Source organism: Pipistrellus kuhlii, unplaced genomic scaffold (assembly GCF_014108245.1).
Source record: "Pipistrellus kuhlii isolate mPipKuh1 unplaced genomic scaffold, mPipKuh1.p scaffold_m20_p_45, whole genome shotgun sequence".
Lineage (NCBI taxonomy): Eukaryota > Metazoa > Chordata > Mammalia > Chiroptera > Vespertilionidae > Pipistrellus > Pipistrellus kuhlii.
The window spans coordinates 2,061,812-2,133,900 of NW_023425546.1; the positions used below are offsets into that span (position 1 = coordinate 2,061,812).

General features: G+C 42.4%; 1 protein-coding gene across 2 annotated transcripts; it reads right to left on the reverse strand.

Annotated features, from left to right (window-relative positions):
• Positions 1-4,918: 4,918 nt before the first annotated feature.
• Positions 4,919-18,683, reverse strand: LOC123651298. 2 transcript variants are annotated; one of them, XR_006739921.1, is made up of 3 exons: positions 18,143-18,516; positions 16,242-16,448; positions 4,919-7,702 (listed from the first exon to the last, which is right to left on the reverse strand). XR_006739921.1 is itself a non-coding variant. In XM_045572351.1 (3 exons), exons 1-3 carry the CDS (start codon positions 18,568-18,570, stop codon positions 7,596-7,598), a joined length of 756 nt encoding a protein of 251 aa, XP_045428307.1. In that variant the 5' UTR covers positions 18,571-18,683; the 3' UTR covers positions 4,919-7,595. The 2 variants fall into 2 exon arrangements, 1 of the variants encoding a protein (XP_045428307.1); XM_045572351.1 differs by having other exon boundaries at positions 18,129-18,683.
• Between the last annotated feature and the right edge of the window lie 53,406 nt (positions 18,684-72,089).

Here is a 72,089-nt window from a genome sequence, read left to right on the forward strand (position 1 = left end):
TCTAGTATCACTTAACATGTAGGGTTTGAAAACATACACAAACCAGATATTGTCACGTTACGGGACTGGCACTCTGGAATTTCTTTATCACAGCTGGTCACTTCATGTAATTAGCTACACTTGGCACAATGTGGAACACTTGATGATATTTGGAATTTATTAAAACGTGAGTGACAAAGCAGATAGGAATGCTCAGACAGCGATTCCCCTTTGACTGGATGCTCCAATTCAGTATCTGTTTTTGTGAAGGGGTGGGCTCCTGCTGGGGAGTGGTGAGGGGCCATTCCAGGCCAGTTTGGGGAACACTTGCATAAAAGAAATTAAAAACTAATCATTGAAGTTTTAATTCATTTCTCCAAAAGCAACAGATGGCCAATATTTTCTGAATAAAATTATAACAATTTTGGCACATAATTATTGGAAGATTAGCATTCACAACTATGTATGCAGTATCTATTATTGGATGTATAACTTCATTTATGGAAACAAGGACACATTTGTTTGGTTTTGCTGCTGGCCCAGGCTTGCTTTGCTATGAGCATGATGTGATGAGCATGAGTACGTGTGACATGACAGTGAGGCTGCACAATGCAGGAGAGACACTACCTGAAGGGAATGGCTATCACTTCTCCCAGGGAAGAGGCGCTGGAAGGAAGCTGGGAGTCTTTAAGGAGCTGAAGGGATTGAGTTCAGAGAGAATGGAGAGCAGATGTTCTTTTCTCCACAGGGAACAAAAGAAAATGGGATTATATGACAGCACGAGGATTTGGAATAGATACAAAACAGAATTTCCCCACTGCGTAGGCTCTCACACACGAAATGCATTTTGAAAGGAGTGTGTGCACGTTAGTTTTATTTTGATGCCTTAAGAATGGAAAGGCTCACATTTTCTGTGTAGTCTTCTGTGGGTGGAGCGTGAACTCAGTGATTTATGTATCCTGAGTTTTCTCAATCCCCAAGTGGAATCTAAAAGTGTGTGTGGTGATGGCTAAGAGAGCTAACTTTTTAACGGTAGTTATTTTTCTGAGGATAGCCTGGCGATTTTTACCTGCACTATGAAGTATTACATTGAATAGAACGTTATGTAATAAGGTGGGTGAGAACAGAAAATGTGGGAGCACAATGTACTCATTTTTCCTCCCACTACTATTTCTTCTATTGAGTAGTTCAAGTTTAAAGGCAAAGTGTTCTTCTTAGTTATGTGTGGAATTCAACACAGGTATTTTGATTTTAGAATTCATAAGAATGCGGTTAGGGCTCCTGAGGAACTGAACTCTCTCTTTACACACACACACACACACACACACACACACACACACACACACACATATATATATATATATATATATATATATATATACACACACACACACCATGTTATAAAAATTTGTGGTTGTCTTTTGATGTGAAGATGATTCTATGTTCCGTTTTCCTGAGCTGCGTGGGGTAGTAAACAAAGAACTGAGCTGGCGGCAGACACCTGCTGTCAGGTCGCACCTCAGTCATGAACTGTCTATAGCCTGGATGAACTCTTAGGTATAAGCTTATCTTATGAGAAATACACAGTAAAATGATGATATGCGCAACAGGCCATTTTAAAGTTCCTCGTTTTGGTTCCAATATGCTATTGATTATTGATACCAAAGACTCTTGATCTCCGAGTTCACTCCAAGATCATGTCTCAGCATTGGCTACACACTGTACTCTCCTGGGATCTTCAAAAAAATCAGAATCCCAGGCCATGCCAATTATGTCAGAGTCTTCTGAAAAAGGGCCAACGTATCAGTATTTGTTAAATTCCCCAAGTGGTTACAACGTCAGCCAAGGTCAAGTGCTCCTGCTACAATGCAGGGAGAGGAACTGGAATGATAATATTAATGTTACTTTGCTCTGAGACAGGAATTGTCTGTGTCATCAGTACCTAACAAAGTGTGTGGTGCTCAGGAAATAATTAACAGTATAAGTGAACTTGGGCAATTCCCTAAGAACATGTAGTCTTATCAAATCTGATAGCTACTTCAATCACTTTCACTTTGATCTCACTCACTGAATAACAGCTCAGTTCTCTATTTCTGTTTCCCAGCAGAAACCAAGCAAAGTGAAAGAATGGGTAATCCTATTGCGTGACCCAGGTCAGCTATGCTTGAGGTGAAAGAAGAAATTGTCTATCCTCACATCCTTTAGAAAGGAGGCCCTTGGGAATCTCGACATGCCTCCTACATGGCTCCACACAACAAAACACACAAATCAAAACCTCTGTGTTTAGATGTGTCTTATCCTCACTCAGTCAGCACTTATAAGGCACTTACATTTTTAATAGTCTAAAGGAGACTTTCTCAGTGAGGGCTTTATGCTAAAATTAAGTCTTAATATTTTGGGCATCTTTACATGTTATACATTAACTAGAGGCTCGGTGCATGAAATTCATGCATGGGGCAGGGTTTGTGTCCCTCAGCCCAGCTTGCACCCTCTCCAATCTGCACCCCTTGAGGGATGTCTGACTATCCACTGGGATTGGGCCTAAATGGACACTTGGACATCCACCTCACAATCCAGGACTTCTGGCTCCCAATTGCCTTCCCCTGCAGGCCTGGTCCTTCCCCCCCACCAACTGCCCTCCCCTGCAGGCCTGGGTCCTCCCAACTGTCATCCACTACAGGCCTGGTCCCCCCCAATGACTCTACCCTGCAGGCCTGGGTTCCCCCCAACTGCCCTCCACTGCAGGCCTGGTCCCCCTTACTGCTTTCCCCTGACGGCCTGGTTACCCCTAAACTTCCTCCCTGCTTGCCTGATTATCACAACTGCCCTCCCCTGCAGGCCTGGTGCCCCCGACTGGCCTCCCCTGAAGGCTTGGGTCTCCTCCAATTGCCTCCCCTTACTGGCCTGGTTTCCTGCAACTACCCTCCTCTGCCAGCCTGGTCACTCCCAACTGCTCTCCTTTGCTGGCCTGGTCGCCCCTAACTTCCCACAATTGCCCTCCCCTGCAGGCCATCTTGTGGTGGCCATCTTGTTGCGGGCATCTTGTGTCCACATGGGGGCAGCCATCTGTATCTTGGTGTGATGGTTCATTTGCATATTACACTTTTATTAGGATTTACTTCCCATGCATATAGCATAGTTTTAGTGCTATGTCATTTCTGAAAAAATTGAGAAAAGAGTCACTCACCTGGTTGGTTTGCTCTGTGGTTCAGATGGTGAGCTCCACTAGGAAGGGCTGCCAGTGCCAGAGGGTGCAGTGACAAAGAAGACGCAGTGCCTGTCTTTCAGAATAGCCTGGTCCTGGACAACTTTCCAGGATACAGGATTGCTTTTTACCTACACTGATTAAGGGGATTGCTTTTTACCTACACCTAGTCACGTGGCACCTGAGCCCTTACAATGTGGCCAGTGCACATGAGAAGTTAATTTTTTTTATTTTACTTAAGATTGTAAATTGAAGTAGCTACATATGGCAAATGGCGACCCTACTGAACAAGGCAACTCTGGAACCACATATTCAAAGAGAGAAGACTGGCACACGTTATCAATAATCAGGGTGATCAGTGCTACTAGGAGGAGTGCACAGAGGCTACGGAAGCACCGATGAAAGAAGAGAGTCATAGGGTGATGGTAGGATGGTTGAGGCAAAAATTCCCGAGAGGAAAGGGTTCCAGGATGAGACCCAAGGGGCGAGATGCAGAGTCTGGAAGGGGCAGTGGAGCGAGAGCCACCCAGACAGTGTGGATGTCTGAGAAAGCGCAGGGTATAAAAAGAGCATTAAGAAATGGCAAATATGTGTGGCAGCAACACTGAAAAGAATGTGGGGAAGAAGAAGAATGTTGGGCCAGGATCCAGGATCCAAGATAGGAAGGGCTTTAGGTGTCATGCTATTTCAAGGGCAATAGGGATCCAATAAAATGCTGGGCACTGTGAGTGATGTGATGGTATTTGTGGCATAGGGAGATTTTCCTGGTTACCGCTTGGCAGCACAGGAGGAAAAACTGGAGGCCTGATGCCCTGATCCGGGTGAGAAGTGAGGGGTGTCTTAGCTGCAGCCATGTGGAAGGTGGAGACATGCAAATGTATTGGAAAACAGGAAGAAGAAAGAAAAAAAAAAAAAGATTTGACTGGCCGTGACAGCTAAAAAGAGAAAGATGAGGAGCACTCATTGGTTTCTGACTTGGGTAGATGACAGTGAAATTTATTGAAAGGCAACATAAGGTCATTTAGAAATTGTCTCTGAATTGAAATTTTCCTGTCATATTAGATTACTTGCTGGATCCTGGATCCTGAAGCTAGCTTTGTGTACTCTGGTGCCAACAACCTTGTATTGAGAGAGTGCTCTTCCAGGAAACACACAAGTTCACAGTGGATGCAATATTCCTTTTATTGAGGGTTCCAGGGACATATAACAAAGCCTCATAAAATGCCAACAAAATCATATTCTGTGCTTGGCTACTTTAAAAACCCTGTTTATTTATGATCTCGTTGAATGAGAACTGGGTGAGATACAGCCAATAACCATCTGGAAAACAGGCCAAGCTCAGCCATGAGGAGCTCTGTCTGACAATGCCAGTGTCTGAGAGGAGATGTGCAGCTGTCTCTTATCTGGCATCCCAAGCGAGACGCTGGTCCTGAAGTGGACCCCACTTCACAGGTTCCTTCAAGGCAGAATTGTGTTCTAAATCTCTGTGTCATCCAGCTGACCATTTCATTTATTTTTTATTTTTTAAAATGTATTTTTATTGATTAATGGGAGGAAGAGAAAGGGAGAGAGATAGAAACATCAATGATGAGCGAGAATTATGGGTCAGCTGCCTCCTGCATGGCCCACACTGGGGACTGAACCCACAATCCAGGTATGTGCCCTGACTGGGAATCAAACCATAACCTCCTGGTTCATAGGTTGATGCTCAACCACTGAGTCATGCCAGCTGGGCCAGCTGACCATTTTATTAATCATAACCAAATGCCAATTAAATGCAAAAGGGCTGGTAAAGAAGAGTGAAGTTTTCTCAATTCTAGCTTTTTATGGCTGAAATATTCTTGAATTGATACCAGATAAGTGAGTATTAAAATAGCAAATAACCATTGACACTTTTAAAAACTGAAGGACTATTGAAAGTCATATGTAAATATTCATGCAGAAACACTTATAAATGCATACTGTGCACAAAATTGGTTAACAAAACAGTTAGAAGATTGGATTTGTTTAGGTGAACCAACTTTTCAAATACCTTAAGAATATCATTGAATATATTGCACATAATAACTTGGGCCATTATATGATTGGTTTTTAATCTTCTCCTAAGGATATTTTTTCCATTGATTTCTAGAGAGATTGGAAAGGTAGGAGGAGGGGGAGAGAAACATTGAAGTGAGAGAGATACCTCAATTGGTTGCCTCCTACTTGCTTCCCTACTGGGACTGAAGAATCTGCCACTAGGGCTGATGCTCTAACCATTGAGAAAACTGGCCAGGGATCAGGATCTAAAATGGTAATTAGTTCACAGCTAGATATTTTTCATATTAACCTGGGAAGCCAAAGAGGTGCAAAGCTGAAACAATCTACTAGGTACAAGGCTCTCAAACCTCTGAGATAAAATGTTTCCGCTAATCAAGGCCAAGTTCATGACTGGTTTAGGTTCTTGGTGGGTGGTGGGTGGTTCAAGCCGTTGTGCTTAGCTTGGGGGAACGTAAATATGAAGCCTTCATGAGCCCCTCTCTCTCACCTGTAGGAAGGACACAGATTAACTGACCTTTAATCACTACCAACCCATTTTTTTTTCTTTTCAAGAAGTTGAGACTATGCAGACAAAATTGAAGAATCTCATCAAAGTCTAGCAAAAAAAAAAAAAAAAAAGAAAGAAAGAAAGAAAGAAAAAAGCCTAAAATATTAATATGCTCTATTCCCCAATTATTTCAATTTTCTATTAGGAAGATACATTCTATCACTCTAGTATAACTTAACCAGAAATCTGAAAAATTTGAAGGGATTAAAGGAAATAGCTCTTTGTTTACAACAAAAATAATAGCAAGTAGTAATGTAATGATTGCAATATTGCGACTGCAGGCCTTAGATCAGGGATTTCAATCTCATCTCATGGCACACATAAACTAATTAGTAAAATTCTGCAACACACCAAAAATAGATTACATTTTTTTGCCAATCTGACAAAAACATAGATATAATTTTGATTCATTCACACTGGTCAGCTACTATTGTTCTAGCTTGACAGCCTGGGGGGAAAGATGGCATTGCCCAGCCTGACTGGTCAGCTGTTGCATGGTTCACATGTCTGGCAGCACGCCAGCTGGAAGCCATGGCCTTCGGCTATGAGTTTTGCAATTGCAATTCTGGATGTGAACTCTGTATTGGCTATGTAGCAAGTCACTTAACCGCATTAAGGCTCAGTTTTCTTAACCTATAAAATGGGTTTTTGCTGAATTGCTGTGAGGCTTAAGTGAGCTAACATAAAATGCTTAACATATAGTGAGACTACAATAAATACTATTATTATTAGGTTAACAGAATAATCACAAGCTTTCATATTATTACCAGTCACTTTCTTTAATGGCAAAGAAATATAATTATAATTGTAGGCAACACCTGGGGTGAGACAGCTGTGTGTGCGTTTGCTCTCACAAAAATGCATCTATCTAAAAGATACGCTTTCCCCCTTTCTTTCCACTTATCTAATTCTTTAACATCCTTTAAGATTCACTTCATCATTTTCTCTTTAGGGGCACTTTCTTCCCTGAACAGACCAGTTTTGTCCTGCTTCTGCTGATCTCCTCGGGGTTCCTTGTTTAAACCATTTGTTTTGGGTTGGGTTTGGGTCTTGCCATCTATTGACCTGAGTTGTTATTTATCTTTTTGAAAGTTTGTGTCCTTCTGTCTAACTAGATTTCTTGGCTAGAAGCAGTGATCATAGCTCACGTGTCCCATATGGCTGAATAAAAAGAGTGCTTGCTTGGTTGATGTCAGGCAGGATACGTGGCATTTCTGTGTTGCGTTATGACTTCCCCCATTATTTTACCCTTCGGATTGCCTCTCACTGCTGTTATTTCAAGAGCACTTTATACTCTTTAGGTCACTCTTAAGATCACACTTTGTGTGTGGCTAAAAATCAATCTACTTAGAACATTACTGTTCCTTAAAATATTAACACATTTGTGCAATTCCTATTTTAAAAATTGGTGCATTCATAAGCAAATGTATACTAGGAAGACTTTTAAAAAATAAATGTCGCATTAAATTTAAATTCAAGCAGATGAATACTAATGAGGAAGGAATACAAATGAAGGAATACAACTTTTCTTTGGCTCATGAAAAATCTAGATGGCATGAGCCCAGACCAGGTGGCTCAGTTGGTTAGAAAGTGGTCCTAATACGCCAAGGTTTCGGGTTCAATCCCCGCCAGGGCATATACAAGAATCAACCAATAAATACATCAATAAGCAGAATACCAAATCTCTCTCTGTATGTCTGCCCATCTCTCCCTCTCTCTCAAAACCAATGTCAAAAAATCTAGATGGCATTCTTAGGCTTCTTTGTTTCTTGAAGGGACTGTGGGGTGAGGGTGTTGCTGAGCAGAAGAGGTGTCCTCAGGCGATTACTTTTGTTTCAACTTCTGAGTGGCCTGGGCATCCACTGGGTCTCTCTGTGGTCTTTGAACCTTCCTGGGGGCTACAGGATCAGCTGAAAGGAACATCCACACAACTAAAAAACACAACAGAACATGTCACAGAAAGTCATCACATTTAGTGCTCAATAAACATAAACACGTGCATTGATACTTTAGCTCCCTGCTGTTCCAGACTACGTGCAGACTGCGGCACCAGGAACACATAGCCCTTTCTTACTGTGCCCCTCACTCAGACCAGCAACAGCTCTGTGGGCATGTGAGGGTACAATGCTAATCCCCTGAGAGAATGTCTGTAAGAGAAACTTCAGGTGAATCCCACAGGCAACTGAGAAACAGGGCATGCAAAGAACCAACAGCAGAAGGCAGGACATCAGGGACTTGTTCAAATAGCTAAAGAGTAAATGCAAAATGAAATAATTGTGGATACATAAGTCCTCAGCAATGCAGAGTGGTCAAAGCCACCAGAGTTGCTAGAAGTTAATGTCAATTCCTGTATTTAAATGTATAGTGCCTGGCTCATGCCCAAGAGAGGAAAGGAAGGAAGGAAGGAAGGAAGGAAGGAAGGAAGGAAGGAAGGAAGGAAGGAAGGAAGGAAGGAAGGAAGGAAGGGAGGGAAGAAAAAGAGAAAGAATGAGGGAGGAGGGAAGGAAAGAAAGCAAGAAATAAAAAGTGTTTCTGAGGTGTGGAAGAGGTGAAGGCACAGAGTTTAGAGAGGGTAAAAACAGCACATGGACAGGTTCAAAAACTGGGAAGCCAGGGGAAATAGGTTTGCTAAATAAAATAAAATAAAATAAATAAATAAATAAATGATATATTTGAGTGGTTTTAGAGAATGGAGCAAAGCAAATTTCAGGAGTTTTGAACATATTAAAATTTAATTTTAGAAGCGTAGTGTGTTAATATAACTATTGTAGACTTTTGAAGGGAATATTGACATGATTCAAATATTGTAAGTCAAGTGGAAAGGGAAAGGTGAAATTCAAAGATGTCAGCCCAATGAGAAAAGCAAAGAAATTAAATGAAGGCAGAGGTATTAAAGAATATGCTCTTAGAATAGAGAGACTGCAGAATCTCAGAGGGAAGGTGGGGTGGGTGGAAAGGGCAGGTGGGTTGGAAGAGATCAACCAGAAACCTTGTATACATACATGCATAAGCCATGGACAGACCACAGGGTGATGAAGGCCAGGGTAGGGGTTGGGGGTAGTCTAGAAGAGGTCACGGGGGGGGGGGGGGTGGATGGGGACATACGTAACACTTTCAACACAAAGATTTTTAATAAACAAAGTAGGGAGGCAGGTGTTTGTCTGGGTTTCTTCTATGTTTGTGTTGCAGAGTGGGCTTAGAACTGAGAGCATTTTTCATTCTCCAGCTATTCCTCTCTCTGCCACTGCTTTTCCTAAAAATGAACTTTACTGTTTTACCATCAAGACAACTTCATGTTAGTAAATACAGTACCTGGAGGTGGAATTGAATATAACTTTAAAGGACAAGTCTTAAAACAAATACCTCCAGAGTCAAGGGTCCCGGAGTTGTTCTTGTACCTCTACTTTGGAGCAGCTTCACAAATTCTTAGTTAAAATAATTGGAGATCAATGAATCCAACCCACGCATCTTACAGATCAGAATGTTTGGGAAGAACTGTATTAATATTTCTTTTATTTTTCAATAGATGTTATGAATGAAGTGTACTTTGCAGGTGGATTTTAATTTAACTAAAGCTTTTATTGTCAGCCTCTTCATTAAGCTCACACAATGAGGATGCGTAATGAGTTAGGTACGTACACCAAGAGATATTCCACCTTCTCTCACTGATTTCTGCCCTAAACACATGAAAGACCTTGGCTCTCTAAATGGCAAGTGTTTTTGCTCCGGGACCTATAACATAACCTGCTGCTAAATATTGTTAATTATTATAGTATTTTTCTGTTCTGACCAAGCATGCAAAAATGGATCCTAGATGAGTAGTTAAGTAAAATATACATCTTACATATTTTAGAATTCATTATGTTGTGGACACAAAGTGGAGGGTGAGGTGCTAAGCCTTTGCTACATGTGTGGTAGACTTAATTGTGAGTAAGTTAAAATGCTATTGTGTCAAGGAAAGGTGTTCACAGAATTTATTTTTTACTCCTTTGGGTAACCTAATAGAAAGCCCAGAGGAAAAGCAAACCAATGTGTATCATAGATAGAGTCCACAGAAATGTCTCTTTTAGAACATGGACCCCTCTTTTAAAATAAATTTGAAGAATTATAAATAAGTGAACCACCATATTCTAGGTGTGTATTAGGAGTCAACTGTTTAACAAATCAGTTTTCCTTGGCATCCATGTCTACTTAATTGGGATGAAGTAAGATCCTGTGTCATCTCATCATGAGTGACCCTTGCCCCTTGGAATCTGGTCTCCTGAGCAGATAAACATAAACTGGGGCCCTGGCACTGGTTGCTCAGGTGCTTCTGTGACCTGACTGTGATGAGTCTCCTGATCTTCATCAAGAGCATCATCACCTGTGCACAGAGCAGGTGGCAGTGGCAGGCAGACAGTTTCTGCTGCTGCGTGGCCCAGGTTCCTCCCTGATAGCAGATCTTCAGGGCTCCGCTCTGTGGAGAGGGAGTTGTGGCCATGAACGGACCACACTGAGGCGCCCAAAGGGAGGCTGATGCCTGGCATCTATGATCCCTGGCAGAGTCTCGGTTCTTAATCACGTGCCATGCAAAATGGAGGAAGATTACTGTTATGGGCTTGGTTACTTTGAGCAGGTTAAAATTATTGTCTCTGCCTAAGACCATTTCCCTGACATGTTATCTCATTACTTAAATAAAGGAAATAGATGTCTTATGAATAATATTTACTATTCTAGTGTTCTTTCTTACTTCAAATTATCTAAAATTAGGATGAAGATTAAAGCAGCAAATATTTTACAAGTAATGCAACAGTCTCTGCAATGACAACTTTGTCAGATATGATTAATTGCCAACGTTGAAGTTATACACATGCATTCTTGCATGAGAACACAGATCACAGAGTCCTTTATTCTTATGTTAATTAACAAGAAAAATTTTTAAGTTGACTTGAAAAACATTCTACTCAGGATCCATGTAAATGATGAGAAATTCCAAAGAGAAAAAAAAAACTCAAGTAGGAAACATGTAAAGCAAACACATCTATATGCACTTTCGTATAATTACATATTGCAAATTATATTGGATGTCTCTAATATCTAATTTTTTGAAAGCTGATTCCACTTGAGATTTCAATAAGAGCATCAACATTTTGCAGGTGGCTCCTTCTGTATAGTATTCAAAGGGAATTATCCCTCTAATATGCTTACAGCCCTCAAGTAAAAGCTGAAGTTCTCCATAAAGGCCAATGAACAACATACCCTGGGAATATAACCTTGATAGGTAAAGCTCCAATAAATAGAATTTCAACATGGTTATTTATTCTATTCCTTCTGTGTAAAGTATCCTTATTTGCTTCAAGCAATAAGAAAAAAACCTGGGCTACAAGCCTCATTATAGAATGTGGAGAAGGCTTCATGTATATTCTGCAGCAATTATATGAAAATCTAAGGGGGATCACAATTTTTCAGGTGATATTTTAGATCAACTGATAAAAGAAAGGTGCAAGAGGATGGCAGATCATATCTTTGAAAAGAGAGAGCCCTGCATTAAATCCTGTTCTTACAAAATGTCTGATTAACGTGCCCTAAAGAGGATGCCAGAGCAAAGCTCCATTTTGAGAAAAGGGCTTTGTCCTCTTTCTGTGATTCAACCCATCACCGGATCACCAAATACATTTGTGATCTTGGGGAATGGAGCCTATTATTCAAGTTGGTTGGATCCATTTTCTTGATACCTCCTTAAAGATCTGTCTGCTAATTAGGGTTACTATTTAAACGATTTATTCCGCTGCACTTCCGTGCAATGCCATGTGTGGTCATATCACAGACTGTATCATGCTGCTGCTGTTCGCTGAGATGCCTCTGTAGTTAGCAGTTTCCTTTGTTCTGCTCAGTAAGTGATTTTAGGAAGGGGATGGGCTGGAAGGAGGAGTCTTGGGGTTTGTAAAATAAAATCATATCTTCCTGGTGCACATGCAAAACTTTGTGTATTTCCAAGAATTCCTTTTTAGAAAATAAATTTCAATTCCATCTGGAACAAGCTAAGAGGCACATGCCGGCGACTTTGAATGAAACCCAAATGATCCAATCCTACCTCACACATATCTTGGTTGTGCTTTCCACTGCAGTGCAATGGTAGAACAACAGTTTATTTAAAAAAAAACAAAAAAACAAAAAAACAAAAACAAAAAACAACCAACCAAACAAAAAAAACAGCAAGGAATGTCTTTAGCAAGGAAGATGTAAATTATGATAATTACTCTGAATAGTCAGATCTTTGATCATTGCTAATTAGCATTATTGCCTGGATTATAGAACAATACAGGAGCTGAACTGCAACTGCTCTTTTGTGGTGTGGAGCTGGGAAAGGCAGTGGGGCAGGCAGGCAGCCGTGTCAGCAGGTGAGTCAGAAGTTCACATCCTCAATCCTGTGCAGAATCCCTCACCTTCAAACACATATACGTGGTCCTCAATATAGTTAGCTTATTTATTGTTGGGGTTAGCCACATATTTACATATGATATCATAGTCTTGGGAGACTAAGGGGTGGAGAAATATTTTTGCTATGATGTCACTCGGGGGCAATTTTATCCATTGTAAGAGTTCAACACTAGAGAATAAAACTCACCATTTGATAAAAGTGTGAATTTCCCTGCAGAAATTTTAACTTAATAAGGAAACAAAGAGTTCAATTTTTGGTGTATGAAATTTTACATTCACCTCCCCATTCATTTAGGAGAACTGCAGTTGAAAACAACCGATAAAGGGTCATTAATTTCTGATTTGAGAGCCTTTTTCAATAGTAATTTGTAACAAAGTAGATTCTGAAATCAGAAATAAATATGATTATTAATTAGCAGACCAACATCAGCCATGTAAATAAAGATACTCCTATAATTTGGCAACTGCAATTCCTAAATAACCTGGAAGGCAGAAGAAAAAAAAGAGGAAAAATCAACTATATTCATCATTCTCGCTGCAGTCTCACCGTTTCTCCACCTCATTAGAGTCACTGAGGAGAAAGGAACATAGAAAAATATGAAGCCAGTGACAAGGACAGCCACGAGTCTTCCCAATACCTGCACGAATTCCCTGCCTTGATCCTTTTAGTTTGAAAGAATAAGTTTGACTAAATGTGTGAGGAGATTAAACAGACTGGTGGTAAGCATTAATTCCGCTGAATGAGCAATGCATTTGGATTGCAGAGATGCAAATAAGATAATACTTTTCTTTTCCTTTGACATAGCAAGGAGATTAGTTTAGAACATCAAATTTGATTTTGTTAGAATATATTAGCAGTGTTTTAATTAATATCAATTAAACCCTTTCTTTCCCTGGAGCTTGATATATTCCTAATGCTCTCTAAATCCTCTGTCTTTTATCCATCCACCTACTCACTCCCCTCTAAATCACCAGGCCTTTGTTACAGTCTTCATACTTTCACTGTATTCAACTACTAGCTGCTTGCCTAGAGTTGTCTTGCCCATAAAATACTTCCCAGTTAGCGGATTTAAAATGAGCCGTGTTCATTAATACAGCTGATTTTTTAAAGGTATGATTAGAGAATCAAACATTAACATTTTCTGTTCTTTCTTTTGGGGAAAAACATTGCAAAAGGAGCTTTGGCTGGCTAGCATCACTTGGCTTCATTCTCACTAGAAGCTTCCTACATTTCCAGCGGCACTGGGTTTGAGCTGGGACTTCTTAGGAAACATGCAGAAAAGGAGAAAAACGGGGGTTGGGGGCGCTAGTTAAATATGGTGAACCATATGCTCCGGGCTGAACTGTAACTTTGTCCTCGGAGGTGCTGCATGGCGTTTCACTCATTATTCCTCCCTCTCTCTCACTTCCTGTCTTTCTTGTCCCAAAGCTCCAGTTCACTTCTTTCTCTTTTCTTCCTGCAATGCCCCCTCCCCATTCCCCCCTTATTTTTTATCTGCAAAGCTGGATTTGCACTTTTAAAGATCCGTATCCATAATGCCCTGCTTGTTTCGGTTGCACTCTCTCTTTTTAAAAGACAGCCTCTCTAATTGATGCGTCTGGACTAGTCTAGACTGGTAGTGATTGAACCAACCACCAATTATGTTCTTCATTTCACTGAACTTCACTGATGGGCTCGCTGAGGAAGAAGGGGTGCTGAGAAACCTATCTTTATACTGAAGCAGTTCCCCGTTGAAATATAAAATCTTGTGTGTTGTTATGCATTCCTAAATACCTTGTGATCAGTTGTATAATAACAACCTCAGAACACGAGCAATCCACTTGGAAACATGCAAAAAACCAAGAGAGTTCCCTCGAATACAAACTGTACCACTTGGATTAAATTACTATCCGGTTACTATTTAAAATCACAGAAGAATGATATCTAGCAGGTTTTTGTTGACCCATGCATACATTTTCATAAAATTAACTGCAGATATATTTTGACTTTGAAAGGTATCATATGTCTTAAATATTTGATATAAATCATGGGATGCTATAGATCCATAAATTAAAGTGATGCCTTTCCATAATTTCCAAATACCTATGCATGCACATCAGCTAAGATGGGGGGGAAGTCATCAATCCAGTCTATACAAACCAAAAAATGACCTGAAAAATCCAATAACTTTCCCTTGAAACACATTCAGACTATCAAAGGCCGGAGAGTGATATTTAAATGTTACAAGTACACAGCGATTTTAACAAAAGACATGGCACATTGTTCCACAGTTCATCCTCTCAATTCAGTTTGCGGATACAAAATGGTTCTTTGACTATGATTTAGAGTCAAATACTAAAATCGCAATGAATATTTAAAATCAAAACAAACAAAAGACAGGGAAGAAGAGCTTCCTTAACCTTTAACATGCATAAACAGTTACAACCAATATAAAGTCTCCAAATGAAGAATGCATTTGAATTCAGGATTGATTTAGGTATTTTCAGAAAATAGAAGATAAATATTGGTCCAAGAACACCAAAGTCGTTTAAATGAAATTGTATATTGGAATTTTTCACAACAAAGAAAGATAAGTCACGGTTTCTCTTTTCTAACTATGACATAGATTTAAATCACTGAAATTATTCTTTTACAAAATGTCACATTTTTCAGAAAACTGCAAATTAGGTAATGCTAACAATTACCTCAAAAGATAATTTTAAATGTATAGTTTTGTGTTATAAATAACTACATTGGATTGGATTAAATTCCTGATAATTTCCCCTAACTTTTTCACAAAGAATAATACAGTTAATCCTAAAGGATACACTATTTTTGTGTGTGTGTGCATCCTTGTTTTCTTTCAGTATATATCATACATTTCCAATCCCTATTACTTTTAAAATCATTGTACATAGCATTTTAAAATCGTAGCCAAGCAAGGAGGCTATATATCTCCTTTTATTTTATTTAAGATCTTGAAAAGAAGTACAAATTTAGTCTTTTTAACACCAAAATGCCACCTTTTATCCAGAATAAGGAGAGTAAAAATTTCAGCCTATGGCTCTATTGGCCCAGATTATTGGTTCACCACTATCACTGTCTGTGTTCACTATCTAGCCCTGTATGATACACATGTGTGGAACTGAATATCTCATATGTCCACATGCCCATTTTTAGGGCAGTTTTAAGATGGACTGTTGAGTGTAAAAGTTGGGAGCCTGGGGCATGCTGGGACTTCAGCTGGTGTGCTGAGGCCCAGCACCAGGTGCGAGCTGTCCCTGTTCCTCTGAGGACCGCCTGCGGCTCTGGGGAAGGGCCCCGGGTAACAGCCAGGGAGCCGCCAGGCCGCCCCGCAGGGACCCTCTCCTGCCCAGGCCCCTGCCTGACCCGCCAGCGCGCAGCCCTCAGCTGCACCCGGGGCGCCAGGCAAACTTTGTTTTCCTGCGTTTGCTTTAAGGGGAAAGTCCCAACAAACCCGGTGCTCAGGCGCGGCTCGCAGCTCCCGAGAGCCTAACCCGTGGACCTGGACTACACCTCACAAGTTAGGGTCTCAGGGACCGAGGGGCGCGCACTGCTCCTACGGAGACAAAGCCAAGCCCGGCGGCGGCTCCTGCTTCAGGGAGAGGGACACACAGGTGGCTGCCCGCCGGCTCCCGCCGCAGGTGCGGGCCGCGTGCGGACTCCCCGCTGCACACCATGCCTCCCCACGCATGCCCGCACACCTACATGCTTGCACACACATGTCCGCATACGCACGCTTGCACACGCATGTCTGCACGTGTACATGACTGCGCGCACATGCCTGTGCACACATGCTTGCACACCTACATGCCTGCACACAGGATGGTGAGCACGCTGCGGGGGCCGAGCGTCTGACAGCGGCCAGTGCGGTGAGGGGCCAGGTGCAGGGTTCGAGACTCCGAGGTCTCGGGGCCAAGTGTCCCCCAAGCTTCCGCGCCTCCAGCGCTGATGACCGAACCGCCTGCGGCAGCCCTCCCCGCGGCACCGAATGCCAAACCGGGCAGGGAGGGACGTTGCGGGGGGAGCAAGGAGGGATGGTCACTCACCGGCAGCGGCCGGCGGCGGCTCCAGGGCCGGCCGGGCGGAGCTGGTCCAGGCTGAGCGTCCTGGGGCCGGGCGGCTGGAGGGCGGCGGGCGGGCGGAGGGCGGCCCAGAGCCCGGCTGCCCGGTCCAGCTTTGCCCAGAGAGGGAGGCGGCTTGGGTGGGAGCATGGCGGGAGGGGCGGAGGCTTTGAACTATTCCGTTACTTCTTCCTGAGATGAAGGCCTCCGAGTGCCAACCCCTCCTCCCTGGCAGGCTGGCCCTGGCCCGGGGTGCGTCTGGGAGTGGCCTGAGCCAGGCCAGGGTCTGCCCACATCCCAGGCGCTGAGGCTCCTGCCCCCATCTCCTCTGTGCCCCCCCATCTCCGCTCCTGCCCCCATCCTCTCCTACCCCCCATCCTCTCTGAGCTCCTGGCCACAGGCTGCAGCGTCCCTGTCGGCCTGGAAGCTGAGCAAGAGGCTCTGAAATGCCTCCCAGAGGGAAGGGTAGGAGGAAAAATAACTCTCAGAACTGTCCCAATCTTCCTTCCCTCTCTCCTTCCCTCCTTCCTTCCTTCCCTCTTTTTTCCCTCCCTCCCTCCCTCCCTCCCTCCCTCCCTCCCTCCCTCCCTCCCTCCCTCCCTCCCTCCCTCCCTCCTTCCTTCCTTCCTTCCTTCCTTCTCCTTCCTTCCTTCCTTCCTTCCTTCCTTCCTTCCTTCCTTCCTTCCTTCCTTCCTTCCTTCCTTCCTTCCTTCCTTCCTTCGCTTTCCTTTCTCCCTCCCTCGACCAGTGTGAGCCAGGTGGGCGCTGTCTGCCGGAGGACAGAGCAGCCCAGGAGGGAAGACTGGGGGCTGAGGCCTGAGGACCAGCCGGTGCGGTCTGCCCCGGAGCCCGCTCCCCCGGGTGGACGCCCCGAGGCTGGACCCGCCCGGGCTGCGCTCACCTCCGGCTCCTCCGGCCCTTCCATCCATCCGTCTGTCCTCTGCCCCTGCCCTGTCCTCTCAGAACAGCCCTCCGTCCCATCCTGCCGCCCCCATCTACCTCTGCTCCCCTCCATCTCCCCCGCTCTGTCTCCCCGTCTCCCGCAGCCCCCCACCCCCCTCGGTCTCTCCCTGCCCCGTCCCCCATTCCCCCCGTCTCCCCCGTCCCCCCATCTCCCGCCGCCCTGTCCCCTTTCCTATGAAAATAAGACAACATGCCCGTTCTCGGCCGAGGCTGCCTCTGAGAACGCATTCACTCCGCTCCCCGGGCTCCGGGCTCCGGGCTCCGGGCTCCGGGCTCCGGGCTCCGGGCTCCGGGAGGGGGGCGCGGAGGGGGGCTGCGACTGACAGCGGCGCCGGCACAAATCAGCGCCGTGGCTGCTCGGGGCTCCCCGCCCCAGCTCCTCTCGCTCCGCTCCCAGAACCGGCTCCGGGGGCCCGGGGCGCGGATCCCGGGGGCGGCCGGTGCGGGGCCGGTGCGGGGCCGCGGGCGAATCAGAACCGCCCTCCCCTCCCCTCCCCGCTGCAGGCTCTCCTCCTGCGGGAACCTTGGCGCCCCGCCCGGTCCGCACACAAAGCTTGTGGCCCCCCATCCCCTGACCCTCTCCAGCTCCCCTCCGGCGCCCGCACCCTCTGCAAGGCGCCCCAGCTGCCCGGGCGAGGAGGTGGCTCACCGCTCACACCACCCCACCCCGCACCCCGCACACCCCGCACACACGCCACCCCACACCGCAGCCGGAGGGTCGGGTCTGGGTTCATGCTCAGCGGGGTAGCAGCGGAAGCAGCCCGGCCTCCCAGGTGTGCGCCCCAGGAGCTGACACACCCCTGCGGGGCACCCGGGGGTGGGGGGGTCTGGGCGGGTTCTCCTGGGCGGGAGGTCAGATCCCAGCCCCCCTGCGGGGCTGCAGGGCCGGGGTGGCTCATCCACACTCACCGGCGGCCCCGCACCTGAGGCTCCGTGCTCCCTGGAGCTGCCTCCCCTCCTGGCTGCACCCAGGTTCTCTCTGCCGCTCCTCCGCCGGGACTGGAAGTGAACCATCGTCACTGTAGCTCACCCTCACCCCTGGCTTCTGCGCAGACGTCTCCTTATTCCCGAAGCAGCTCGCCCCAGTGTCCACACATCTCCTGGTGGTTGAGCCGAAGCCTCGCACAGGAGCGGGAGCCCAGGGACCACACGTGGTACAGGAAGCAGGGAGAGGCCGCCAAGCGGGGAGCGCTTCCCACCATGTCTGCTGGCACAGTGTAAGAGCTGAGCTACACAATGGTCTTGTCAGACAGGCATCACCCCAAAACCAGGGTCTCCTCCTAACTGCACCAATGGGCATGCTGCCCCGGAGCCGTTTTCCCTGCTGGAGCCGCAGGCAGCAGGCCTCCATGTGAGGCCATCCTGGCCCGGGCACAGGGGAGAGGAGGGGCCCTCTGAGAGGGCAGGCTTCCTAGGTCCATGTTTCTAAAAGATAGCTTCTTTGTGCTCCACTGGAGAGGACGCTTAGCTCCGACTGTGAAACCTGCACCAGCAGGCGGGGTGCCAAGGAGAAGGAGAAGAAAGAGCACATGCAAATGGAGCCTCAGAGAGAGGAGGGAGGGGGAGGAAAGGGCGAGGGGAGGGGGAGGGGAGGAGAGGGAATCAGAACAAATAGAGGCAAAAAGAGAAAGACCTGCAATCATAGTGTTGGGAATTCATTCAATACCTTCCTCCATTTTTTATTTATTTATTTTTTGTCCTTATTGAGCAGGAGAAGGATGGTTGACAGGGTTTGTGACGAGGTGAGAATTTCTCAGATTTGTCTAACAGTGCGTTTGGAGTAGACTCAGAGGAAAAGACAGGCTGGAGTGATCATGAAGGGCGGAGCGGTCCAACAGCATCTTTGACTCACTGTGCCGCCCTGCAAGGCCAAGATGAATCATCTCTGAGCAGAGTGGGCTGCTCAGGGCTGGTCCATGTGCTTGTCCATGGAGGCCAGATGTGGGCATCACATTATTGGCTCATCTCCAGCAGAAAAGGTACATGGGGGATGGAGTGGACGGAGACCCTTTTAAACCTCCGTGCATTTGCAATGATAATTCAGAGTGATGATTTTTACACAGTAAACTAATTTGCCTCATCTATAGTCACTCTACTTACAAAGATAAACAAATACATGAGTTATGAGTTATGAAAGTTTTGCTATGAACACATCATTTTCTCTATACAGCTGAGGGATGTCTTTGGAGGATACTTATTTCAAGCAGTTAACACCTGACCCCAATTTCTGCGGGTAATTAGTGAGCTAGATAACCACACAAAGTGGGTAATTATTTAGTACCCAAGGGGACTCCAGAAGTGGGTAGTGGTTTTGTTAGCAAAAGCACATCTCTAATTATTGTACCTATGATGGGTGTTTTAAAATACCAGTTATACTACACGAAGTGAACTGTGATAAATAAGTGAATTATTTTGCTGTCCTTGGTATACCCATTTTATATTTAATTATAGTTAATAATATTTACCTCTCTTGTGTGGAGTGTTGTGAATATTAATTAGTTACCATCTTTAAGACTCTGGGAGATGAAATGTGCCAAAGAGCTTCTAAATATAATATTATTACTGTTATTAATATCTTTGCTAATAATTCTAGGTTGGGAGAAGTTTAAGTAGATGCAATTGTCTAGTCTACATATTGGTTGGAATTATGCTGAGGCCACAGAGGTAATGAGTTTGGTTCTGGGGAGTGGTCTTCCATGGACTGAGCTAACACAGGCTGTGATAGAGGGAAAGCTGGAAGCTCATTCACTGACAGTGGCTTAGGTGGGTCCCAGGAGCCAGGAGAGGAGCTGGACAAAGTGAGAAGCAGAAGCTAGAACCAGGGGTGGGCAAGAAGCCGCTGAATCAGCCCATCACGCCCTCGTCCTCAAGTCTGCTGTCCTTCCCTCTGATGAGTAACAAACAAGCACACAAATCTCCAAAGAAGACATTCGTACCAGCAGAGGACCAGCTGATCCTAGCCAAATCAAGCAGCCCGGTGGGCAGCGCTTATTCTGGAGGACAGTTGGTACCAATGATTTGTCAACTACAGGCACAGCTTTTAGGTGGAAAACAGGCACACCCAGGCCAAGTCAGGGGTGTCATCTGAGCAGCAAGGAAGAAGCACTTTCTAATTCACTTGCCTTTATGAATCACATCCAGGACAGTAAGGGGATATCAGTGTATTTTGCTGAGAAAGGAAGGGGGGAAAAAAGAAAAGGCAACCCTATGATTCAGGGACCTGATTCTCCAGAGCAACCAGGCCTGGGAAACAAGAAGCAGCAGAAACTCACTCTTCTTCCTCTGTCCTCAAGGCGTCTGGGCCGGTTGTCTGGGCTTGGTTGGGGCAGGACAGACAGCAGCCTTTGGGATCCAAACCTTGAACATTTTTTTCTTTCAAAGCAGGGTTGTCCTGGGGATGAAGCCCAGGAGTCTGGGAGATGGGAATCACAAAGATGCTGCATTCAGCCAAATTCATGGCATCCCTGGAGCAGGAGAGGGGAAGATCCCACTAGTCAGCCTGCAGGTGCCCCAGCCAGACCGCTGAAGAGAGTGTGCAGGACACATATTTGTGCCGTGATTGGAAGCCATTGTGTTTTAAAAGTTAGGAAGCAAAGATAACATTTTTTCCAAAATTCACCTTAACCCAGGCTTCTGAGCCGCAGTCCAGTGTTTGCTACCCCCTCTCAGAACTACGAAGGCCTTGGTGTTCTCCAGCCCCAGTCCCTGCAGGCCCAGACTGTGCAGACTCGCCCCTGCACCTGCTCCACAGGCTGCGTGGAGCAAGCCTTCATCCCAAGCGTCCTCCCCAGGCCTATCGCTGTCCTGCCTGGGCCCGGCTCCTGCTCTGGGTTCAAAGGCCCAAGCAAGTTCTTCTCTCCCCTTGTCATTGTAACATATGCTCTTTCTTCTCCAAACTTTTATGATAAAATGTTTTCAGGTTTGACCGTTTCTTTCATCTGTGGCTACCACCATCTCCTCTCACTTTTAGTTGACTTTCTTGCCACATAAAAATATAGTTCTATCTCATGGTATGGACCGCAAACCCCAAAGTCTTCTGCCAACATCTCCCACTCCCAGCCCTCTCTGCCCACGTTAACATGTCTGAAAATTCATCTCAGGGCATTGCCCAAAGCTTACCTGGTAAGAGCTGAAGCCAGTGGAGAGCAGCGGTGTGTGTGTACTGACCTAATTATATGAATGCAGCACAAAATAGTCTGATATACAGGAGCAGAAGGAAGAACAGAAGAAAGGAGTCTGGTGTAGTTATAGATGTTTAGGATTTAAGCAGCAGAAGCTGATTATTGCAAGAACTTAGAGAGAAAAATTTGTGTTTTTATGTATATACTAGAGAGGCCTGGTGCACAAAATTCATGCACTTGGAGGGGGTCCCTCAGCCCGGCCTGCACCTTCTTGCAGTCCCAGTGCCCTCGGGGGATGTTCAGACCTAAGCCAACAGTTGGACATCCTTAGTGTTGCCCCATCACCAACACTGAGCTCGCCAGCTGTGAGCCCAGGTTGTGGGAGCACACTAACCATCAGAGGACAGCTCCTGTGTTGAGTGTCTGCCCTCTTGTGTTCAGTGTGCATCATAGCGACCAGTTGTTCCACCATTCAGTCTATTTGCATATTAGCCTTTTATTATATAAGGATATGTGTATACACACACAAACACACACACACACACACACACACACACACTCACTCACTCACACACACATCTCACATTTAGTCCATATCAAGCCTTTACCACACAATACACTAAGTTTACCTGGTATCTGAAAGGTTGTTTCCAATGCTGTGAGCAGTGTCAGGCCATATGGATCTGCAGTTAAAAGTGAATGTGAAGACCTTCAGGATGGCCTGGAAGAGGAAGACAAATGCTCACAAAGCATCTGCCTCTCTTCACCCTTTGCCCACTTCCCCCTGCCTGGCATCTCCCTGGCTTTCACACATGGCTGTCTGTATCATGGTTATGCATATATGCCTTCAACCAATTCCTTCACCTTCTTTCATGCAGTCTCCCCTCCCCTCTGAGACCCATCATTCTCTTCCGTGCTTCCATGCCTTTGTTGCTATTATGTTCAGCATTTTATTGAGTTCATTAGATTCCACATAAAAGAGAGACCATTTGGTACTTGTCTTTCTCTGACAGGCTTATTCTGCTAAGCAAAGGAATCTCCAGGTCTGTCCATGCTGTCTCACAGGGTAAGATTGCCTTCTTTTTTATGACTATGAAGTATTTCATTGCAGGCTTATAGGCTAAGAGCTACCATCACACCTATCCTGTATTTCCACAAGGACCTTCAGCTTATTATCAGTATCCAACCCTCAGAATACTTGTGTTCTTAATCTTACTACTTAGTATTTATCGCTTTAATGTGCAATGCTGTTTTCTGAAACTTCTCTGACAGCCTTTCATTGAGGTTCTTCTTGGTCACAGACACTTAGCCATAACAAACATTCCCGTTAGCCTCCAAAACGGCCTTCAAAGCCATCATCTGTGTTTTGAAAATGCAGAGCATAAGGGTCAGCACCTTGAGAGCTGTACTGCTCAGGAGGGCCTGCTAGAACTTAAACCTGGGCTTATGTCCATCAGCATGGCCTTTTCTTTGCACCCTGAGGCTTTTGACCCCATCTCAGTGTAACACACTTTCTGCAGTTACTCCTTCAAACCAGTTTAGTTTATCCTTCTATGTATTTTCCAAAGGGCCCTATACTTACTCTATCTTAACATTTATTCATTTCTCTCATTTCATCCAGTAAATATTGATTAAGTGCTTGACTGTATGCCAGGCACTGTGCTAGACAGGCAGTCTCCTTAGCTAGAGGACAGAAGGCAATGCTGAGGTATGGCACTGCCTACATCCTATGCTGTCTCCACTGCCAGACTCTAAGGTGAGTGAAGCAAGGGTATGGCATGGTCCCTTTTGCATTCTGAGTATATAGCTCAACCTGGCACAGAGCAGAAGTTTTAAATACAATTTTATGCTAATGTGGTTTTGATCTTAACTTTTAGAGAGATCTGGGGGGGGTGTGAAGGTGGGTAAAGGGGGAAAATGGAAATTTGTAATAGTGTATACAATAAAAATAAAGTAAAGAAATAATCCTTAGAATAATGCTTAATAAAATGCCCCATAAAAGTAGAATTTAATAAATGGTGAATCGCAGCCTTACTTTGTTTCCTAAGCTGTATTTTGGCTGAGGCCCACTTAGAGCTATGTTTAATGTGCTTCTGAAATATAGCAAATTGCTATGGTTAACTCATGCTCCATGTCCTGTGTGGAGCTGGCACAGGCTGTCTGAAGTCTTACTGCTCTGTGCATGAGGAGGTGCGATCGGTGATGAAGTGTCTGGGTGACAGGGCTGTGAAGGGTTCTCTGGGCCATGAGCAGGGGTGGAGATCTTTGAGAGCATGTGGGTGAGTTCAGAGCGGAATACCCGACCTGGCTTAGATGACCTCATTTCAGAGAAAGCTGTTGAGAAGCTAGAAATGGTTCATGAAATGTGAACTAAAGACTCCAGGGTTTTATAATATGTAATCTGGAAAAATATTAGACCATTTCTTATTTTGCCTGAAGAATGACTATTTAAATATGTGTATATAGCATTGTTGGCAGGCTTCTACTCTAGTCTTCATGTGAGCAACTCCTGTCTCTGAATAGGGAAGGGGAAGGGGAGAGTGATGGTGTTCACCCAGTCCTCAGACAAGTGTTTTTGCACATTTGGAATTTCAACACCATTGGATTTGAAGACAAATCTGTGACTGTCTTCAGTAGGCTCAGGTAATGTTCATCATATCCATCCATAACAGTTTCTATAGATGCATTTTTGAGGCTGGCAGCATCTCTTCAGGAAGGGCTGGATGGGTACCCATAGCCCACTTCCTCCAGTCCATGAACTTCAAACATCCCTTAGATGTGAACAATCTAAATTCCCTCAGCAAGAGTCCCTCATTGATTGACAGAACTGTTCCTTACTACTCTTCACAGGAAGAGGAGCAATACAAAGCTTACTTATGCACTGTTTGGTTAGCAAAAACTCTTTTCCTAAATTGAGAAGACTTTGAGCAGTGTTTTGGACAGTCAATCAGTAGCTCAAGGGTTCTCAAAAGGAGTTGTGCGGTATATTTTAAACCCCAAGTCACACTAGCTCCAAGTGTCAGGCTAAATACTTGGATTTTGGCCTAATAGAGGGGAAAAAAATTTCTTTTCTTCCTTCCTTCTTCCCGCCCTTCCTCCCATCCTCCCTCCCTCCCTTCCTCCCTCCCTCCCTCTTTTCCTCCCTCCCTCCTTCCCTCCCTCCCTCCCTCTTTCTTTCTTTCTTTCTTTCTTTCTTTCTTTCTTTCTTTCTTTCTTTCTTTCTTTCTTTTTTCTGTGTGTTTCTTTCTTCTTTCTTCTTTTTTTCTGTGTGTTTGCTTTCTTTAGTCTTTTAAGATACTAGAGCAAATCATGGGAGATAACTCTTCAGCATGTATATATGATATATATGCACATTAGGCTTTTATACATAGAATAGAGGCCCATTGCACAAAATTCTTGCATGGGGGGGGGGGGGTCCATCAGCCCAGCCTGCACCTGTCTAATCAGAGACACATCCTTTTCATAATCTGGGACCTCTAGCTCCTAACCACTCACCTGCCTGCCTGTTTGATCACCCCTAACTGCCCTCCCCTGACAGCCTGATCTAGCCCCCAACTGCTTTTCCCTGCTGGCCTGATCTAACCCCCAACTGCCTCTGCCTGCCTGATCACCCCTAACTTCCCTCCTCTGCCAGCCTGGTTGCCCCCAACTGCCCTGCCCTGCTGGCCTGATCTCATCCCTAACTGCCCTCCCTGCAGGTCTGATCTTCCCCCTAATGGCCCTCCCCTGCTGGCCTGATCTTGCTCCTAACTGCCCTGTCTGTCTTGGACCCCACCATCATGGCTTTGCCTGGAAGAAAATCAGACATCCAGAAGATGGCCAGTTGACCTCATCTAATTAGCATATTACCTTTTGATTAGTATAGATAGATTATATAGTATAGGATTGCTTAAATGGGGAGAGGGAGCCTTTTCAGCAGGAGGAGATGCTCTTGGCAGATAATAATCCCTATATCTGGACTGATAGCCAGCCATATGCACTATACTGCTAAACTGGTCATTAAAAAATTGAACTGCTTTCTTATACCTTACACCAAACAGCTGTTGCCTTTAAAACCCCTCCTCACCCCCCCCCCCACCTTAGGTTCTGCCTTCACAATTCACCCAGATTTGGTTCTGATTGGTCGGTTTCTATGCCAGTGTCAAAAGCTCTGCCTTTTAGGCAGCCATTGGTTCCTCCCACTTCACCCATATTTGGTTCTGATTGGTTGGTTTCTATGCCAGTCAACATATCTGGGCCTAATTCCAAGTCTGATCAGAGAAGCATGGCTGATCAGCAGCCCCTGTGGATATCTGGAGAGAAAGAGAGGTGCAGCTGCTGACCAGGCCTGGAGAGAAAGAGAGAGACAAGGACTTATCAACAGCTGCAACAGAAGCTACAAATCAGACCCTGCTTCTCTCTCCAGGCTGCTCTCTGGGCCTGATCTGCAGACCCTTGCCAGTCAGTGCTGGGTCGTCATGCCCACAGCAGTTGCAACCCAGTACTGACTGCAGGATTGACTTCTGGTCAGTTGAGTCTTCAGTTATTTTGGATGTTACAGACCCTGTGTTTTTATATATTAGGATGTGTGCTGTATGTGTGTATGTATGTGTGTGTATGTAATATTTTGCTATGAACCTGTAAAACAAATATATTGCCTCTTTAACCCTCATTGGGTGAGTTTCAGGGAATTTGGCTTCTAGCTTTAACTTCTCTGATGGGCTCTCATGGTCTGTGAAGCTCTCTGCAAAGCTAGTCTATAGTCCATTGCTTTGGGCCTGACTTTACCAATTTGTAGAAAGTTCATTTCAATAGCTTTGGATTCTAGGAAAGTAATGGAGAAAAGCTTTCAGTGCTATATAGTAAGAGGAAAAGTGGGAGAGAAAGAGAGAAAATCAAGGCCCTTCTAAAATGTGAGATTCCCATTACCTGGGCACTAAGAGAACTGGGCCTGGCATTATAAACAACATTCTTCTTGTTTGAAGTGTGTCAGCTAAACACTGATTCCTATTTCTGTCCAGGTTCCCTGCCATGGAGTTGTTAGTGTTAGGCTGGCAAGCAAAGAGGCATGTTTCTACTGCTGGACTTTTGAAGATCGAGATAGCTAAGCCAAGAGTGTAGAGATGATACACAACCATGGACACAGTCCAAGAACTTGGTCTGGAGACATTCATATGTTTTTTGAAACTGCTATGAAGCCTGCATGTTGTGAGGGAAAGAGGGGTGTGGGCGGGTTGGGCTATGGAAGATAGGAGTGCTTTGGTCTCAGATCCAGTCTTATTGATGCCACAGTTCCTAGAGACATCTTTGCTAACAAAATTAATGCTTTTGAGAAGATCAAGGCTTGTCTAGAGTACTCACTATCCATCCACATTAAGGGTTCATCATAACAAGAGATTGGATTACAATTCGGATTTCACTGTTTTCAGTCAAACTCCTAATATCTTTCACTATGGTCATAAAATCACTTTGAAACTTTCCAGATTTTTCTGTCTTTCTGATTTCTTAAAGCTATTTCAGTTATAATGCTTTAGAAAAAGGAGAAGGGGAAGTAAATATTCTCATATCATTTCATCATTTCCATTTCATATTTGGAACCTGAGGTACTGGTCCTGCTCCCTCCTCCCTTTGCCTTTTCTATAAGATTTGGGGCATGTTATGTATTTTTGAAGGATATAGAAAGAAAGTTTGAAAGTTAATTTGATAAAGGTTTTTGTAAAGGATGTACATGTGATGAGAAAGGATAACAGAGAAAGAGAGAATATCCTGGCAAGTTAGCTGGAGAAAAGGACTGACAGGACCTGGGCTCCTTTCCATTAAGCTCCTAGGGTAACCTTACAAGTGAGAGGCAAACCTGTTAGTTTCCTGGTGGACACTGGGGCAGCCTATTCAGTCTTGACAGAGCCAATGGGACCAGTAACCTCTAAGAAGACATCAATCCAGGGAGCCAGCAGACAACTTTTAAGTTATAGTTTTAAAATCAGTAATATTAATGGAAATACCCTCAAGCAGGGGGGCTTTTCAGAAAATTCAGGGCATCACCCGTTCCCCTACTAGCAGGAGGCAAGTGCCTTTCCCAGTGGAAAAACGCCTCGGTGGGAACACCTGGCGTCCATCCCCTCCAGGGGTTGTTTTGAGTAGCAGTGGCAGAGACAAGGAGGCGACTGCTTGGACACTTTTCACCGTGTTCTGTTAAGGGGCTTAGAGGCACAGTTAGAAATTCCCCTATTCCCCCTTTCCAGGCTTATCAGAATCTGAGATCTGTATCTGCCCTTCACACTCTTATGGGCCAGGTGTACCCCCTACTGAGATGGGTTCCCCTCTTTTAAGACCCAGGGAGCCACCCATAAGCTTGTTCCAATGCACTGCCAGTGCCCACCACAGACCCTATACACCCCAAGGACCACCAAGGAGCTGAGTCTGATGCAATAGCAGAAAGCCTGTTCCATGCCAGCATGGGCTCTGTCCCACTTACACTGACATCGGCATGGTGGAAGAGAGCGAGCATAACAATTTTTCACAAAATCTGGGCATAACAATTTTTCTCTCCTGCCATGAGTTTAATGACTAAAAACCCACATTTTTAAATTCATGGGAAAGTGAGAAAATTTCTAAAGTGAAAAAGGAGGAAAATAACTAAATATAAAACAATAGGAAACATAAGACAAGATTAAAATGCTAACAGTGCTTTGAGTGTTTTTATTAAACATCTAGGTGTCTGCATGTAGATGTCTTGTTAAAAACAGAGAATACAGGTTCAAAAACCAAAGTATGGGAGACCATTATTGGTGAATAATATCTTTGCCCCAACTAATCTATATGTGTATATATTTCTGGACCCTAATGACTTGCTCTCCACGGTATAGGAGGAATAGTTTGAAGTATCAGGAAGCTGGCTTTCCTCAGGGCACTCATGGAGAACTGGTTAGTATCTAGGTTATAAAGACAGGGAAGTGCAGCAGGTTCTCAATGTCTTCAATGTCATTTTGTTTTAACGTCGATGAGATGCTGATACTGGAATTCAATCTGGTGACCTCCTGGTTCATGGGTTAATGTTCAGCCACGAGGCCACGCTGGCCTGGCCATTATACATCATTTTGTTTAAAGTTGCTGAACCCATCAAAAACATTAAATGAGGACTTACTGTATAACTACTTCTCTCCTGTTTAAAACAAGGGAGAAGTTACACTTTAAAATAATAATGTATAAAATTAATTTCTCTGCCCTAATAAGGAAGGGGAGTAAAGACAAGAGAAAAAAAGGCAAGAGAATTCTCAGCCAATCTGATATCTTCTTATGACTCAATCTCCCTTTCCTCAGAGCTCACAGCCTATAAACATATCTAAGATGGATTGTGTCACACTGAAGAGACTGAGATACAGTTCTTTATTTCCAGACCCCTGAACAATGACTGAAACACAATAAATGCTCAGCAGATGTTAATCTAAATAAGTAAGTCAAGTTGAAGATAAAATTTAAGAATGATAAGATAAAATATGTGTCAACCACATTCAAAATAAATATGAAAAAAATAGAAGTTCAATTAGATCCAGATTCTGGGCTGAGTCTTGTGGGACATGAAGGAGCAAAGAAAAAGATTCACAACCATGAATCCTTCATCCTCCATGACAATGCTGACCACCTGCTGGCCAAGTTATGAATAAAGTTGGACTCTGACCCTGGGGAAACTTAAGCTTACATATGCTTATCTGGTCTGCTTACTTGATCTTCAAGTTCCTTTTCTGGTTTTAGTGATCCCAAGACATATGAACCAATGTAAAAAATACAAAAGTGAAAGTTAAGCATGAATTCCTTGCTTAGTTCTTTCTTGGATAAAACTTGTTGCCTCTCAAATCATTAGCTCATTCTTCATTTATAAAGTGAGAGTATTAGAGTAGATGAACTCTTAAGTTCCTTTAGGGAAATTCTATAATTGCAAAGTCCCTCTGTTTAGAAAATATGCTCTTATAAGAATATTTTCTTAAAAGTTATAATATAGATGAAATTTGACTTTAGAAAATAAATAATAGTAGAATATATTAAGTAATGTTAAAAACTATTTAGAGTCTAAATATACAAAATAAGAGAAGAAAAATATGTGTCTAAGAATGATGGCCTAATTTAATCATAGAAATTAGGTCATGAAAAGGGTATTCCCATTTATGTGTCTTCAAAATTGCCTGACTGATTCTTGAATGGAACAAAGAAAGTCTGACAAGATTCCTGGGCAAAAGAAAGGGGCAAGAATTACTCATCTGATTCAAGATAGGAAATGAGAGGGAGGGTAAGAACTCACTCCAGATCACACTGTGAAGATGAAGTCAGCCTGACCCCAGGGATCCTGCCTCTGATTCAATTATGTCATCTGATAAAGAAACCACCGTAACAAGGACCACGAGAATATGGTGCCATAACCCCGTGGAATTGGGCAGTCCCGTAACTTGACTTTCATAAGCTCTGCTGTAATTATATTGCTGAAAACTTCTGTATTGTTGATGGTGAGAGAAACACACATAAATAATGCATAGTGATACCATTGTGATTAGCTAGTTATTAATCATAGGAAAGGGGCAGAGGCCAGACCTTATAGGCATGGCCATTTAGACAGCTACAACAGGAAACCACCATTTCACACTTCCAAGGGAATCACCAGCCCATTCCCTGCAGAATCAATGGGAGGAAGGTGCCCAACAAAGGGGAGATGGACACATGCCTGGTGAAGTTGGGGTGATGTAGGGAAGGTACTTGCCTGTCAGTCAAGTCTGAGGAAACATGGACTGGACTGGCCAGAATGGGTGGAGCCAATGCAAAATATCACCGTGATATTTTGGTGATATATAATTCCCTAAATAAAGAAGTTCACTTTCTTGTGACTCTTAGCCTGTGGCTTGCTCTTGGCTTCCTTGTATTTGCCCTTGTGTTTCATCCATAGCCAGGTAGTCCTGTGGAGTTTACATGCAATGGACTGAGGGACAGAAGGGGGAGGACACAACAAAGTCTAGCCTGGTACTGGGCTGAACTTCACTCCAAGAAGGAAAGGAAACTCTGGATGCTAATTCTGATTCTAGCTCTGCTGAAGCCCCAGCTACACTTCTTCCTTGGAGGAACAAAGGGAAATGGGACCTTGGAAACTCAAGGGTTGGGTTCTACAGAAATAAATCTTTCTACAACATCTCTTCTTCCTGTGTGAGTCTTAGAATATCCTTTTGTCTCCCACATGATCCCTGACTGAAGGTGGGAAGTGAGCCCAAAGCCCAGATAAGTGCCCATGACCAGGAATCAAACTTGAAACCCTTCAGTGTGCAAGCTGACATGCTAACTACTGAGCACCACTGGCCAGGGCTCATTTTTTCGTGTTCTTTATTTTTATTTATTTATTTTTAGAGAGAAATGAAGGGAGAGGGAGAGAGAAAGAGAAACATTGATGTGAGAGAGGAGCATTCAAGTGGCTGCCTCCTGCATGCCCTGATCTGGGGATTGAAACTTCAACCAAGGCATGTGCCCTGACCAGGAATTGAACCAACGACCTTTTGGTGCACAGCATGATGCTCAACAATCTAAGCCACACCAGCTGGGACAAAAATAAATAAATTAAAATAAATTAAAAATTAAAAGATTTTTTTCTTTTTAGGATCATGTTGATTTTCTTATTTTCCAAAATAATTTTTTGGAAGAATAGGGAACTTGTGCTGAGGTATCTAGGTAGTTAAGGAAAGAAAGAGAGATGATACGTTTCCAAAGGTTTTTATGCAACAGATTTCTTCACTAGTATATTATGAGTTTCACATAAATGCTGAATACATAAACCTCTCCTCCTCATCCTCCATGACTTGGCCAGTCTTCTTTGAAAACTACCAACACGTTTTGGCCAACAGCTGCTCCAATATTTCCAGGAGAGTCGATACTCAATGCTTAGACACATAGGAAATGTTTATTTGTTCACTATATTTTCCTGCCTGAAAAGGCAAAGTTAAGTTCTTTAAATGCCGAAAAGTCTTTACTTATAAAGATCAGAATCTTTAGAAATTTTATTATATTTTTATTTATTTCAGAGAGGAGGGGAGAAGGAGAGAGAGAGATAGAAACAACAATGATGATAGAGAGTCATTGATCAGCTATTCCTGCATATCTCCTACTGGTGAATGAGTCTGCAACCTGGCATGTGCCTTGACCAGAATTGAACCTGGGAACCTTAAGTCTGCAGGCCGATGCTCTATCCACTGAGCTGAACCAACTAGGGTCCATTGCAGAAATTTAAAAAGGAGATTCTCCAGGCGGTATTCCTGCCTCCACCTGCTAAGGTTATTGTGAAGCATCACCTAAGCCTCCTCTCTGCTTCCCAGCTGCCTTTAACTTTGATTTTGGAATGGCAGAGGTGGGATTAAGGTAGAGAAAAGAAGCAGAGAAGATGGATACTGGGGTGGCTTAATGTTAAAAACTCTAAATACACCTTTTCTATTTTCTTTTCTCCCCCTCTACCAGGCGTCTTCAAACTACGGCCCGTGGGCCACATGCGGTCCGCAGAGGAGTCTGATCCGGCCCGCCAGGTTTTTTGGGCAGTGAGCACAGCCGAGGTGTTACAGTAGGAATTAGTAGTTCATATAGTCCGGCCCTCCAGCTCTCTGAGGGACCGTGATCTGGCCCCCACTTTAAAAAGTTTGAGGACGCCTGGGCCTAGCCCATAGATACAGCCCTACTTATACTAATAACTGAGTAATAGAATTTCTGTTTCTTTCTGTTCTCTGTTTTTAGAATCCACAGCTTTTCCTATAAATGAAAAGAAAAGATTGACTCATTTACAACACAATCACAATCTGGTTCTTCACTTTAAGCAAATAAGAATGCCTGGTAAATGGATGTGTAACTTAAAATTGAAAGCTTGTGTGAACAAACCACCACTCAGAAACAAGCTTAACAAAAGTACAGAAAGAAAATGAACCCCATGACTAAACAAGGCCAACCGGATGCGTAATGCTGAACGTGTAATTTAGCAGAGCAATTGTTAACAACATGACAAATATCTACCGGCATTGCCAATGTACAAATTAAAGACACTCAAACCCGCAAAAGGACAGTGATGCTGCCCAGAAGCTTAATCACAGGGTTTTGTTTGTTTGTTTCTAGCAAAATATATTTTCCCCATGAATTTGCAAGCTTAGTTTTAATTAAATGTCATTTTACTTTTTACAAACCAGCTTCACTTTTTTCATTTCCTTATTTCCCTGCATAATTTGAATCAAAGACAGTGATTTAGAGGCATTATGGGTAAAAGTGGTTAGAAAGGCATCCTAAGAATGGAGTCATCTTGTTGAAATTAAGTTCACTCTGTGTGTGCAGCAGGAAGAACAGAGAACATTTGTCCTAATGTCATGCTGTACCAGCCTCTCATTCCTTGTTAGGCCCTCCGTGTGAGGATTATGTGGCAGTGGACTGGGTATTTTGGTTAAATAGGAAAGAAAGTTTCTGGAGTTCATTTCCAAGAGTAGCCCCCTCCTGGCAGAGAAGCCAAGATAGCACCTCATAAGAGGAAATACTGTTTCCTGAGACAACAGAGGCCCTTTGTTGAAACTGGCAACAAACTGTGCTCCAGCTGCAGGTGAGAAGGGTCCGCCCAGTCTCTGGATAAGCAGAGCTGGTCCCATCCAGGCTGTTCAGAGCTCACTCTCAGCCTTAGAATCCCCGAGGAAGGCCCTCCTGGCCTTCTACATCCTCCGACACAGCAGCACAAATCCACCACAGCTGGAAACTACCCTGTAAGAAGGTCAGGGTCTAATATCACTCATTCATTTATTCAACAAGTTTTTACCAGACAGCTCTTATAGGAACTGTGCATTGCCTAAGCACAGTGCTAAGTAAAAGACAAGCATATTTTTGTCTTGCTCCAATGCCTACTATTTCCAACTTTTACTATTCTTTGCATTTTCCTTGATGTTAAGGGATTACTAAAAAAATTTTCAACTAAGTCCTAGCCTGTTTGGCTCAGTGAATAGAGCATCGGCCTGTGGGATGAAGGGTCCCAGGTTTGATTCCCAATCAGGACTTGATTCCCGGCCAGGGTGCATGCTTGGATTGCAGGCTCAATCCCCAGTATAGGAGGCAGTCAAGCAATGATTCTTTCTCATCTCTCTCATCTAATCTCTCTCTCTGAAGCCAATAAAAATATATTGTAAAAAGTTTTCAGCCAAAACACTTTGGGGGGGCATGGATTTATTCAATCTTTTTCTCTTTTCTCTTGATTTAGAATACCATCTATCCAGGTTTGCACAATAAACAATATTCATTAACTAGAGGCCCTGTGCACGAGATATATGCACAGGGGGCCGGGGGTGTCCCTCAGCCCAGCCTGCACCCTCTTCAATCTGGGACCCCGCAAGGGATTTCCTACTGCCCATTTAGGCCCAATCACAACTTAAGACTGCTAGTTCCCAACTGCTCGCCTGTCTGCCCTCCTGATTGCTCCTAACAACTTTTGCCTGCCAGCCTGATCACCCCCTAATCACTCCCCTGCCAGCCTGATTGATGTATAACTGCTCTCCTGTCAGCCTGTTTGCTCCTAACTTCCCTCCTCTGCCAGGCTGTTCACCCCTAACTGCCCTCCCCTTCAGGCCTTGTGCCCCCAACTGCCGTTTCCTGCAGGCCTGCCCACCCCCACAACTATCCTTTCCTGCAGGCCTGGTCTTCCCCAAATGCCCTCCCTTGCAGGCCTGGTCCCTCCCAACTGGCCCCCCTACTGGTCATGTTCTGGTGGCCATCTTGTGTCCATATAGGGGCAGGATCTTTGACCACATGAGGGCAGCCATCTTGTGTGTTGAAGTGATGGTCAATCTGCATATTACTCTTTTATTAGATAGGATGGAGGCCTGGTTACTCGGGTGGGGGCCAGCTGGTGTGCCCTGAGGGTGTCCCGGATCAGGTTGGGGATTCTCTTGGGGCATGGGGCGGCCTGGGTGAGGGGCCTGTGGTGGTTTACAGGCTGGCCACACTCCCTGGTTACCCAAGCAGAGGCCCTGGTATCTGGAGTTTATTTATCTTCTACAATTGAAAATTTGTAGCCTGGAGCAGAGCCAAGCCTTCTGCTTGCTCCATGGTGGCAGGGGATTTGTTTACCTTCTATAATTGAAACTTTGTAGCCTTAAAAGTGAAGGCCTGGACTGGCCAGAGTTTGTGGAAAGCTTGGCTTCCTCTATGGCCTGGGAAACCCAAACCTCCCTCCTGCTTTCTCTGTGGCCACAGCCATCTTGGCTAGGTTAATTTGCTACTTGCTCTGATTCGCTGGTGGACGTGGCTTGTGGGTGTAGCAGGGTGATGGTTAATTTGCATATTACTCTTTTATTATATAGGATGTTAAGTCTCAACCAAATTCCTTCTTTCTAAAGTTTGATACTCAAACCATAAAGAAGTTGTAACTACTGCCAAAAGTGAGAAGATATCCATATTGATCTCTGACATTTGTAGGGAAGCAAGTCTGCATATGTGTGAGCACCCGGGTATTTGCTGGAATCTTTATGCTTAGTCTTCAAACGTCCTTGCTTAAAGGACACTGCAGATGCATGTGTCTTCTCAAGGATGCTTACCCTGCTGATAGCATCTAACAGTTAATTTTAGCTCAAGCTGTTGTTATAATAAAAGCCTAAGGAGGCAAGTGAATGGGACTGTTTGGTTTCTCTAGCCAAGCAGTCCCTTAGCCCTCTCTTTCACAGAACCATGTGTCAAAGTAATCACTCATACATTTCTCAGGGTCTGCTGGTCAGCCCTGGTAGACACTTAAAAGGCAGACATGTTCTTTTGATTTTTTTCCCCCTCTAATGTGACCTGCATAAGAGTACTTCATTCTTTAGACAGAAAGAACCTGAGTGCCTAAGGGAGTTATTCCAACAGACACTCACATTTCAAGAAAGGATTGATCCAGCTACTTTGTCTTATTCTTATGATACCTGAAAGTATCACCCTAGTCATGGCAGACCATGGAATGATCAGTGTGAACTGTTTGACTGTCTCCTCAATGATGTGTTGCAAACAATTTCCCTGTAGAAGTGGCAAGTTAACAAATAAATAAACAAATACTACATATATATTATTTTATTTTTTAAAAATATAAATATATTTTATTGATTTTTAACAGAGAAAGGGAGAGAGATAGAGAGCTAGAAACGTTCATGAGAGAGAAACATTGACCAGCTGCCTCTTGCACACCCCCTACCGGGGATGTGCCCGCAACCAAGGTACATGCCCTTGACCGGAATCGAACCTGGGACCTTTCAGTCTGCAGACCGATGCTCTACCACTGAGCCAAACCGGCTTCGGCTATTATTTTATTTTTATTTTTTACATTGGGAAGACCTCAGAAGCATCTTGCTTTAATTGATGGGCTGGAGCCACAGAAATATGTATCTTCCCTTCCAGTTTTTTGGCTAAAATGAATTGAATTAGTAAAATGGTACATTATTCACATTTATAATTGGGGAAAATCTGGTTATTATATGCAACCCAGATTTAGGTGACTTGTAGAGTACTGTAGTGTTGAGAGAGGAAAGGAGAAAAGTGACTGAAAGTAGAAACTTCGTAGCTAATAGTAGCAGAGAGGTTATGTGAATTGAATCTGGTGTTTCATGAATCTGGGGTCAAAGAAGGACTGTGAGAAGAAGGACTGTGTCTTGCATAAATTAGCCCACAGGATTTTCTAAACTGAACTAATGTGGAACATACATAAAAATAATAAAAGGGTAACATGCAAATCAACTGAATGGTGGAATGACCAGTTGCTATGATGTGCACTGACCACCAAGAGGCAGATGCCCACAGACCCTGATTGCCTGATAGGGAATGGGGAACCAGGGAGTTGGTGGTGACGGTCGCTGGCAGCACCAGGCCAAGGCATCTTCCCTGCTGGTCACCCCACACACTGAGGGCAACTGGCAGTGGGATTGGGCTGGCTCTGATCACCTGATGGCAAATGGGAAACTGAGAGTGGGTGGTGGGAGAGGGGGTGCTGCTGCCGGTAGCTGGGGAAGATGGCCCTGATTGCAGGCCAGGCCTAGGGACCTTACCTGTGCACAAATTTCATGCATTGGGCATCTAGTGTAAAGATGACATCACTGAGAGATCCTCTTCTTTCATGCCAAGCCATGGAGATTGCTTGAGTTATCATGGCTTTGAACTCTTAATTTCCTTTATGCTCTTTAGGTATGAATTCAGGAACCAATGATGTCCCCAATTAGCCACATTCAGAATGTTGGCATCTGATATCAAATGCCATGGAGTTGTGCAGCATAGTTTGAGATAAGTCTTCTTTGGAACTTCTATGCTACTTCTAAAATTTATGCTGTAGGCAGAACAAGTAACCAGGGAATACTTTGGAGTTTTTTCAAAGCTTACAATGATTCCAAATATCAATTAGGGGAACCACAGAATATTCTATTCTGTTAAAGTCTAAAGGTGATGGGGAAATTCATGAAGCATCTTATAGAAAACCAAATGGGCTAAAGTGCAATTGAAACCAAGAAATGAAAAATGAGATCATTCAGACTTGAATGTGAAACCTAGGTCTCTCACTTAATAAATTTGTGGACTTAGGCAAAGTGCTTAACTTTTCTGAACCTCAGTTTCTTGACCTGTAAAATGGGGATAATATCTTCTATGTATAATTACTTTGAGGTAAAAAATATAAACTGTTTATCACAGAGTCTGACATACAGTAAGCACTCAATAAAGTTAGTTCACTTACTTCTCTTCCTTTGGTGATGGATGCTTTCCCAATATTAATCAACTGCTCTTCTCTTAGTTCATTGAATACTGATTTTTCTGAACAGTTCAGCAAGCAAGTATATTTAATTTAACAGTTCTAAAAATTATTCTAAATATCCTATCTAATAAAGAGGGAATATGCAAATTGACCATCACACCATTACAAGGTGGCTGTGCCCATGGCAGAGACCAATTTTCCATAATGAGCCTTAATAAGCAATTAGTAGCGACCTGAGGCTGTGTGGAGCTGGGCTGAGGCAGGGGGCCTCAGGCCATACCCCAACCTCACAGGGCTGGATGGGGGACCTCAGGCCACACCCTATGCCCTGGCGCTGGGCTGTAGGATCTGAGGCCACTCCCCTGGCCTGGCAGCGCTTGACAGGGGACCTCAAGGCATGCCCCACACCCCAGTGCCAGACCAGGTGACCTGAGCCACACTACCCACCTGGCAGGGCTTGATGGGGGTAGGACCTGCCAGGTCTGGATCAAGCCCAATGGCGGTGGGGCCGGTGGGGCCGGTGGGGCCGGTGGGGCCGGTGGGGCCGGTGGGGCCGGGTCTCGTGCCATTTCGAGATGCACATGGACGTGCAGGGACTTGACTCTGGTTCCTGTGACATACCCCAGACGCTGACAGGAGGAGGATTTTCATATACATTTTACTAATTTTCTCTCATCTCTGACATTTTTATTATAGAGAAAGGGCAAATAGTAATTTTAAAATACTTCTGCTAATTAATTCCCTTTTAATGTGGACAAATTTTGTTCACTGGGTAACTAGTATGATATAGATATGAGCATTGACAAGTCTTGCCATTTTTTTTTCAAAAGGTGCTCCTAATCTACTGAGGAACTTAACATGTCTGAGGAACTTACGTGTCTGTAAGCCTGGGGGGTATCTGCTATGTGATAAGTACCATACATGGAGACAAAGACTCAGAGACATATAGGATGTAATCATTGAACTCAAGAGCCCTTTAGTTAGTATAGGGAGAGACATGGGGACAAATAACCTGGAAGGAAGGTGAGAAGTACAAATTATACACACAAAGTATGGCACAATTCCATCCCTTTGAAGATATCAAGTAAGACAATCAGGTAAGGCTTCACAGAAAAAAAAGATTTTAGGCTAAACCTGTCCAGAAAGGAACTCACTACAGACTGATTCATTTACCTCTCAGCATAACCATTGTGGCTTGTCTCAGTTTTGGTTCTTACAAGGGTATTTCTTAGATCAAATGATCTCACACATCTAGAGGAAATAATGAAAAACATAAGCTGATGAACAAAAACAGACCCAGAGAAAGAGAAGTAGTGATCAGATTCTCAAACCTCAGAGGGAAAGTAGGGGAGGGTGGGGGGAAAGAGGAAGAGATCAACAAAAGGACTTGTGTGCATGCATATGGGCCTAGCCAGTGGCCATGGACAACAGGGTGGTGGGGGCATATGTGGGGAGGGGTTTGGGATGTGAATGGGGGGATGATACCATAATCAATAAAATTAAAAAAAAATACCCTGTTTCCCCAAAAATAAGACAGTGTCTTATATTAATTTTTTCTTCCAAAGCGGCACTATGTCTTATTTTCAGGGGATGTCTTATCTTTCCATTCGCTAGGTCTTATTTTCGGAGGATGTCTTATTTTTGGGGAAACATGGGTAAGTAGGTCAGATTTTAAATGAAATGAAAAATAATTATTGAAAAATAAAACTGATACAGATGAAACAAAAAATCTAAATATCAGAGCAATTCAATTCATTATCTAGCCTTCCCACAGGGGTAGTTTCATATTCAAGTGGCATCAGTGCTGATTCCTATCAAGAAATAGCACTTATCTTACATAATTCTTCCAGAAAATAAAAAAAGAGAGAATACAAAATTGGACAATTAAGTACAGGCCAGTATAATAAAATTGGAAATTGCAGACCAATAGTCTTCATAAAGATAAATGCAGAAATATTTTTTAAAAATCACATCTTACAATAGATAAATAAAAGTATATCACTACTAATTAGGATTTATTCTAGGGAACTCAGCTTGATTTTATATTTAAAAGTCAATGTAACAGGGAGGGAAAATGGCTGACTAGGCAGACATGTCCTGTCTGTGCCTTGTCCTGGAGCAGATAGAAGGAGCAACTAAATCAAATAACATCCACCCAGAATTGGCAAATTAGACACAGCTGGTAAGACAATTTACAGCTGGAAAGGGCAAAGGACACCTGGAAAATGGTAAGATCAGGGATCCTGGCTGAACAGAGATTCATGATCACTGGGCAGAGAGGGTCAAAAGGAAGCTGCACTGCATCAAATCCGAGTCTTCTGGGGACAAGTGTAACATCTGGCTGTGGAAAGGAAGGACACAGGGCTGCTGGTGTCTGGGCAGTCTAGATCTAAGTTGACAGCCAAGAGAAGCTGAGCCTAGAAGGGCAGCCTGAAAAACAGCCCCAGCCATTGGTGGCAGGAGCCGAGAAACTTGCAATCACATGGTTGCTTTGCCTCTGTTTTGTTTTTGCTTTTATTCACTTTACTCAGTTCATAGGATCTTTCAATTATAAACACTCACTGAGGCTGAGGTGCAATTGGAGGGTCAGTTTTGTGGAAGCTGGGGAGAGGCTGTGGAGAGGAGCAGACTAGGAGAGTTGACTAGGAATCGGGCACTGGGACATACCAGACCCTCCAACCCTAAGCATCCATTTTTATCCCGAAGAGCCAGCCTGTCCCAGCAGCACCTGCAGGGCAACTAGTGCAACTACACTCAGCTTCAAGCTTTGCAGAGGAAACAAAGAATCTGAATGGCCTCAGGGAGCCCTGGGAGACTGGATTGAGGAGCCCTTTGGTCCAGGAAACCAATAAAGCAACACCCACACCTAAAGCCCATGGTCCAGGAAACCAATAAAGCAACACCCACACCTAAAGCAGTTGCTTGGGTGATTAAGACAGACAGCAGGAAGACAAGCAAAATGGGGAGATTGGTCCCACCTGCTTGCAGCCAAGGCTGTGGTGACAGTCACAGAGGAGCAGTGAATCGCTTGGAACTTCAACATGGTGCTGACCACCAAACAGGGAACTGAGAAGTGGCAGACAGGACAGAAGAGTAGGGTCTTAAACTGGCCCCCATGGGGAAGTAAAACTCAGCTGAAGTGAATAACACTTCACTTTAAAAAATATATATATTTATTTAATTTTATTTAAGAAGATGTTTTTTTCTTTTATTTTTTTAATCTTTTCTTTTTTGTATTATTTTTCTTCATTCTTCTTTTAAAAATTATTTTATTTTATCTTTTTTTTTCTTGTTTCCACCCTTTTCTTTCTCACTTTTTCCTTTTGCATCCTGTGTTCTATTCTGTTCCTGCTTTAGTTTTTCTCTTTCCTTCCTTTTTAACCCTTCTTAAAAATTGATCTTCTTTATCTGCTTTATTGACATGTTCTTATTATTGTAGTATTTGTTGGCTTACTTATATATCTAATTTCCTATCCCCTGCTCCAAATCCACACACCCTTATCTTTTCTCTTTTTTCTCTACTCAATCTTTTATGCTTTTATTTTTCCTCTCCTCTGTAGCTCTCTTCTTTTCCTAATTGTTTAGATAATTTCACTCACTAAACTCAAGCTCTCTCCTCTACTCTCCCTCTTAAAAAATAGATGAATAAATAGATAGATAAATGTTTTTTAAATTATTTGTTTATTCTTTTTTCTTCTTACCCATTCATTATATTTTTACCTCCTCTTACTGAACCGTGGTCCTTCCCCTATTCATTCAATTCCTTAATCTTAACTTTCTGCATATAAGCTCTGCTCTACAGATTCTGTCCCCTGCCTTTTTCTTGATGTTTGCATTTTTTTGTTTTTGTTTTGTGCTGTTTTCTCCACATATATATTCCTCTTTTTCTTTCTTATTCTTTTATTTTTTTATTTTTCTTTTATTGATATAATTTTTGCTCTCCTTTCTCTCTCTCTTAATTCTCTTTTCTCTGGTGGTCATTTTTATTGGGGTTATTGGTGTCACAAGTACATACATGTTTTGTTCCCTTTGTGTTGTGTCTTGTCAAGTTGTATTTTTTGCTGTTCAGTCAACATGATAGATAGCAAGCCACATAACCAGACACCCTGAGAGGAGACTCCATCCACAAATGGGACAATAACACTCAAGACCCAACTACACCAAGAGGACATAAATATCTCAAGTAGGGGATGTCCCTAGAATACCCAGCCCAAAAGACCTGAGAGCTTGCATTACTGGGTTCCTTTTTATGTAAGATGAACTAAAAAAATAAATAAAAAAAATGTGGGTGACATACAAGTTTCATCTAATACATAGAAACAATCACAAAGTAAAAGCAAAAATTTGGATACAGAGAAACAACCCCCATATAACAGAAAATGTGGACACACCAGAAAAGAAAATAAATGAAATGGAGTCAAGCAATTTGTCACAGAAAGAATTCAGAGCAATGGTTATAAGGATGCTAGAAAGAATGGGAGTCAAATTCAACAACATGTGTAAGAATAAAGAGGAAATACAAAATGACATAGCTGCAATAAAGAACATAATGAAAAGTTTCAAGAGTATACTAGAAGAATCTGAGGACCACATTAGCTAATTAGAAGACAAGATAAGAAGAAAAGACCCAAGTAGAGCAGCTACTGGGGGGAAAAAATAAGACAAACAAACAAACAAACAAACAAAAAACCTTAAAAAGCAGGAAGAGAGCTAAGGGTGGTTTGGGACAACACAAAATGAAACATCTGCATAATAGGGATGCCAGAAGGAGAGGAAGCTGAGCCAGGAATAGAAAACCTCTTTGAAGAAATAATGACAAAAAACTTCCCTGATTTTGGGGAAGAAAGTCCATACACACCTTTCTCTTTGCTGTCTTATCAAAAAACATTGTTTTTCTCTCCATCCTTTTGTTGTTTTTTTGCTTACATATTGATTATATCAAATATTATGCTTTTCTGTGAGATTATTTTGCTTAATCATTTTTTGTTTGTTTGTTTTTGCTTGCTTTGTTTTTTGTTTGTTTGTTTATTTGTTTTTTTACTTTTATTTTCCCTTGCCTCACTTGATATTAGTCAGTGTTGTATATTGTATTAATTTCCAGGTATTTATTGCTGGCATTTGCTGGGATTAGTGGTTGTTCTAGTGGAGTTTTCTTCATATATATATATATATATAGTGTGTGTGTGTGTGTGTGTGTGTGTGTTCCCCTTTTCTCTTTTAGTCTTATTCTTGCCTCTCTTACTTTTTTTTCCCCTTTTCCAAATTTCACTTTCTTTCTTTCTTTCTTTCTTTCTTTCTTTCTTTCTTTCTTTCTTTCTTTCTTTCTTTCTTTCTTTCTTTCTTCCTTTCTTCTCTTCTTCTCTCTCCTGTCCCCTAATTTGTCTTTCTCTGGTGGTCACCTTTATTGGAGGTTATTTAATATCGCAAATACATTTCTGTTCAGTGCATTGTGTGTTGTACCTGGTTGTGTTGTATTTTATGCCTTTAAGTTAATGCAGGAGAGAGAGAACTACATAACCAGACATCCTGCAAAGAGAGACCATGGGGATACAAAGAGACAGCCCACATATGAAAGAAAAGCAGGTATCACCAGAAAAGGAAGTAAATGAATTAGAGGCAAGCAACCTATCAGAGAAAGAATTCATAGAAATGGTCATAAGGTGGCTGAAAAGAATGAAAGACAAATTCGACAATATGAGTAAGAACCAAGAGGAAATGAAGAAGAAATGAAAAATGACATCACTGCTGTAAATAACTCATTGGAAAGCACCAAGAGTAGACTAGAAGAAGCATAGGACTGCATCAGTGAGCTAGAAGACAGGTAGGAAAAAATACCCAATTAGAACAGCTTCTAGAAAAAAAAATTAAAAAGCAGGAGGAGAGCCTAAGCAAACTTTAGGACAACAAAACAAAAAACAACAACCACATAATAGGGGTTTCAGAAGGAAAGAAAACTGAGCAAGGAATAAAAAACCTGCTTGAAGAAATTAAGACAGAAAACGTTCCTTATATAGGGAAGAAAAAACTCACACAAATTCAAGAAGCTCAGAGTCCCAAGAAAAATGAACTCGAAAATACTGATGCAAAGGCACATTATAATTAAACTGGCAAACACCAACAACAAAGTAAGAATTGTAAAAGCAGCCAGAGATAGACAGAAATTTACACACAAAGGAACCCCCATCAGACTAGCAACTGATTTCTCTACAGAAACTCATCAGGCCAGAAGGGAATGGAATGAAATATAAAAAGTCATGCAAAGGAAGGATCTGAATCCAAGAATACTGTATCGAGCAAGGCTATCAATCAAAATTGAAGGTGTAATCAGGAGCTTCATAGAAAAAAAAAAGACTAAAGGAATTTATCTCCACCAAACCAGCAATGCAAGAAATGCTAAAGGATCTGCTGTAAAAAAAGAAATAGGAAGTGAAGAAGGAACACAGGGGTAAAGAATAAAAATTGGCATCAAATAAATACCTATCAATAATAACTTTAAATGAAAATTGATTAAATTCCCCAATCAAAAGACATAGGGTAATGGATTGGATAAAAAAAAAAAAAAAAAAAAAAAAAAAAAAAAAAAACAAGACCCATATATCTGCTACCTACAAGAAACCCACTTCATAAAAAAAAGACTCACACAGACTGAGAGTGAAGGGATGGAAAAAGGTTTTCCAGGTGAATGAAAATGAAAAAAAAAAAAAAAAAAAAGCTGGGGTAGAAATACTACAAATTAGATCTCAGAGTGAAGGCCATAACAAGAGATAATGAAGGCCACTTCATAATACTAAAGGCAGCAATCCAACAAGAAGAAATAACTCTGGTAAACATATACACACCCAATACAGGGGCACCCAAATACATAAAAAACAAAAACAAAAACAAAAAAACTCCTGGAGGATATCAAGGGAGATGTTAAAAGCAATACAATCATAGTAGGAGACTTTAATACCCCACTATCACCATTGGACAAATCCTCTAAACAAATATCAGCAAAGAAATATCAATCCTAAATGACTCACTAGACAAGATGGAATTAATTAATATCTTCAGAACATTTTATCCCAAAGCCACAGAATATACATTCTTCTCAAGTGCACATGGATTATTTTCTAAGACAGACCATATGTTGGGATATAGGCAAAGTCTCTTCAAATTCAAGAAGATAGAAATCATATCAAGCATCTTCTCATATTACAGTGGCATAAAACTGGAAATTAACTACAATAAAAACAATGCAAAGAAATCAAACACATCAAGACTAAACAACATGCTATTAAACAATGACTGGGTTACCAGAGAGATCAAGAAAGAAATTAAAAAAAAAAAAAACATCATGGCAACAAACAATGAAAACACAACAATCCAAAACCTATGGGATACAGCAAAAGCATTCTTGAGAGGGAAGTTCATAGCTCTACAAGCCTACTGGAAAAAAAAAAATCAATGGTAATAAATTACCTAACTCTACCACTCAAAGAGTTAGAAAAAGAGCAACTAGAAAAGCCCAGTGTAAGCAGAAGGAAGGAAATAATAAAGACCAAGCAGAGATAAACAACATAGAGGCCAAAGAAACAATACAAAAGATCAACAAAACCAAGAGCTGGTTCTTTAAAAGGATAAACAAGATTGATGAACCTCTAGCCAGGCTCACCAAGAAGCAGAGAGGGAGGACTCAAATAAACAAAATCAGAAACAAAAGAGGTGAAAGAACAATAGACCTTGCCAAAATAAAAAGAATTGTTACAAAATACTATGAACAACTCTATTCCAACAAACTGGACAAGCTGGAGAAAATGGACAAGTTCCTAAAAATATATAGACTTCCAAAACTCAATCAGGAAGAATCTAAACAGCTGAATAGGCCAGTAACTATGGAAGAAATTGAAGCAGTTATGAAAAAGCTTCCAACAAACAAAAGCCTAGGGCCAGACAGCCTCACAGGAGAGTATTACCAAACATTCAAGGAAAAACTAAAACTTATCCTCTTAAGACTGTTCCAAAATATTCAAGAGGAAGGAACACTTCCAAGCTCCTTCTATGAAGCCAGCATTACCCTAATACCAAAACTAGAAAAAGACAACACATGAATGAGAATTACAATCTAATATCCCTCATGAACATAGATGCCAAAATCCTCAACAAAATTCTAGCAAATAGGCTCCAGCAGTACATCAGAAAGATTATACACCATGACCAAGTAAGGATTTATCTCAGGAATGCAAGGATGGTACAATATCTGCAAATCAATAAATGTGATACATCACATAAACAAGTTGAGAGATAAAAATCACATAGTCATATCAATTGATGCAGAAAAAGCATTTGATAAAGTCCAACACCCTTTCCTGATAAAAACTCTCAACAAGGTAGGAATAGAAGGATCATACCTCAACATAATTAAAGCTATATATGATAAACCCACAGCAAACATCATACTCAATGGGCAAAAACTAAAACCATTTCCTCTAAGAACAGGAACAAGACAGAAACCACTCTCACCACTCCTGTTTGACATAGTACTGGAAGTATTAGCCATTGCAATTAGACGAGAAGAAAAAAATAAAAGGCATCCAATTTGGAAAAGAAGAAGTAAGGCTGTCCTTATTTGCAGATGACATGATATTGTACATCAAAAACCTGAAAGGCTCCATTAAAAACTAATAGACTTAATAAATGAATTCAGCAATGTAGCAGGGTACAAAATTAATGCCAAGAAATCTATGGCCTTCCTATACACCAATAGTGAAGTTACGGAAAGAGAGACTAAAAAAGAATCCCATTTCTCATCACACACACACACACACACACACACACACACACACATTAAACTAAGATACCTAAGAATAAACTTAACTAAGGAGGTAAAAGACCTATATGTGGAAAACTATAGGACACTCAAAAAAGAGATAGAGGAAGATGCAATCAGATAGAAGAACATATCATGTTTTGGGATTGGTAGGATTAATATCATTAAAATGTCCATACTACCCAAAGCAATCTATAGATTCAATGTACTCCCCATTAAAATACCAATGGCATATTTCACAGACTTAGGAAGAACTCTCCAAAAATTCATCTGAAACAAACAAACAAACAAACAAACAAATCCCGAATAGCTACAGCAATCCTGAGAAAGAAGAATAAAGTAGGAGGGATCTCAATACCAGATCTCAAGCTGTATTACAAAGTCACTGTTCTCAAACAGCATGGTACTGGCACAATAACAGACATATAGATCAATAGAATACAATAGCATAAAGAATCCTGATATGGACCCAAACCACTATTCTCAATTAATATTTGACAAATTAGACATGAACATGCAATGGAGCCAAGTCAGTCTCTTCAATAAATGGTGTTGGAAATATTGAACATATACATGCAAAAAAATCTAGATCACTAACTTACACCATATGCAAAAGTAAAATCAAAATGTATACAGTACTTAAATGTAAGACGGGAAACCATAAAAATACTAGAGGAATCCACAGGCAGAAAATCTCAGACAGAACTTATTCACTGGTACTGCCCCTAGAGCAATGGATGCTAAAGAGAAAATAAACAAATGGAACTACATAAAAACAAACAAACAAATATATATATATATATATATATATATATATATATATATATATATATATATATATATTTTTTTTTTTTTTTACAGCAAAAGAACTCATCAACAAAACACCAAAAAAAGACCACAGTATGGGATAACATATTTGCAAATGTTATATCTGATAAAGGTTTAATCTCCAACATCTACACACAGCTTATACAATTTAATAAAAGAAAGATAAATGATCCAATAAAAAATGGTTAACAGACCTAAATAGAATCTTTTCAAAAGAAGACAGAAGGAAGGCCAAGAGATGCATGAAAACATGCTCAAAGTCACTAATTATCCAAGAATTGCAAATCAAAATGACAATGTGGTACCATCTCACACCTGTCAGAATGGCTATCATCATCAAGAGAGAAGTGCTGATGAGGATGCAGAGAAAAATGGACACTCATGCACTGCTGGTTGGAAGGCAGACTGGTGTAGCCACTGTGGAGAACAGTATGGAGTTACCTAAAAAAAATGAAAATGGAACTCCCATTAGACCCAGTAATCCCACTCCTAGGAATATATCCCAAGAAATTAGAAACACCAATTAGAAAGGATATATGCACCCCTGTGTTCATAGCAGCACAATTTATAATAGCTAAGATTTGGAAACAGCCTAGGTGCCCATCAGCAAATGAGTGGATCAGAAAACTATGGTATATCTACACAATAGAATACTATGCTGCCTTAAAAAAGAAGGAATTCTTACCATTTGCAGCAACCTGGATTGGATTAGAGAACATTATGCTAAGTGAAATAAGTCAGTCAATGAGAGAAAAAATACTACATGATCTCACTCATTTATGGATAATAAAGAAAATTATAAACTTATGAACAAAAAGATAGATACAGAGACAATAAAGCATCAAACACACTGTCAAATTATTGTGGACAGGTTAGGGAGAAGTGGGAGAGATAAGAGATCAACCAAAGGACTTGTATGAATCCATATAAGTATAACCAATGGACACAAAACTCTGGGGGGTGAGGGCATGTATGGGAGTGGGGTTGTGGGGGGGCAATGGCAAGATATGTACAAAGTTTCAGTTATGGAAGATACATAAATTCCAACAGAAATGGCTGCCACCACAGGGCGAGCAGGAGGCTTAGCTTTGCTCCAGGCTACAAAGTTTCAATTGTAGAAGATAAATAAATCCCACATACCAGGGCCTCTGCTTGGGTTGCCAGGGGGCATGGCCAGCCTGCAAACCACCACAGGCCCCTCACTCAGGCCACCCAATGCCCCAAGGGAATCCCCACCCTGACCTAGGACACCCTTCAGGGCAAACCAGCTGGCCCCTACCCATGCACCAGGCCTCTATCCTATCTAATAAAAAAGTAATCTGCAGATTGACCATCACTTCAATACACAATATGGCTGCCTCCATGTGGTCAAAGATCCTGCCCCTATGTGGACACAAGATGGCCAGCAGGGGAGGGCAGCTGAAGGTGATCAACCCTGCAGGAGAGGGCAGTTAGGGGTGACCAGGCTGGCAGAGGAGGGAAGTTGGGGGCAAACAGCTGGCAGGGGAGCAATGAGACATCAATCAGGCTGGCATGGGAGAGGTTATGGGTGATCAGGCTGGCAGGCAGAAGTGGTTAGGGGCAATCAGGCAGGCAGGCAGGCAAGCAGTTGGGAGCCAGAAGTCCTGGGTTGTAAAAGGGATGTCTGACTGCCCGTTTAGGCCTGGGCCTAAATGGGCAGTCAGACATCCCTTGTGGGGTCCCAATTGGAGAGGGTGCATGCTGGGCTGAGGGACAACCCCCCCACCCCGCCCAGTGTATGAATTTCAAAAAATGAAAAAAAAATTTTAAAAAGATGCATGTAAATATTGCATGTAGCCCTAACCAGTTTGGCTCAGTAGATAGAGCATCAGCCTGCAGACTCAAGGGTTTCAGGTTTGATTCCAGTGAAGGGCATAAACCTTGGTTATAGGGACATCCCCATTAGTGGTGTGTGCAGGAGGCTGCTGATTGATGTTTCTAACTCTCTCTCCCTCGCCCTTCCTCTCTGTAAAAAATCAATAAAATATATTTTAAAATATTGTTTGTAAATTACATCTCAATATGTTTGCTAAGTATAATGTGTAGAAGAATAGCAGATAGCCAAGGGTAAAAACAGGGCCATCAGAGAGGCTCATGAGCAGAGGCACAGAAGTTTGAAGGCCTGGTCTCTGAAAATAATTTAAAAACTCCTTCCAGGCAGCAACTTTGTCTTGTATGGTTATATCAATAGTCCTTTCAGCACCCAGAACTAAGGAGGACAATGATGTTTCTGAGTTGCGCAGGGTCTATTCACTATATACCATGGACAGTTGCTTAAAGAGTGCTAGGTCTATTATTAGAAGAATGAGTAAAATTACAACCCTTCTTTATCTATTGAGTCCTGGGGAAAGTAATTTTACCTCTCAAAGCCTTATCTTATTGTAAAAATAATATCCTCATAATGTGGTTGTTGTAAGGGTTACAATAATACATATGAAATGCCTAATATCATTTAAGTACAATGATATGCATCCATGACAAATAGCAGGGTTTCATACAACTGTTATTTCATTATGTATGTATTTAGATCTCTTATTATAAGATTATTTTTTCATATCAAATGATTTTCCTAATCATAGTCACACTTATACATGAGGGAGCAAAAGTAGGTTTATAGTTGTTCATATGGAAAATAAGGCAATCCTAACATGTAAAAACTCTGGGTTTGTCACATCCGCAATGACCATGAGGTTCAACCCTTTGCCAGGCTGCGTGTGCAGCAGGTGAGTGGACTGAACTGCTGACATTTTCAGAGAAAGAGAGAGGGAGAGAGAGAGGCGGGGCTGATTATTAGTGGCAGTGGCTGCTGGTGTGCTAGGAGAGAGAAGCAGGGTCTGATCCCAAAGGTCAGCAGTTCAGCCACTTGCCAGCCTGCCTCTATTATCAGGCCCAGAGATAGGCCCAGAGATGCTGATTGGCATAGAAACCAACCAATCAGAACCAAATCTGGGTGAACTGTGAGGAACCAATGGCTGCAGGAGTGGACAGTTAGGGATGATCAGGCCAGCAGGGAATGGCAATTGGGGGCAAAATCAGGCCAGTAGGAGAGAGCAATTAGAGGTGAAATCAGGCTTGCAAGGGAGGGCATTTGGAGGTGACCGGGCTTCCAGGAAAGCAATTAGGTGTTAATCAGGCCAGCAGGAGAATAGTTAGGGTGTGATCAGGCTGGCAGGCTGAAGCAGTTAGGGGCAATCATGTAGGCAGGCAGGTGAGTGGTTAGGAGTCAGCAGTCCTAGATTGTGAGATGGATGTCTGACTGCTGGTTTATGCCTGTTCCCTGTGGGATTGGGCCTAAACTGGCAGTCAGACACCCCCCAAGGAGTTCAGGCTGGGCTGAGGGACACCTCCTTCCCTCCCCCATCCTGAATTTCATGCACCAGGCCTCTAGTGAATAATAATATAGAAATAAACTGTTTCACATACTCATAATAGTAACCCTATTCTTGTCCCACCCTGTATATAACTTTGATCAGTGAAGTGCCCAGAAATTAGAATTAATTTTCTTATTAGGTTGGGCAGGATCAATAAGTAAAATTTTCCCCCTAAAATCACATCAAGCATTCCATAGTAGAAGGGACTTGAGGATTACCCATTGTTTCTAGATTATCTAGACAGTTATTTCATATGAAAAGCAGTCAATGGAAAGTAAGCTATTGAGTAAGCAAGCAAGCAAAAAAAAAAAAAAATAATAAGATAAACAACTGGTGGGAAATGCTCCCACGTGAAGATTTCAAGGGAGAAGGAAAAAAATGGGTGCAGTGAGAGTGTTGGAATAAAGAAAGTCAAGGTGAGATGAGCTCCCTTGTAGGCAGGAAATGCATGTTTAGGTAAATGTCTAGCTAGAAGTATCAGACACACTTAGTAAAGGGACCACAAGACACCCTTTGTCCCAGAAACAAAAAGGATAATATAGTCAACCCTTTCAGTTTGAGTTCTAGCCTGGTTGGCTCAGTTGATAGTGTCAGCCTGCAGACTGAAAGGTTCCATACTTTGGTTGCAGGCTTGATAACCAGCCCTGGTTAGGGATGTGCCAGAAGCAACAAATCTATGTGTCTCTCTCACATCATCAATGTTCCTGTCTTCCTTTCCTCTCTCTCTAAAAATCAATAGAGAAGATGGTGGCATAGGTAAATGCCTGTACATGCAGCCTCCCACAACCACATCAAAATTACAACCATAACACAGAACAATCATCATTCAGAACTGCCTGAAAACTAGCTGAATGGAAGTCCTACAACTAGAGAAATAAAGAAGAAAACACATGGAGACTGGTAATAGGGGTGGATGGCAGCTAAATGGGCTGGACCAGCATCCATTTGTGCTTTTTTATTTTTTTTATTTTGGAGGGAGATTATCTCTGCAAAGGCTGCATGTGAGTAGCAAGGGGTTCCAGCCCCACACTAGCCCCCTAGCCCAGGATTTCAGAGCTGGGAAGAAAAGTCTCCGTAGCTTCAAGATATGGCTAGGCTAAGTGACAAGGAGGCTGCTGTAATCCCAGGTACTCCTCTCAAAGGACCTACACACAAAGTCACAGCTGGGAAGAAGTTTGACCCTGTGAGTTTGTGTGTAGGTGCTTTGAGAGGAGTAGGTTCTTTGTGTAGGTCCTTTGTGTGTAGGTCCTTTGAGGTACCTGGGGACCCAGACACATACAGGGAGGAAATAGATTTTCTGGCATCAGGGCAGGAACTCAGGGGTGGCTTTCTCCCAGACAGGGGTGCTCACAGGGATCATTGTACTTGTGCTTGGACCTCCCCTAGTATAGGGCCGACTGGCAGTCATACCTGAGTCTCCATCAGCCTGGAGCACACTATTTGCTCCACCCTGGGAAACCCCTGCCTCATCCAATATGCATACCCACCCAAGCTGTTTGTAGCAGCTTTTCCATATGAATGACCTGTCCTGGCTCAGGCTTCAGATTTTACTAAAACCTCTCAAACAAGCTGCAGCTGTGTCAGCATGCCCAAAACCTATCAATAAAAGGCCCAAGAGCCAGCATTCCTACCAGCCTGCCTTGCTTCAAAGCTGGGCCTTACTTGGGCACCTCCAAGCCCAATACAAATAGCAAATAGCAGCAGCCATATGCATATCCTTCTGTAGCTCCTGCTGGGGAGACCCAGATAGTGGCTGAGTTTGACCTCCTGGGAGGCTCCAGAGCCAGTGCACTTCGTGTATAGCTTCAGATCATACAAGATTACAAGTCTGCACACCCACAAGTGACACACTCAATGAGAACCAAAGCCCCACTGAAGCAAGTCCTGTTCCATAGGGCTGTCTCCTGCACAGCCACTCTTCCACTATAGTTGCAGCTGGTCCTCACAGACAATTGGCCTGGAGGTCAATTCCTCTCAGTGACACCAGCAGCAATCGAAGTTCAACTATAACAAGACTGTATATACAGTCCACACAGGGATGCACATAGAGTGCTCAACAGTAGAAGATTTAGGGGGAAAAATAATTTGGAACACGAGAAAGCAAGAAACTTCTTATCAGAAGACCAAATAGAAAAAAATAATCCAAAATATGAAGATAAATTAAGGAGCCTCTGGGATAATTTCAAGCATATCAACACTTGCTTTATGGGGGTTCCAGAAAGAGAAGAGAGAAATCAAGATATTGAAAACCTACTTAAGGAAATAATGACAGGAAACTTCTCCTACCTGGTGAAAGAAATAAATAGACTTACAAGTCTAGGAAGCATATATCCCAAACAAGAGAAACTCAAAGAGACTCACACCAAGACACATCATAATTAAAATGCCAAGGGTTAAAGACAAAGAGATCATCTTAAAAGCAATAAGAGAAAAGCAGTTAGTTAACTACAAGAACATGTCCATATGACTCTAAGCTGATTTCTCTTCAGAAACTTTGTAGGCCAGAAGAAAGTGGCAAGAAATACTCAAAGAGATGAAGAGTAAGGACCTATAACCAAGATTACTCCACCAAGCAAAACTCTCATTTAGAACTGAGGGTCAGATAAAGAACTTCACAAACAAGAAAAAGTTAAAGGAGTTCATCACCACCAAACCAGTATCACATGAAATGTTGAAGGGTATAAGGGTATTTTTTAAGAAAAAGAAGAAGAAGGAGAAGGAGGAGGAGGAGGAGGAGGAGGAGGAGGAGGAGGAGGAGGAGGAGGAGGAGGAGAAGGAGATAAAAATAGGAACAATAAAATAACAACAAATAACATATCTATCAACAATTGAATCTAAAAATAAAAATAAATAAATAAGAAATCTAATGAACAACAAACAAAGGTGAATAAGAATCAGAGGCATGGAAGCATGAAACAAACTGACAAATCTCAGAGGGAAAGGGTGTGGAAGAGATTAACCAAAGATCTTACCTATGGTAGTGAAGGTCTGGGGTAGGAACCAGGTGGAGGGGGGACAATGGGAGGAAGAAGGGGGATATCTATAATACTTTCAACAATAAAGATTTTCTTAAAATCAATGAAAAAATATCATTGGGTAAGGATTCCTTATAAAAGCCTAAGTGGTCATCATGCCATGATGCCCTCTCAGCGGGCTTGCACAGGTGGATGGGGCTGGACTTGATGCTGCATGCATGGCACAGAGCCTGCCTGGGAGTCCTGCCTCTGTAAGGTGAGGCCTGCCTGGGGGGTCCCCTGGCTCCGTGTGATGAGGTTTGCTTGGGGGTCCTGGGGGGTCTCACCTCTAGGCTCTATGTGGTGTGAAGGCAGGACGCCCGGGCTATGGCCTACCTCTTTGGGGCAATCCATCAAGGAGCCCTGGATGAGTGGGCAGGACCTACCTCTTTGGGGTGATCCATCACGGGGCTCCTGCACTGTGACAGGGCACAGACCAGGCTAGGGGCTTCCCCTGAGTACACAAATTTTGTGCACTGGGCCTCTAGTAAAAAATAAAACACTGATATGAATGTTTGACTAAAATGGCCAATCACAGAAGAGCACAGTGCTGTGATTGGAGCATTGATATTTTTCCATGTTCCAAGGTAGACTATGGAAGAGCTCTTCATGAATATAGGAAGAGGTGGGTTGTTTTTTAAAGGTTGTTTGTTAATAAACCAACTTCCTTCTTTTAGTTATAAAGCTTTTTAAAATTACAATAGCAGAGTTGAGTAGCTGCTACAGAAATCAGAAGCCTGAAAAGCATAAAATATGTCCTCTCTGGTCCTTTATGAAGATTGACATACCCTGGTCTAGATAACATAAAGTTATATCCAGACATCAGAAGATCTGCGTTGATGTTCTACCAGGAATAAGGGAGGTGTGCTCACAAGAATAAGAATGGTACATTGGACTTAAAAGAAAATTATCCATCTCTCTCTCTCACTTTCTCTCTCTCTCTCTCTCTCTCTCTCTCTCTCTCTCTCTCTATATATATATATATATATATATATATATATATATATATATATATATATAAAACCATAATATGCAAATAGACCAAAAGGTGTAACAGCCGAACAACCTGTTGCTATGACGTGCACTGACCACCAAGGGGCATGTGGGGAACATGGTGAGCATCAGCAGCAGGTGGCAGAGTGCAGAACATGGAAGGCATCAGCTGTGGTGGATGGTGGAACAGGTGAGTGGGGGCACCAGACCAAGGCAGAGCACTAGTCACAGTCATCAGGGCAAGCCTCTGGTGGTTACTAAACATTCTTTGCTCCCACATGCCATGTTTGCACCTGCTGCCAGCTCCCAGCCCTGGCACTGATTGCTAGGTGCTGTCAGTGGGCGCAAGTGGCAACTGCCAGTCCTGGTCACCCTCATGGCTTCTCCACCTTCCCCTGTTTCTGAGGTGTGATCAGGGCAGAAGCCACTACTCACTGTCAGCACCAAGTGATTGGAACTGCTACCGGGCACTGGCAGTGGGTGCGAGTGGTGGCTCCAGCATCAGCTGTGGGTGTGAGCAGGGCCAGTTGCCGTCAGCACATGGGAGCAGTGAGTGGGAGTGGGGCTGCTTGCTGACAGGGCACTGGGGGCCACGGTGGGAGGGGCCAGGCGGGAGCACAGAGGCTAGTCTGAGACCCGCCCCTGTGCCCACCCCCGCCTCACTGCCCACAGTTCCTTTCAAGGTGCACGAATTCATACACTGGGCCCCTAGTGTCTAATAATATGAATAAATAACAAAAATGAACAAAGAAGGCGTCAAATATATTTAGCTCTTGGATCCTTAAACCACTTCACATTCTACAATCCTACTAGAGCTAAAATCTGTAGAGGGACTGATTAATGTGAAGCTTGTGAAAAACTGAGAATAAGTTTTTAATCAGCTAAGCAAAATTGTCTTGCCAAAATTCCCTTTCTTCAGCATAAGATGCATTGAATAAACAATTCTTTCTACACAGAAGGCAAAAGCTGAATGTCATCTCAGTGAGTGTTTAATTGACAAACTGTGTTCAATGACATATTTTCTTCAAAATATAACAAGATTCCCTCGGGGGGATGGGTAATATGGCACAGTGCGAGAACAAAGTGGTTAGCTGGGATCGGGGCTAGTGTGGTGTTGAGCAGTTTACCGAACCTCTCAAACCCAGGGCATCCTCATCTGTCAAATGGAAATAATGAGTCTTTAATTGTGGTGTCTCTGGAAGGAGTAAGTGTGGAAAGTAAGCAAAGTAGCCACGTAATAAATGTGTGACGTGCACAACCCCCTCCCTGTCAGCAGCTGTGGGATCAAATATTAAAACGGTTATCATCTTAGCACCCAAAGGGAGACTGACTGCTACTGCTCACTACAAAGTCTCTATGGTTTTTACTTGGGGAGAAGAGGTTAACTTCTAGATTTGGTTTTTATTTGAATTTTTGTCTAGATATATGATTTTTTGGTCTCAATCCTAGAGAAGTATACCATGTTTCAACACATTTTATGTGTTTTCAAATACCTGCTATGTTTTCCTAACTAGTCTATATTCCTTACACTGAACATGCAAGCATTTGAAAATTAATTTAAAAATCATTTTTCTTCTGGGGGAAAAAAAACAGACACACAAAACTTTCCAGAAGTTGTTTCTTCTTGTGGTGTTTTTTGGATTCTTTTTAGAATCAAATGCTTACATCTTTCCTGAAACAATTTCATTAAGACAAAGAAAAGGCTCTTCAAATACTGCAATCTATTTCATAATTTAATGAAAGGAATAGTGCAATGAAATAGAAACTCAGTTTCAGGTGCTGCTTCCACAGAACCAATCATAGACGTCTATGCATTTCTGTTCCTCTCATTGAGGCAGGATGCATCGCTGGACTCCTTTCTGACTGTGAGGGCATCCTGAGGCCCACAGCTCTCGGTGTCAGCAAACAGCACGCAACTGCACTGGAAAGAAGCTACCCTGCCGAAGGCTGGTTCCAGCCTTGCTGTTCACAGACCCCACAGATCACCCGGTCTGCAGGATTGGCCGAGGTGCCATCCTCTCTGCTAGATGCCTCTGTGCTTGAACCCGAGTCTGCTACCACCAAACCTCCCTGCCCAGTTGAACTTGGCCTGCTCCCTTCAGACAGCCCTGGTCGTGGCTCTGCTGTCCTGGCCAGACCTGGCTCCGTCCTCCCGGGGCCCAGGTGTAACTGGTCTGAAATGGGAATGCAGTGCTCAGGCACTCTGCAGGGATCTGCTACAGACAAATAAAAAGGCCCCTGGGAATACAAACACGATTCTAATTTGCAAGCAGAACAGATTCTCTTATTAATGATGCTACTAAAGGCCATCTCAGTGGTGGTTTTAATCAAACTATGTCTGTGTCCGTTTGAAAGAGCCAGTGTATAAATGATCATAAAATTTTAAATCTCAAAGTACTTTCCTTTTAAATAGTATGTGGCCTGGAGAATGAAGAGCATGGCCACATGCACATTCTTAGAAGAACCTAAAAATCTCAAAGGAAGAAAAGGATGCTACATGTCACCTGACCCATGGGAAGTTCCTAGTTGCTGACAGGGACTCACAAATAGCTTCAGGAGGTTTAATACAAACCCCGACACTCTGAGCAAACCATTTTGCTTCTTAGTCTTTTAGTTACAGAGAGTTGTGGGTTTTCAAAGTGACTGCCTTTCCTGTTGCTCCCCAGGCGTGTGCCATCCTCCTTCCCACGTCCGCTCCCGGGGCATACCTCCCGGACTCCCGGGTCCATCCTCTCCTGAGGCTCTGACCATGGCAGCAGTCCCACTAGCGGGATAAAAACACTTCTCTCTGGTTTAAGAAAATGACCACCAGTGGAATCTAAAAGGTGTTGTGTACATATATGTGTATTGGAGAGAGGACAGCCAAAATGGGAGTAAAATATTTATCTTTATTTTTATAATATCATTGAGACTACATTTTTGTTTTAGTAAGTTGATTACAGGAAAGTCTATATTCCTCCACTTTCCAGATATGAGACTTGCCTTTCTGTCCCTAACATATGTGTTAACTATGGACCTGGCAATCTACACTGTAAACAGAACAGCCACAGTCCCTTCGCCCACACACCAAGGTTGGTATTTCTTCAACCTTAACTTCCTAGAGGAAGTGGACAGATCATGTGCTTCTGAGCACTCTGAGCAGTGAGCAGATATCTCCCCAGCAGGGCTAGGTGCCTTTCTTTTAGCGCCCCACATGGATGGTATGCTCTCACTTCACTTCAATATATGACAATCCACTTCACTTGGTTAACAAAGCCTGGAGATGCATGTGAATGAGAGAGCAGCTAAGGGGAGGCCAAAGAACAACAGGAAAATCGACTGCTGAGAGCGGACTCCTGAAATGACCAACTGGCGAAAAGCACAGGAAGACTTTTGAGAGCATGAAATTAAACAATGGCTTTTTCATGTGATGACTCTTAGCCATCACATGGGCAGGTACAGAAAACAGTTGAAAGAAACTGAAAATGTAGAAGCTGTTGTGATGACTGGATGGATAGGTACATGTTTGTTCTGATGAACATTTGTTTAGATGGAAGATATTATTCCTTGATAAGATGGAATAGCTGAGGCATTGCTGCTGTGATTGAAGAGGGCTCACTTAGTGTTTCTGTATGGCCATTTTACATGATTTCTCCCTTACTCTTTCGTGTAGGTCCATAGTTTCAGAGAGGACAAGCCCCTGTGACTTTGCCTGGCATTTGCATGCTCAGCAGAGCACAGCCAATCGGGAGTTTGATGAGTATCTGGTGATGCTGATGATGATCAAGAGCTAATACCCGGGTCTTTTCTAAAGGCTGATTAATGGGCTTCAAGTTAATATCTTTTCATTTTCTCCTCATACTTATTTGTGTGGGGCGGGTAAAGTGACTATATATTGAGCATCCATTGAAAGAATAAAATAGAACGTTCTGCTTTTTAGAAATAGGTATATCACTTTATCAGAATATTTCTGTTGGTTAGATAATGGGATACCCATGATTTTACTCCTATGACCCATTTTATGATTTGGATATAGTTATCTTAGCCAGCTTTGATTTTCAAGATTTTCATAACCACATTTACCATGTGTAACATTTTAAATAGATCTGCAAAGCTAAGAGATCCTGGGTTCAATAAGGAAGAGTTATTACTTTTGCAATAATCCAACTCTGTGCCGGGAAACCCAGAGGCATTGATAGCGACTGAAAGCCTACAACTCCATCATGCCACCAAGAAGGCCACTGGCATTTTTCCCTGATGTGGCATCCTTCTGAAACCCTCCTTCTACGCCAATGGTCATGACTCTTTAGTCTTAAACTCCCAGGGAGAGTAACTTTTGTATGTGTTTTTAAAAAATATATATACATATACAGAGTGGCCAGATTATTATGACCACCTTATTAGTACTTCGTTGGGCCACCTTTTGCCTTCAATACTGCAGTGATTCTTCTTGGCACTAACTCCACGAGATGTTGAAAGGTGATGAGAGGAATCTGACACCATGCCTGATGAATAGCACTGTCCAGTTCTGTGAGATTTGATGGTTGTGGAACCAGCTGCCTGGTGGCTCTTTTAACTTCGTCCCACAAATGCTCAATTGGATTGAGATCTGGTGATTGTGGGGGCCATCTAAGCAAGGTAAAGTCTCCCTCATGTTCTTGAAACCACTCTTGCACAATACGAGCACCATGGCATGGCACATTGAACTGTTGGAAGAAGCCATCTCCATTGGGATACACCATCAACACGAATAGGATGAACTTGATCAGCAACGCTACTTAGGTATGTTGTTCTATTCAGATGTTGTTCCACATGAATTAAAGGGTCCAAATCATGCCAGGAAAACATTCCCAAATCATAACACTGCCTTCACCAACTTGAAAGCATGCACCCCACATACTCATGCATGTGGGGTGCATGCTTTCATGCTGTTTCCATGAAATTATCACTCTGCCATCTGCATGACTTTTTTCCAATTCTTGACTGTCCAATTCTTGTGTGCCTGTGTGGATTGGAGACATTTTATCTTGGTAACTGCAGACAGCAAAGGTGTTCAAACAGGCCTTCGGCTTCCATATCCCATAGGTTGCAGTATAAGGCTAATTTGCCTACAAATGTCAGGTGAGTATAATAATCTGGTCACTCAGTATATATATTTGAGAGAAGAAGGGAGAGGGAGAGATAGAGAGAGAAACATCATTGATGAATCATTGATTGGCTGCCTCCTGCATGCCCCCACTGGAAATCAAGCCTGCAACCTAGGCATGTGCCCTTGACTGAAATCCAACCCAGGATCCTTCAGTCCACAGGCCGATGCTCTATCTACTGAAACAAACCAGCAGTGGTCAGCAAACTGTGGCTCATGAGCCACATGCGGTTTTTTGGCCCCTTGAGTGTGGCTCTTCCACAAAATACCATGGCCTGGGTGAGTCTATTTTGAAGAAGTGGCATTAAAAGAAGTATAAGTTTAAAAAAATTGGCTCTCAAAAAAAATTTCAATCATTGTACTGTTGATATTTGGCTCTGTTAACTAATGAGTTTGCGTACTACTGGACTAGAGCAACTTTTGTCTTTATCACCATTAAGTCAAACTTAAAAACAGTAAAACCAATCTCACTCTAAGCAGGAATTCTTTTACCAATTCCTTTGCTTCTGCCTATTGAGGCCCAGTTCTTCCAGACTTAACATGTGGGAATTCTCTTTGATTTTCCTGAACTCTGCCCTCCCCAAATCCATTCTTAGTTACAAAGTTCTGTTGTCCTTCTGTGGAACATCTATGTCTTTCATCTGTTGTTTCCTCTCCACCTCTCACTATTGTCTTTGTCTATGTTCTTTGCTTCCTGGGTAACTCCAGAAGCTCCCCTACTAACTTCCCTTTCCCCAGTGTCTCCTTTTCCAGTTCATTTTAAGTTCCAGGAACAGAATACTATGCTTTAAATTCTGTTTTTATTTTGTCATTCACTGGCGCAAAATCTTTACTGACAACTTTTCACACATCATCTTATAGTTACATGACCATGAGACAAGACAACTCCACAATAAAAAAAAATGTGACAGAACTACTGTCACTGGAATCAGTAAAGATTATTGGCTTTAGGACATGATATAATGTGCCCCATATTCTCTGATTTGAAACTGTTAACCAACACACCACTGTGGGCTCTAGCAGGGTCAGGCTCGGCGGTCAGCGCACATGTCCTGCTCTTCCCTCACAGGGTCATAGGACAGGTGGGCACTTTCTCTGTCCTGCAGTAACCAGGCATGCGTGATTTGCCCAAGAGCTTCGTTCTTCACCCTGTCTTATATATTTGATTAGAGCCTTGGAATAAAATAGATTATATTCTTATCAAATATGCAGATATTAAAAGTGGGGAAAATAAAAACTGCACCAGACAAGATCAAAGTTAAAAAAGGACCTTGACAAGTGGTCAAAAACGGAGCACATATTATGACAGAAATAAATGTTTTTAATGCTAGATTCAAATTCCAATTGAACTGGGTAAGGAAGACCTCTTGTAATAAATTATAATTATTTTAAAGTATTTTCACAGGAAAATATTCAGGATGAGGGTGAGGACACAAGGAATTGGAGGAAGGGGAAATTGATTATTTATAAAGGAAACACAAAGCAAGCCAACAATTTTTCTCCCAAAAGAGCCAAGCACTCTGAGACTCCGTTAATAAAATTATGCTGATAGAATAGGGAGAGACTAATACATGGTGTTCTCCACTGACTGGGAAGATTGAGAATACTTTCAATTCTGGTTGCCATATCAATCGATAAACAAATACCTGAGGAATAGTGAAGTATCTAGAATCCACATAGAGTGGCATTTTCTCCATAAGCATATCATACAGTAGGCAGCACTCCAGCATTAAACTTGGGGGCCATTCTAAACAGTGAACTCATCAACAAAAAGTGCAAAAATGCAAAAACCATGGCACCAAATAGATCACAAAAAGGACGTGGTCTGAGCTGTAATGCAGGGGTAGGGTGGCGGGCACTGCCTTGCTGGACTTCAGCTGGTGAGTGTGCATCATCGAACAGAAATGTTTCCTTGTTCTGTGCGCATCTGAAAATGAACATAAAAGCATTGTCTGGATTAATCTGGGTTCACAAATAAGTACATTTCAGTGAGTTGGCAAATTTGCAAATATGGAATTCATAAATGAGAACTGATTCTACTTTCAAACACATACAATGATTTTAAATTTATATGCCCTTGCTTATAGTGAATAAGAGAACAAGTAAACTGTCTGCATTTGAAATGATAAATTGAAATTTTGAAAAATGAGGAACTAATTGAGAATTCTTAAGCTATTGGACCCAGAAGAAATACTGGGATTTTTTATTTTTTCACTAACACTTGCCTATTTAAGTATCACAATTTTCTTAGAGATGGAGATAGTTCCTAGAAATTTGTATTGAACTTTTATGCAGTTTGGGATGCTTTAGTTTTATAATTTAGTCTGTCTCAGTTTATGGCCCTTTTCTTATCTTATCTACATGGGGGGCCTTTCAAGAATCCTAGTTTCATAAAACGATGTTTGTCTCCTTTCCATTCTGTCATCAGTGCACTTGGCACACCCTGAACTTCTTCAGGACATGGCGCTGCTTCAGCTTAGGACACCCTTCGTTATCACACATCCACTCCTCACTTCTTCCCGATCTATTCAATTTCCATTTGACATAAAAACCACAGAATTCCTCTGTGCCCCCAGCCCAGCACTCGCTCCTGGATTGGAACTGACCTCTGGCTGGTGCGCAGCACCTGTGAAGTGTGTCCGTGATGCTTCCCCAGCACTGCAGGGTTTGCTGTATTTTGACCTTTCACATGGTTTCATCTTTTGAAGTATGGTTCTGAGTAATCACCATTTGTTTCCTTTCCTTCTATTCCTGTTCTGCCAAGTATTTCTGCAAAAATTTATAAGACCATACTATTTAAATCCTGATTAATTTACTTAATCAACCTTCAACCAAGTTTTTACTCTTCTTATTCTTATTCAACTTCTGTTGAATCCTAATCCCACTGACAAGATCTGCCAAATATGCCCTCCTTTGTACAGTCTAGTTTAAACTGATACCCAGATCACCTGCCTATGGTGGTAAGTTCTTAACTAGCTTTCCTGCATCTTGTCCTGTCCACTTTGTAAGCTAAGTAAGCATTTTTAAATTAGAGAGGTAATCAACCAAGTTGTCCTCCATAACTCCTCCCCTCCCAGCAACATTCCAAACACCTTTAATGTTATTCATGTTCCTCTGAAATGATTTCAGGTGACCTATGCTGACCTCAAGAATAAATGCACCTGTTAAAAACTCTTGGTGGCTAATGGGGCTAAAATGTATAAGAAGAATGTAGTAGTCATTGCTAAACAAGGGCCTCTCCTGCACTCTGCGTTTCAGAGTAAGCCACAAACACTAAGGCCACACCTCTCGGACTGGGCTCTTGCTGTCTCAGTTGACCCTTATAAGAGAGCTCTTAGGATAGAAATATGAGCAATAGGACTGAGACTTTCCCTGTCCAATCAGAATTATGAAGATATATCCTCATTTTCACCTTCACTGACCTATCAGAGTGGTTTCATTCCAGTCAATCAGGATGGTGCTACTTAAAGCTGTGAGGATTTGGAGTCCTCATTTGCAAAGAAATCGGCCAATCAGGGAATAGGGTGGGCACTCTCTCTAGATAAAGCCAGCTTTGCCTCTGCCTGAAGGGAGTACATGCAGTTTTCACCAAACCCTGCATTTCCCCAGCCAAGCTGTTGCACTGGAGATGTCACAGCAGCGCTACCTTGCCCAAGCTGCCTTGTAGCCTCACCCCATCAGGCCATGGATGGGCAATTCCACAATCGAGCTGTTTTTTTCTGAATAAAGCCTCTCTCTCTCACCGCATTCCAAAGTTGGGATTCCTGTGGTGTTGAACCTTTGTCTGATACCTGTGCAGCTTTGTCTTCTGTTGAAATAATTGGTGTATCTCAGCCCAAATGGACTCTGTGGGTTTCTAGATGTGCCCATATCTCTCCAGTCAATATTTTGCTTCCAATCTTTGTCGCTCAAAACCTTATCCATTCCTCAAGCTCAAAATACACATCTTTGATTTTGATTTTACAAATGGAAATTTCCTCATCATCTCACTCACCATTGCACTTTGGAATTATATATAATGCATTTATATCACTAAAATTAGTTATTTTGTAGTTATTTTATTCTTCTACATTTAAGATCTTTGTGGGCAGGAAATATATCTCCATCTAACATTCACCACAGTGCCTAGCACAAATGCTCATTAAAGTACTATTTAATAACTGACTGAATAAATATAATATATATCTAGTATTCTTTTTCTGTGAGGAATATATTACAAGGCTCCCCATTTGATTCCAGAGACTACAAATAGTACTAAGCCCTATATATACAATATTTTATATGATAGTTTAATTTATAAGTTTGGTACAGTAAGATTAACAACAATAACTGATAACAAAATAGAACAATTACAATGACATACTACAATAAAAGGTATGTGACTGTGGTCTTTTTTTTCGAAAACACCTCATTGTGCCACCAGTACAGTGTGGACCTGGACAGAGGGATAATGTCCATGTGGGCAGGACAGAGCAGGAGAGTGTGAGAGTCCACCACATTATTCTGAATACAGTGCAATGTCAAAGTTATAAATGGTTTACTTTGAAATTTTCCATTTAATATTTTCATTTCAATTAACTAGCTGACCACATTAATTGAAACAGTGGAAAGCACAACTACAAATAAGAGGGACTACCCTCTATGCCTAGTATGAATACATATCCTACCTAATAAAAGAGTAATATGCAAATTGGGCATACCTCCACTATACCCACAAGTCATGCCCACCAGCCACACCCACCAGCCATGCCCACCAGCCAATCAGAGCAATTATGCAAATAAACCCAACCAAGATGGCTACAGTCACAGAGAGCAGGAGGGAGGCTTGGGTTTCCCAGGCAATGGATGAAGCCAAGTTTTCCGCCTGCCCTATCTGGCCTAAGCCTCCACTCAAGGCTACAAAGTTTCAATTATAGAAGGTAAATAAATTCCAGATACCAGGGCCTCTGCTTGGGTCATCAGGGGGCATGGCTGGCCTGCAAACCACCACAAGCCCCTTGCCCAGGCCACCCCAAACCCCAAAGGAACCCCCACCCTGATCAGGGACACCCATCAGGGCAAACCAGCTGGCCCTCACCCATGCACCAGGCTTCTATCCTATCTAATAAAAGAGTAATTTACAGATTGACCATTACTTCAACACACAATATGGCTGCCCCCATGTGGTCAAAGATCCTGCCCACAAGTGGACACAAGATGGCCACCACAAGATGGTCTGCAAGGGAGAGCAGTTGGAGGCAATGAACCTTGCAGGGGAGGGCAGTTAGGGTTGACTAGGCTGGCAGAGGAGGGAATTGGGGACAAACAGGCTGGCACGGGAGCAGTTAGACATCAATCAGGCTGGCCTGGGAGTGGTTAGGGGATGATCAGGCTGGCAGGCAGAAGTAGTTAGGGGAAATCAGGAAGGCAGGCAGGTGAGCAGTTGGGAGCCAGCAGTCCTGAATTATGAGAGGGATGTCTGACTGTTCCCCCATCCAACTCCACCCAAGATTGGCCACCCCAACCCCCATTAGGGGTGAGGCCAACAGTCAATTTCCCAGAGCCCCTCCCTCTGGCCAGCCTGGCCCTGATTGGCCCCCCACCCAATAGGGGATGGGACCTTTCTGCCAACTGATCTGTCTCTTCCCACTAGCCAGTTCGACCTCAGTGACTTCCATCGGTTGGCAGGAGGGTGAGGGAACTGGCCGGGCCCCACCCATGCACAATACATGCACTGGGCCTCTAGGAAACACATGACTGGTTAACTATTGTGGCATTAACACTTTAGATAGGGTTGTACTGCAATTGTTTCAGATAGACAGATATTTCATTCCTGGGATTAAAAAATAAAATATAAGAAAAATGTATGCTACAAATGTTTAAATGAAATAGACATTGCTAGACTTAGTTAATAATGTGATGGTATATCAATAAATTTGAAGGACTTCTTAATTTTGATTAAGAGGAAAACATAACTCAGTATGTACTATATATTCCATTTGTAAATGGAAAGTTAATGAAACACATCACCATCATCAAAATCAAAAATATTTTCCTTCATTGAAAAAAAACAAAACATGAAAAACCAGACCTTGGTGGTTTTCCCAGTTGGTTGAAGCATTGTCCTATAGTCAAAAAAAGGTTGTGGGCTCAGTTTCTAGTCAGGGCACATACCTGACTTCATTCACTATATGGATGAGGGGTCCCCTGGAGGCACCAAATCCATGCTTCTCCCTCAGTCTTTCTTCTCTCTCCTTCCTCTATCAATAAAATCAATCAATGTATGCTGAGAATAAAAAGTATGAAAAACTACACTGGAAAGTTAGTTCAGTAGGAAGCTACACCAACCGTGAAAGCTTAGTAACATCAAAGCAAAACCACACATTATCCTCAGGACCATGATGGTTTATTAACGTCCAATGGACGTGCAGAATAGGGTGCATCAAGGACAATTTCTCCCCAGTAAGGTTTGTCCCATTGCAGGGAAATTGCTTGGGTTTACTTTGAAATAAAAATAAGTAATGGAATTTAGTCAATTCTTTGGGGCTTATTCTATGTACTTCTAGTTTAACAAACCTTTAATTTCTGGGAACTCTGAACATCCTAAGGAAACTTTTCAAAAGCCAAGTCTCAGTTGTACTTTATTTTGATTTGGCTAGTAAGCCAATTTCAGATTCATCTTGTCCACTAAAACAACAACAAATGAAAGGAGAAATATCTATAGATGCTACAGAATACAATACAGAACTTAAATACAAGGTCCAAACGTTACTTGAGTTTATCATTTCCTAAATCACAGGCCTATCAAAAATATTGTAGTTTATGGAAAGAAAATTTGGTTCAAGTAATAAACCTTTGAGTGGTGTTCACCCCATCAAAAATTAATAAAAACTATCTGTAAAATCGACATATATAACACTCATATAATATCATATGGTAGCTGTTTGAACAAATTATTATATGGTCAGAAAAGAATGATTTGCCTGAGGGAGATGAGAGGGAAAGAAAAAGAAAAAGAAAGTGACCTCTTGGCTGGACTTGGGGAGATATAAACAGTCAAAACAGATGCATCCTTCACCATGAACCCAGTTCTCACCAGGAATAAGTTTTAGGGCAGTTTCAAAACATGAGCTAGGAAACTAATTGAGATTAAAGATAAATCATAGGTAGATACTAAACTGAGATAAGTTAGTAAAATAAGCCATGTTCAGAAGGGTGATATTTTCACCTAACCAGTAAGATTGAAAGATGGGAATGCATGCCATGTTCTATGTTGGTGTGCCTTACATTCCTCTATTCTGTATATGCCGGAGCGAGTTGAATGCCAGATGCCCTCTAGAAAGATCTCTGACTGTCCCTATCCTTATTTTAAGACGGAATGGTATCAGATATGGAGGAGATTTTATTTAAAAATAACCATTCAACCAAATTTCCATTAAAGAACTTTCTTAATAAGTACAGCAGAAGTTTGCTGATGTAACAAGAGAGCATGCTTACAACTAGGTGGCAGAAAGTGAATTCACTACCGGGAACTGTGACATCTAATATGTACATATTGAGATGCTGCAGGGAAATGGAGAGAATGTCTGTGTTTTAACTTACTTATCCGATTTGGAAAAGAAGTCACTTAAGTCACTAGCTTATTTTCCTTAACATTAGTCATACTGCTGGTGAGTGTATTGCTATGTAAATAAACTATGCAGTTCACTTGAAGATAAAAGTCCCAGGATTTAGAGATTATAAAGACCTATGAGATCATCTGACCCAGAGAGATAGCCCCTAGATGGAGAACTAACAGTTCATTTTTACCAAAAGGCCAAGGAGTTGGCAAAACTATGTTCCATGCTTTTCCTCTTTGTTTTAACTTATCTAATAGTGTTCTGGTCATTTCCCAAGTGAGCTAGTAAAATTATCATTAAGCAGTTTCACTCATCAGGGAGACACTAAGTTAGGTTATCTGAGTTGCCCATGTTCAACCACCTCCATTTGTTTAAGAAGTGATCTTGCTTGCAAAATATGAAGAACGAGGAATTTGCTCTTTGAACTTTTCAGTAAAGACTATCAAAGGACAAGTACTTCCCATTTTTCCTAATTATGTAGTAAAACATTGTTGTGCACAAAATAGAGAAAGAATACAATAAAATGTGATATTAATCTGCCTTGGTCTCCACAACTGTGGCTTCTTCCAGAAGGTTGTTCAGCCGTCCGGTCTAATTAGCATGTTACACTTTTATTATTATATATATTTTAATATATAATTACATTAATTATCTATATAATAACAGTGATAATATGCTAATTAGACTGGACTTCCTTCTGGATGTCCTTCCTTCCAGACAAAGCCACAGAAAGCTGGGGCCAAGGAAGAGGCAGCAGAGGCCCTGGCTATGGTGGTGGCGGGTGGGGGGTGGGATTAAGGCCCTTGCACAAAGTTCATGCATCAGGGCTCTAGTTATATATAATACATTGTCTATTACACTAGAGGCCCAGTGCATGGAGGTGTGTGTCCCTCAGCCCAGCCTGTACCCTCACCAATCTGGGACCACTTGAGGGATGTCCGACTGCCCATTTAGGCCTGATCCCAGTGAGATCAGGCCTAAACAGGCAGTCGGACATCCCTCTCACAATCCAGGATTGCTGGTTTCCAACTACTCGCCTGCCTGCCTGCCTGATTGCCCCTAACTGCTTCTGCCTGCCAGCCTGATCACTCTCTAACCGCTCCCCTACTAGCCTGATGGATGCCTAATTACTCCCCTGCTGGTCCAACTGCTCCTAACTTCTCTCCCCTGCTGTCCTGGTCGACCCCAACTGCCCTCCCCTGCAGGCCTGGTTGCCCCCAACTTCTTGCTCCTGCAGGCCTTCCCCCCCCCCCCCAACTGCCCTCCTCTGCCAGCCCAGTCACCCCTAACTGCCCTTCCCTGCAGACCTGATCGCCCCCAACTGCCTTCCCTTTAAGGCCTGGTCCCTCCCAAATGCCCTCCCCTGCAGGCCATCTTGTGATGGTCATCTTATGTCAACATGGGGGTGGCCATTTTTGACGATATGGGGTGGCCATCTTGTGTGTTGGAGTGATGGTCAATTTGCATGTTACCTCTTTATTAGATATGATAATTTATATTATATTACTATTGATATAAGTAAATATGTTAACAATCGTAGAAATGAGAAAAACTAACTAATAGTAAGGGGTAAGTTTGTGATACAAAAGAAAAATGAGATCTAAATATGTTAAATAGAATTAATTGTTTCTCATCTACCATACCAAGATTAACCTAACCAACACAGTTTATCTTGTATTTTTATCAAGGTACAATTTCCAGACTGGTTCTGATATTTGCGTCATGTGAGATTATTAAAAATACTGTTGAAAAAAAAATAGTGTGGTCCTGGCTTCTTGACATCTACATCCTAAGTCAGGAGCTTACATTCCATTTAGACCTATAACACATGCGAGGCCTTCAGAGAAACTCAGTAGACTCTCCCTGTCACTGCACATGCAGCCGGTATGGCTCAGTGGTTAAGTGTCAATTTGTGCACCAGGAGGTCACGGTTCAATTCCCAGTAAGGGAACCTGCCTGGATTGTAAGCTCCATCCCCAGAATAGGGTGTGCAGGGGGCAGCTGATTGTTGATTCTCTCATCACCTCATCACTGATGTTTCTAGCTCTCTTTCCCTTCCTCTCTAAATCCATATATATATATATATATATATATATATATATATATATATATATATATGAGAGTTATAAAGGAGGTATTGGACAGGGTCCCTTCCCTTCCAGAACTTACTGTATTATGGAAAATGTAAATATCTACTCCCACACCCCTCATCTCCCACACAGGATGGAAATGGAAATTGAATCACTAATTTCTGTTATGTAGCTTAGCTAGAAATTTAGTTACAAATTTAGTGTTCAAACAAGAAAACAGCACATCAGAGGGGGAAATAGAGGAAGTTTAGAGAAAGAATTACAATCCTCTTGCAGTACTCCCTGCTCTCTGAGGGGGATGGTTCCCGGACCCCACAGATACCCAAGTCCCTGGATGCTCACACCCCTTATATAAATTGGATTAGAACAATATATATATATAGTCAGCCCATGGCAACCTCTGTTGGCTGAATCCCAATGTGAACCCTGGGAATTTGAAAATCAACTGTACATTTACTGAAAAATATCCACTTCTAAGTGGGCCTGCCCTGTTCAAATTCTAGTTGTTCAAGGGTGAGCTGTATTTACAAAGACTGGGTGGGATCAAAAGACTAATAAGGGATGGTGAAGGTCCTGGACCTAACAATAGAAGACAGTGGTTACCACCCAGAGACCCGAAGAAGTGGAGGTCATCCGGGGCCCCCAGGGAGAAAGGGAGGCAGAGCACCATGGGCCCTGCTGCTGCTTCTTTGGATGAACACACGTAGGAGTCAGAGGGAGGGCGGGAAAGATTGAAGACAGCCATGGAGGCCAATTCCTGAGCGCAGGATAGGAAGCACAGAATGACCTGCAGACAGAGAGCTGTTTAAAACCACAGTCCCCAGGGGGATATGGGCTGTGCACACCCAAATATCTTGGTAGACTGGCTGAGAGCAGTGCTAAATCTGCAACAGAATATTTCTGCCATTAGATGAGGTCAGGCAGTTAATATTAGCATGAGCTTTCAACTTAAGTCATAGAACATAATGGCCAACATCTAATTTAACAAGTACCGCTGAAACCGGTTTGGCTCAGTGGATAGAGCTTTGGCCTGCGGACTGATAGGTCCCGGGTTCGATTCCGGTTAAGGGCATGTACCTTGGTTGCAGACACATCCTCGGTGGGGGCTGTGCAGGAGGCAGCTGATTGATGACTCTCTCTCATCAATGTTTCTGGCTCTCTATACCTCTCTCTCCCTCTCTGTAAAAAAATTAATAAAAATATTTTAAAAATTTTAACAAGTACCAGATGTACTAGTTAATAATGCAGATTTTGTAATAAAGAAAACATGATAATTTCAAGAGAAACATCTAAAGTGCTTTAATTCAAAGTAATGTCCATCGCTAGCTACACATTTCCCCCATCTTTCAGGTAATTTGTGGATACAGTCCCAATAGAACTTTTCCTGTTTTGAGGCAGACCATTCAGAGACACAATTTTCCACTTCTTCATACATTTTGAAGTGCTGCTCAGAAAGTGTGTGTGCCATCCATCAGAACAAATAATAATCTGAAGGAGCAAGGTCTGGTGAACACAGTGGGTGGGTTAATACTTCCCAGGCAAGATCTTCTAACATGTCTGTAACTGGTTTTGAAGAGTATGATGGTGCGTCATCATGAAGCAAAATTACTTTACCATGTCTTCTGGAACATTCTGATCATTTCATGATCAAAGTGTGGTTCAAATTGGTTATTTGTTGTTGGTACCAATCAGTATTAATGGTTTCACCTGGTTTTAGAAGCTCATAATACACCACACCTTCCTGATCCCACCAAACACAGAGCATTGTCTTCTTTCTAAAGCGATTTGGCATTGCAGTCAATGTTGATGGTTGACCTGGATCAACCCAGGATTTTGTGCGCTTGGGATTCTCAAAATAAATCCACTTTTCATCACCATTCACAATTCAATACCAAAAAGACTTTCTTTTGTATCATTGAAGCAACATATTTCTGATGACTTTTTGGTTTTACATTTGTCTTTTGTTGTGGCACTCATTTCCTTCCTTTAAAATCTTTCCCATTGCTTTTAAATGATCGGAAATTGTTTGCTGAACCATGTTGAATCTTTCTGCAAGTTGTTTTTGAGTTTGACACCCATCTTCATCCAATAATGCTTGTAATTGTTGGTCTTCAAACTTTTTTTGGTTGACCTGGACATTCTTTGTCTTTCACATAGAAATAATCACTTGTAAAGCATTTAAACCAGCATTCACAAGTATCTTGAGATGGAGCATGTTCACCATAAGCTTCCTGAGGTATTCAGCATCACTTTTCTTCAAAATAAAGTAATGAATTAAAACTATTAAAACTTCCCACAAATCCTTTTTTTTTTTGGCACAAAATTTGACATTTTTAAGCATAAAAATATCTATGATGTAACACCTTCAGCAAATTTGACATATGAAGTTTGGAAGCTTGTTGTCAATACAACAAAATAGCATACTTATCAAATCACATATATATCCACATATGTGTAACTCCGTCTATTGAAAAAAAGCCACATTATTAACTGATACACCTGGTGATATGCCAAGGTGAGACCTATAACTGGCACTTTTATGTGTCCATTAAATATACAATGTAAATACAGCTTTATAACATTAATCTTGAAACATTACTTCTGAATAATTTCTAAATCTATTGAAACATTACATTGTGTTTAGAACAGTTTTATAATAGCTTTAAGCAGAATATAATTATTTTAGTTTTACATGTATCTTATATATGTCTAGAGGTCCCGTGCACAAAATTTGTGCACTTTGGGGGAACCCTCAGCCCAGCCTGCATCCTCTTGCAGCCCAGGAGCCCTTGGGGGGTGTCTGACTGACAACTTAGCACTGCCACTGAGGCATGAGAGGCTCCCACCACTGCATTAGATAGCCATGAGCTCAGCTTCTGGCTGAGAGGTGCTCCTCCACACAGGAGCTGCCCATTGGTGGAGTAAACTGACTACCAATGGGCAGCTCCTGCGTTGGGTGTCTACCCCCTGGTGATCAATGTGCATCATAGCTACCGGTTGTTCTGCTGTTTGGTTGATTTGCATATTAGCCTTTTATTATATAGGATAATTTTATTTTTAATATCTATATTGATTAACCAGAAAATTCTGCTTCTTGGTTCATTTTGTACCTTTGTGCTCAGTCTTTGTGGCTCTATTTGTCTTTAATTTTGTTGATTTAATGTGCTTTGAGTATTGGT

Bases quoted from the DNA above. Each gene is read 5' to 3' on its own strand.
- LOC123651298 (XM_045572351.1), bottom strand. From the start codon at position 18,570: ATGGAGGCCTGCTGCCTGCGGCTCCAGCAGGGAAAACGGCTCCGGGGC. The intron at 16,449-18,128 runs GTGAGTGTGGAT...CCTTCATCTCAG, and splicing joins CCTCAGGTGCGGGGCCGCCG to GAAGAAGTAACGGAATAGTT. The intron at 7,703-16,241 runs GTGAGTGACCAT...TGTGTTTTTTAG, and splicing joins GCCGCCGCCGGCCGCTGCCG to TTGTGTGGATGTTCCTTTCA.